General features: G+C 37.7%; 1 protein-coding gene across 1 annotated transcript; it reads left to right on the top strand.

Annotated features, from left to right (window-relative positions):
• The first annotated feature begins 27,198 nt into the window (after positions 1-27,198).
• Positions 27,199-53,902, top strand: LOC117435561 (purine nucleoside phosphorylase-like). Its single transcript, XM_034058846.2, has 6 exons — positions 27,199-27,303; positions 28,873-29,048; positions 35,499-35,602; positions 48,536-48,711; positions 49,041-49,231; positions 50,748-53,902. Exons 1-6 carry the CDS (start codon positions 27,281-27,283, stop codon positions 50,969-50,971), a joined length of 894 nt encoding a protein of 297 aa, XP_033914737.1. The 5' UTR covers positions 27,199-27,280; the 3' UTR covers positions 50,972-53,902.
• Positions 53,903-54,416: the final 514 nt, after the last annotated feature.

The following is a 54,416-nucleotide window of genomic DNA, read 5'->3' as shown; positions in this document are numbered from 1 at the left end:
CAGAGCCTCTAGTCAAGAATAATTTATATAGTATTGTGTGCAGTATATGGGAATTTTAAAGTTTTGTTGTTAATTTGGTCTACCCACCACTAGTGGCTGTTAGTCTTGGAAAGAGATAGCCTCTCGTGATTGGTTTGGGGAAGTTCCACCTAGAGAGTCAAAAGTAAGCTGTCATGACCCAGGAAGGGGGAAGTACCCAGGGAGTATCCTGTGTGGAGAGCACGTGCTGCGAGGGCTGGAGACCAAACAAAACTAGTTATTTTTTAAAAGCTTTTGAATGTTTCTTGAACCTTAGATTATTAGTAAAACAACAAGTTTGTCAAGTTGTTTATATTTTGTGTTTGCAGTTAGCGAGTCTGTCGAGCGACATAAAAATAACTAAAAGAAAATAACCGAAGTGGTGGACTACAGGGAACCTAACAAGGACTCCAACGAGCGTGTCAAGAAGGACTGTACTGGAACCAAGGAGCCACACGGAGGAACTGCAATACGCTGCTGCCCAGAAGAGGAAGCACTAGCACGGCTCGTTACCAGGAACACCAATGTGAAAACCACTCTGAACCTCACTGTTAAGATTGTTGTTGTTGGTATCCCAGCCATGGTTTTAAATGTTTTAGGGGAAGAGCGTAAAATTTGCTATCATAGGAAGATAGTGAACGTGTTGAAGTTTTGGGCAAAGAGAGACAAAATAGAAGGACAAGTCAGTGACTGTTTTATTCTCACTGGATCTGAGGACTGATATCTGTGGAAGGAAACAAGAAGACAATTACCAGGGAAACCACAAGGGGCAACTGGTCAACAAATGGAAGCAAAATACTATCATTCTTGCTGGGAGCCTTCATTGCCACTGTGTGGCTCTCTGGAAAAGCTTCACTGGGACCTTCAGGAGGACCCCACTGTTCCACCACTCACCTCTAGAGGCTGCTATATAGAGGACTTTGATAACAAGTGAGACTGAAACAGAAAAATACCTGGTGGAGGGATTGTGTGTGGGTGTGTGACAGAATTTGAACAAGACTCAACTGTAAATAATAAACACGTCTGGTGGCCACCAGTGAAACTCCATACAGTCTACTTTATTTTAGTTGACAAACCAGCACTTTGTCATATATATATATATATATATATATATATATATATATATATATATATATATATATATATATATATATATACTGCTGTGCAAAAGTTTTAGACATGTTGCAATTTTCTACTCCGATGCATTATGAGCATCAACAATTTACTCAAAGCCTCCACTAGTGTTTTCTACTATTATAACAACCTTGACTTGCATAAAGAAGGAAAAACATTGAGTGAAATAGCTTGCATCACTTGATTTTCAAGATGTGGTATCCGAAGCATAATCAACAGGTACAGAGAAACATCCTCTGCAATTGACAAACCCAGGACTGGAAGACCTAAAAAGCTGTCTCACAATGATGAGCAATACTTAAAGATAATGTCTTTAAGGAATAGAAAGAAGACAAGCGTTGAATTGACAACAGAACTGGCAGAAGGCACAGGTGTCGTTGTCTATCCATCAACAGCCCAAAGCACCTTTTGACTATTGTTCCATAGTCCAATTTCTGTCCAATTTCTTAATTGACTCCTGCTACCCTTTTTTTACAAATGACTTGTAACCTGATGAAGACACGGACATGTCGGAACGCGTAGTTTTACACAATTTTTTTATGTCAATAAATAAACTTTGATGGGATACCTGTTGCTTCACCTTTTTTAATTGTTTGTCACCATTTGGATCTACATGAGAGTGCTGCTATACCGTCTACTGCTACTAAATACAAGTGAGGTTACTACCTGCTGTATCAGAGACAATTCTCTTTATACATATACATATATATATATTGTAAAGTATTTAGACCTTTACAGCCGGAGTCTGTGTTGTTTTTCAGCTGGATGCACTCTTTAAACGGCGTGGCGTAAGTTTATTAACAAAAAGAAAACAAACAAAACACAAAACAAAACCTAGCCCTTCTTTGGGCACTAACTAAACAGGAGGCTGTTACCCCTATCTAACACAGTTATATATATATATATATATATATATATATATATATATATATATATATATATATATATATATATATATACAGTGTCTTGCATAAGTATTCACCCCCCTTGGACTTTTCCACATTTTGTAGTGTTACAACCTGGAATTAAAATGGATTTAATTGGGATCTTTACCATTTGATTTACACAACATACTTAACACTTTGAAGGTGCAAAATATTTTTTATTGTGACACAAAAGTTAATTAAACAAAAAAAAGACATTTGTTGGTTGCATAAGTATTCACCCCGCTGAGTCAATACTTGGTAAAAGCACCTTTGGCAGCAATTACAGCTGTGAGTCTTTTTGGGTAAGTCTTTGCACATCTGGATCTTGCAATTTTTGCCCATTCTTCTTGGTGAACAGCAATTTTCAAGTCTTGCCACAGATTCTCAATCGGATTGAGGTCTGGGCTTTGACTGGGCCATTCTAAGACATTCAGGTTCTTGTTTTTAAACCACTCCTGTGTAGCTTTGGCTGTGTGTTTAGGGTCATTGTCCTGCTGGAAGGTGAACCTCCGCCCTAGTCCCAGGTCTCTTGCGGACTGAAACAGGTTATCCTCTAGAATTTCCCTGTATTTGGCTCCATCCATCTTGCCCTCAATCCTGACCAGTTTCCCAGTCCCTGCCGATGAAAAGCATCCCCATAACATGATGCTGCCACCACCATGCTTCACCGTGGGGATGGTGTTCTCAGGGTGATGAGCAGTGTTGGCTTTGCGCCACACATAGCGTTTTGCGCTAAGGCCAAAAAGTTCAATTTTGGTCTCATCAGACCAGAGAACCTTTTTCCACATGTTTGCTGTGTCTCCCACATGTCTTTTGGCAAAATCCAAACGGGATTTGATATGGGTTTTTTTCAGCAATGGCTTTCTTCTCACCACTCTTCCATAAAGCCCAGCTTTGTGGAGTGTCCGGGTTATAGTTGTCCCATGGACGGTTTGTCCCATCTCAGCTGTGGATCTCTCCAGCTCCTTCAGAGTTACCATTGCCCTCTTGGTTGCTTCTCTGACTAATGCCCTCCTTACCTGGTCACTGAATTTTGGTGGACGGCTTTCTCTAGGCAGAGTCGCGGTTGTGCCATATTCTTTCCATTTTTTAATAATGGATTTAACGGTGCTCCGGGGCATGTTCAAAGTTTGGGGAATTTTTTTATAACCCAACCCTGATTGGTGCTTCTCCAGAACTTTATCCCGGACTTGTTTTGATAGCTCCTTGGTCTTCATGATGCTGTTTGTTTAGATATGCTCTCTAACAAACGGGGGCCTTCCAGAAACAGGTGTATTTAATCTGAGATCATGTGACACTTTAATTGCACACAGGTGGACTCCATTCAACTAATTATGTGACTTCTGAAGGCAATTGGTTGCACCAGAGCTTATTTAGGGGTGTCACAGCAAAGGGGGTGAATACTTATGCAATCAAGACTTTTCAGTTTTTTATTTGTAAATAATTTTTAAAAATATGTAGATTTTTTTCCCCACTTCGACATTATGGACTATTTTGTGTAGATCAGTGACAAAAAATCCTAATTAAATCCATTTTAATTCCAGTTTGTAACACTACAAAATGTGGAAAAGTCCAAGGGGGGTGAATACTTATGCAAGGCACTGTGTGTATATATATATATAGTGAAAGATTTTCACCACTCGTAGTTCATTGTCCCTTTAAAAATTGAGTCAGGACACTAACATGGATTTTCAAACGCCCTGACGCGATAATTTTAATAAACAAACAAAACAAAACAAAACAAAACCAAAAATAAACACCTAGCTCTCACGAACACTAACTACAACACAGACAGCAACCTAGCCTAACACGCAGGACGGCTAAGCCGTTTACCTGACCAATAACAAAACACTCCGTTCTTGAAACTTACTTTTTTTTTTCTTTTAATGACTGCTCGGAAGCAGAGCACCCCTTCTGCCTCCTTCTACTCAGCAGCCTCGAGCAGACGGACTGCTTCTCTTAAATACCCTGCACCTGGTTCAAATTTACAATTACCACCAGGTGCAGGGGATAATTAACCATAAAACAATTAACAAAATGTGCAGGCGCACATGTTTTATGCAGGGAGGATTTTAACCCCCTCCCTGCTATGTTACACATCCTCCCCCCCAAGTGTGCAACACTAACTGGCCATTCCAAGGCCACTTCCCTCCACACTTAAAAGACCACCCACCCTCAAGTCCGATTTTCTCTAATCTTCGCCCTCTCCCACGGGCAGGCTTGTGGGTGGGTCAGTCCCTCCGGCGCTTCCAGGGAGGGACCCCACCGGGATGACAGGGGCGACTGAAGTGACGACCGGGAAACAGGAGACTGCAGCAGCAGGCAGAGGTCTTCACCTGGGGACCGGCGCAGCGATGTCCGATCACCCAGGGGAAGCGAAGCAGCGAACAGGGGGAGCACCAGCAACATCTGGCAGCAGCCTAGCAAAGTCTGGGTGCTTGGGGAAAGTGGAGTAGGGAACCAGGGGCAGAGCTGTGGCCGATGGTGCAGACTCCTGGGCTCCAGGTCTAGCGCAGGGAGGTCTAGGCAGACCGGCAGGGTGTCCAGGAGAAAGGGGCAAGGGACCGTACCCGGCAGCACCGGACTGGACCACAGGGGTGGTTGTTGTTGTTGTGGTGGTGGTGGGCTCCCCACCTCCTTCCCCTTGTCTGTAGCCGGTGGCGGTACCTCTTGCTCCCTCGGCTGCCCTTCCTCTGGCTCCAGGAAGGACTCCTTCTGATCAGGAAACCACCATCTCCTCTGGTGCAGGAGACCACAGGTCTTCTCTCGCTGGGGCTGCAGACAGCGGTGCCTCTCTTGCCTGCTCCCACTTTTGGAGCAGCAGCTCCAGCTCTGTTGGCTCCCGCTCCCTTGTTTCTAACGGGGCCAACCCCAGCTCTCTCCCCCAGCGGTATTCTGATTGATCCTGTCAATCAATTCTTTCAAATCCATTTTTCTCTGGGTCATAAGGGCGCCCACACATGCTGCCACCACATGTAAAAGATTTTCACCACTCGTAGTTCGTTGCCAGGACACTGAAATGGATTTTCAAACACACTGACGTGCTAATTTTAATAAACAAACAAAACAAAACAAAACAAAACAAAACCAAAAATAAACACCTAGCTCTCACGAACACTAACTACAACACAGACAGCAACCTAGAATAACATGCAGGACGGCTAAGCTGTTTACCTGACCAATAATAAAACACTCAGTTCTTGAAACTTACTTTTTTTTTCTTTTAATGACTGCTCGGAAGCAGAGCACCCCTTCTGCCTCCTTCTACTCAGCAGCCTCGAACAGACGGACTGCTTCTCTTGAATACCCTGCACCTGGTTCAAATTTACAATTACCACCAGGTGCAGGGGATAATTAACCATAAAACAATTAAACAATTAACAAAATGTGCAGGCGCACATGTTTTATGCAGGGAGGATTTTAACCCCCTCCCTGCTGTGTTACAATATATATATATATATATATATATATATATATATATATATATATATATATATATATATATAGATATACACACACACACACAGTGCTCCCTCTCTATAAGGCTCTCGTTTATAACGCGCCTCAGATATAACGCTCCTACAGCATGTCCCCCAATTACCCCTATAGGCCTAATAGTGATTCATGCAGTATTTCTACAGTAAATTCAGTACTGGTGTTGTTCAAACTATAAACAACTGCTCAGTCGAAGTAGAATCTGAACTGAAGAAAAGCTGCACTGGCTTTCTCCGGGAGACGAGACGCTTTAGCTTCGCTTCAGCCCCGCTCCGGCAGCCAAACCTGGGGCGAGCCCATTCCCTCTTCCCCTCTCCCGGCCCGCTCTCCTTCTCGCACTTGGTTTGCTCGTCTGTCGCTTCGAACTGAACTCCTGACTGCTGTTTAGCCAGGCTATTTATAGTTTGAAAACTGCTAATTAAAATGATCCACGAGTGGAATTGTTACTTTTTTTTTTTTTTGTAAATAATATAACGTTGATTACATTGTGCCACTCCTTTAATATGACCAGGCTGGGCAAAGCCTTCACTGGTTTTCTTTAACTAAACTGGACAGCTAAGCTGTTTATTGGTCAAAAACATATACTCTTCAAGAGTAAACACACAGTTCTTCCTCTTGTTACCGGCTCCCTGGCAGTCCTCCCCCTTATGGAACTTCAAGCTCCCTTTTTATAAATTAATTTGGCAACAGCCACATTCTCACATGTATTTGGCAGGTACAGGAATTAACCTCACCCCTGCCAACCACCACCAAAACACATGACCGCAACACATTGAGCTACAATCACCAAGAGGCATTTATAACAGTATGTGTTGTCATGCTGGACAAATGTAAACTAGTTATTTTTAGTGGTTTTACTGAGCTTAGCCTGTGGGGGAAAGGGCATCAGCTTGAATTTATTTTAATTAAATACCATCTTATTATTATGCAGGTATATTTGCATACTGTATTATTAAATCCAAACTAAAGCTGTGAGTTCAAATCAACAGCATAAGTTTAACAGTGAATTTCGATGACACTTAATACTGTTTAGCATAGCTACACTCACAGACAAAAATATTGACACCCTAAGCTTATTATACCACAATTCAAGGTAACAGATTAAGGACACGCATTTAGTAAACTGTAATCATTTTTTAACACAACAAAAAGCAAAGTGTACAATTTCAAAATTTCTTAATCACCTGTGGGCTTTGAGCGATTAAAAAAATAATTGATCAATTAATTTTGTCTATCCGAGTGCGGTATCAAAAACCGCTGCACGAAAAACAAATCTTGAAAATATCTCAGAATGAATAAAAAAAAAAAAGACTGCAACTTGCAACATTTGCTCATCGCTGCTTTCCTTTTATGGAAGTACTACCAGTTTATTGTATCATGTTAGTCATAAGTAAGTTGATTTTTCTTTTTATTCAACGTATTTCTTTCAAATGGTATCAGAAAATTAAGAATGAAAAACGGGTTTGTCTGAACAACTGGCTGGCTTAGTGATTTAACTACAGTGTATACAGTTAGTGTTTGTTGTTAGCAGCGTTAAAACTTAAGCTGAAGAAAGCAACAACAAAAAAATCAAATGCTGGATACTTTTTTAAAACTTTTAAATGTTGCTTTATTATACTGCTGTTGTCTGAGGAGAGAGCACAGTGTATGTTGATGTTATTATTATTTATTTATTAGCAGACGCCCTTATCCAGGGCGACTTACAATCGTAAGCAAATACATTTCAAGTGTTACAATACAAGTAATACAATAAGAGCAAGAAATACAATAACTTTTGTTCAAGCAAAGTACAAGTGTGACAAACCACAATTCAATAATACAACAGATAATAGTGATAGTGACATCAGGATATGATTAAATAGTGATAGTTACATCAGGATATGATTAAATACAAAGTACTACAGGTTAAACACTTGGCAGATTACAGTATTCTGAAGTACAGGATTAAATGCAGTAAAATAGGGGGCAGATAAGAGCAAAATAAAGCACATTTACATGAAGGGTGATAGTGTCCCAGGATACAAACAGATGAGTTCTACAGGTGCTGTTTGAAGAGGTGTGTCTTAAGGAGGCGCCGGAATGTGGTCAGGGACTGGACAGTCCTGACATCTGTAGGAAGGTCATTCCACCACTGCAGAGCAAGGGTGGAGAAGGAGCGGGCTCTGGAGGCAGGGGAGCGTAGCGGAGGTAGAGCTAGTCTTCTAGTGCAGGCGGAGCGGAGAGGTCGAGTGGGGGTGTAGGGAGAGATGAGGGTCTGGAGGTAGCTGGGTGCAGTCTGGTCAAGGCATCTGTAGGCTAGTACAAGAGTCTTGAACTGGATGCGAGCGGTGATCGGGAGCCAGTGGAGCGAGCGGAGTAGTGGAGTAGCGTGGGCGAAGCGAGGCAGAGAGAACACTAGGCGGGCAGCAGAGTTCTGGATGAGCTGGAGCGGACGGGTGGCGAACGCAGGGAGGCCAGCCAGGAGGGAGTTGCAGTAGTCTAGGCGGGAGAGTACCAGGGCCTGGACCAGGAGCTGGGTAGCATAGTTGGTGAGGAAGGGTCGGATTCTTCGGATGTTGCTCAGGAAGAATCGGCAAGTGCGTGCCAGAGTGGAGATGTGCTGGGAATAAGAGAGGCAGGGGTCCAGGGTGACTCCAAGGTTCTTAGCTGAGGAAGAGGGAGAGAGTGTGGTAGATTCCAGAGGAACAGAGATAGAGAGATCAGAGGAGGGGGAGGAGGAGGGAAAGAAAAGGAGGTCAGATTTAGAGAGGTTGAGTTTGAGGTGATGCAAGTGCATCCAGGATGAAATAGCAGACAGTCCTGTAATAGTTGCTGAAAGTAATCTGTCTGCATCCAGTTCTTTGATTTGACTTGTGATATAAACTGGAGACTAGTGGCTATGCCTGTTGTGGTTTCTGTATTGCCAGTGGTGCACTATTCCTAATTTTTTTAAACTCCTTTGGCGTAACTCAATTTAAATTGATACATTTGAAAGCAGCTTTTAGTCAAAATGAAAGACAATATTCAGAGGGCATGTCCCAGAACAAAGACCTTCTTTCATCAAGCAGAAAAAAGGTAAATTACATAAATGAAAATGGTGATTTTGAACAGAGATTAAACATAGTTTGAACGATAACATTCAACGTCCTTTATTAGGGATTCGAGACCTCATGACCAGTCAGGTTAAATGAAATCTCTGATCTATTTTCTAATGATTGTCAGTGAACTAAGAGGTTCCTAATACAAACGTGCTATTCATTGTATTTTGGATAAAGTTAGATGTGTAGGACTGTTACGAATAACACATGCATATCACATGTAGAAGATATTTTAGATTTATGATTTTGAGATTGATGTTCTTTTTTTATTGCTTTTATCTAATAAACTGTTGCTATTATCTATAATTACACTGCCATAAATGACTCCAACTCTTCAAACTTGAATAATATTTTAATTGGACATTACTCAATATTTTCCCGAAAAGAGTTTGTCTAGTTTGATGTAGTAGGAGGTGTGAGTTTGGGTCATGCACAGACTTAAATCCTTATTCGGATTCATTCCAAATGTGGACTTTCCTAGATAGTACTTTGCACACAAGTTCCAAACATGAGGCAAATGAATCCATCCTCATGTCTTTGTGAATTCAATAAAAAACACCTAAACCTACACAATGCTAATTTTGAAATGAAAGAAAGGAGCAGCAGCTTAGACCTCGTTTATTTCTCATGAGCTTCCAATTATAATTCAAATACTTCTCCATGACACAATCTTATAATAAGATTGTTTAATTGGAAATATAATGTATTCTTTCCCATATGACACTCTGAAGCCTGAGATACTGGCACTTTGATGTAGAATTAACATACTTTATTGATCTAAACAGTGACAGATCTAAGTGGCAGTTTATGCTATTCAATCACAATGGGAACTGTGCTCTAATTGGCTGAGGAGGTTTATGTAAACGGTAAACTACTGTGTGTACAACTTGACAAATTCAGTAGCTGTGGTTAAGGAACACTGATTGAATTTGATGTCCTTATTCCGCATTCCCACTTGCTATGCTTAAAATAGAAGTTCTTGCCTGGAATCTTGTGTTCTATCAGTTTTATTCCATGAATGATGAGGACAACAAACCTTTGGTCCTGAGACTCACACTCAGGATAATGGAATAAGAAAACTGGGACAACAATTAAGACAATACCCTTTTTCTATCACATGGTTTTATTTAATTTGAGATGTGAGAATAGTTAAATCAGCAGAAGAACATTCAAGATTGGTTTACAGTTTCTGGGGTGATACTACTCTTCTGCCATACCAGAAAGTTTGATACTCCATGCTGACGCTTCAAGTCTTGACAAACGTGTGCTTTTTTAAATACATATATTGTATTGTAAAAATACAAAACAAAACAGAATAGAATTCAAAAAGCCATCACTTCAAATGCCTTCCTTGGTACTCACCCGTGGTTTTCATTCCCAGACTAGGCACCTGTCCTCTGAAAGCCTGCCCAGCTTACCTTTCACAGCTCTGTGGATGCATGAGGGGGTGACAAACAACACTTATTTGAACATTAATTTACGTGGTCGATGGGTTTATTGCTATCAAGGAGTATTGCTGCAGAGCCAAGGCGATTTAACCTTTTGTGCTTTTTTTAGGCTCTTGTCTCGCTAAGTTTTAATTTACAGACTGACCTCCCTCAGAAAGGCTGCTCTACAGCAGAGATTATTAAAGTGTTTGACATTTTCAGAACAAAGACTTGAGGATTCGGAATAGAAAAACATATCTTTTCTTAACAAGACTTTATATTAATGGCCTTTAATGAATTCAAAGATATGCACAGCGATCAAGAATCTAAATTCAAATGAGCTACATTAGAATAAATTATAATATTATGAACACTACCATTAACCTTTAAAAATTGCTTGAGAAAGACTGAATTACTGATTTTAGCAACCAAGCTGGCTGATTATTATTGTCAAGCATGGAAACAAGAGATGTGATTGCAGCTATATTTGAAAACAACAATTTGTGTGTTAATTTGTACATTGGTTCAATTTTAATGAATTGTACTAATTTAATATTGAAATTAAACCAGACGCACACAATCATAAAAAGGTAAATCATTTTTCAAACCAACCATGGACCAAAACCGATCTTTGGAATGGAATTAAAAGCTAGCCTATGATACTTTATAGTTGATATGTAATGCAAAAATGATTGCCAAATAGTTAAGAATAATACAACTCAACTAATTAGTAATCACACTGTGAGATTTCCATTGTAATTCAGGGTCTGTTGATCAAACATTTTCTATGGGCAGGCACACCCTTGTTCCAAAGACAGTACAGAAAAAAGGCATGTTTCAAAAACCATTGATAAAGACTTGGCATAAAACATGCAAGTGAAAAAAGCTACTCAATAAGGACAATACGTTTCTGAAAAACATATTTTTGTAGTCTGGAGTACAATTCAGTTTCAAAGTGTATCTGCTTTATTGTGAAAATTAAGGTAGGAGAGTGGTGAAATTAACATAACCTTGAAATCCTTGGGCAGCAGTGTGGAGTAGTGGTTAGGGCTCTGGACTCTTGACCGGAGGGTTGTGGGTTCAATCCCCAGTGGGGGACACTGCTGTTGTACCCTTGAGCAATGTACTTTACCTAGATTGCTCCAGTAAAAACCCAACTGTATAAATGGGTAATTGTATGTAAAAATAATGTGATATCTGTATAATGTGAAATAATGTATAATGTGATATCTTGTAACAATTGTAAGTCGCCCTGGATAAGGGCGTCTGTTAAGAAATAAATAATAATAATAATAATAAAATTTAAACAAAAGTTTCCATTTAAGGCCATGTATTTGGGGCTAATGAGCTAAAATCATATTATAAAGTCAGTCAAGACTGAGGGGCCGAGTCAATCTTGTGATTAGACTATGGTGCACACGGAACAATCACTTAAGATTTCATCGAGTACTTCCAATAAGTCATATAATGGGTTATGATTGCAAAGAGACTGAATCATATTTTACTATATATAAAATTTTCTTATCAACTACAACCAAAACAGTATGTGAAACTTTTGATTTTTCCAGATAAATCTTTCCATTTATTTCCATTTCCATTGTCATATTACATTTTTAATAGCAGCTCCCCACAATATGCCATTGTTTAGCGATTGCGGGCCTTGAATAAAACAGCTGATAAATCTTCTGAAATGAATGACACTGAAATATCTGATAATAAAGACTGTATAATAACTGTCCAGTGCTCTAGTGTGTAGTGTAATTAATAGAACTGTAAAAGTAATTTTTTGATTCAATAGCCCTGATAAACAGATATACAGACTTATCAGGTGGTTGAATTCTGATTACATAACAAACATTTCAGTCTATCTGGGTAAATAAAAACACCTTTTTAAATCTATTTCTCCACTATTACGCCATAAGAACACACTTCTGGTTATCCACTTATGCTGTATACACACTTCTTGGATACATTTCAAATTAACAAAACAACACCACCACAGTTACCATTAATATAGAGAGTAAAGAGTAGAAGGTCTAAAGAGTAGTGCATTAGAGAGGGCCGCGTATACTGTACGTCTGTCTTAAGCTACCTTGGTAGGAGAATGAAGTGTTACTGCCAGCCCTTTACCTGACCTCCAAAGCACTCCACCTTCCGTTCACCAGCAATGTCCTCTAGCAACTCAATGACCACAAACCACCAGAACACCACATGAAAAACGTCAGTCCAGTAATTCTGCTTCCTGTTTCACTGTGATTAACTGCAGTCTTCTAGGCAGAAAGAAACCAGTACTGATAAAGCCATTGAACTCCCCCGGCAGGAGTATATTCAAGTATAAATCAGAATATTTAGCACACAGATTATATCATGCTATATCAATTATGGTGCAAAAAGTTAGAACCAATAAAAGTTAAATTATGTTATTTGTATATCTTTTAAATCATCATTACAGTCAAAATAAGTACCTATCTAAGAATTCATGTAAGGTAGTGTACTATGTTTGCAGTTTGTAGGTTTTCTTCTTAGATGGCCAATTGTGGTGTGAAAGGTGGACTCTTAAACCACAGTTCACTCTGAAATACCTTTGCTGTCTTTATTAAACTGCTTATATAGCCCTATTACAGTTTGGTCGGAGTAGCCCAGCTTTCCCTGACAGCACTCAAGTTACATCAGCTTCTTGCTTCAGTAGTACCTGCTGGAGAGACCACTGGAATCTCTGTTGCCCCAAACTGTCCCTCCTTGCCCACTCTACCAGAATTATTTCCCACTGATCCCAATCATACCTGCCATCAGTTCTTACCACCATCATATTGTACAGATCATAAAGGCACGTTGATATTCCTGTGTGGGAGGCCAAATATGGATGCAAGGACCAGATGAGAAATGTGCCGAATTCTTTGAATAATGTCAAATGGTACTTCTTAAACCATAATTTGAATTACTTGCAAGTGGTACCAACATTATAGTTAGATTATTTGCTTTTTGAGGTTATTTATATTTGTTTGTGGATGTAAGTTTTGGCACAACACATGGGCAATTACTGTATTTTAATTAAATACATATTACATAAATGCACAGTAGAGACTGATTTTGTGTGGAAAACATTGGTGAATTTAATTGCAACATCAAGCGAATGTTTTTGCTTCTTTGATGCTAATAGTCTTTTAAAAGGCCCAGAGTAAAGTCTGCTCCTGGTATGAGGAACAAGAGCAGCTCATGTGAACATAGCTTGTATCCAAGCTTTGCTCACAGGCCAGGACTTCATCAGCTGTTGCCTTTATGCACTGGGGTCATCCTTTGAGCGGTGCCTAATCAGCTTCAGATCCCAAGGATGGGTTTCCAGTTGTATTGCAATAGAGCTTTAACCATGCACTAATAATTGAAAAAAGAACACTGTTTAACCCCATGGTTCTGACAAAGTGTGGCTTCAGATACAGTAGCATTTGTCCTAGAAATAATAGCTTAATACAGTTGACATGGAACAAAGTGGCCATTGCAGTTGGCTTTGTGAGAGCCACGTGATGTCACAATTGTGGGGTGAATAATAGGATTCAAGAAACTATGTTTATGGTTTCAAGCCTAGTGATTTTGACGAAGAGAAGCTATGACAATGAGAAATCAGAATAAGACACTGCACAAACAGAATATGTTGAATTCCTAGCCATACTTTTGCTGTTTGTAAGCTTACTGCATAAAAGTATTGACTGAAGACTAAGGGGTTGGTTTGACCAGCCTGTATTATACCCCATCAGGATATGACAGGTGGATTCTCTGGTACTGTAAAATGCTGTAAAATCCCAGCAGGGTTTGGGTTGTCACATAGCAGAGATTGGCCTGTCTGAGAAAATTAGTTCTTGAAAATTGTCAGAGAAAAGCTTCCGGTGGAATTCTGACCTTTCAGTTTTCATATATACATTATGGCAATTAAAGTTACTGGGTACACAAATAAAACCAAAGCTTTGAAGACTGTAAACAGTGAACTGGCACTGCAGTTTAGTTGTTATTTTTTAATTGAGCGTATTTAGCAGTATTAAACATGTATATACTTAAAGGAAACTTTGCCATCTGGACTTCTGTGTTTTGACAAGCATTTGGGTTTGTGAGTTTGTTTGTTTCCAAGAAATATAACAATTCACATTGATGACTCTGTGTATTATATATTATATTATATGCACTGTGTTTTCTACGTCTGTAGATATTAAGAAATTGTGTAGGTCCCTGTGGCAATGTGCCCCGCCCCTGTGTGTATGTTGTGTGTGGTGTGTTAATGTTGGTGTATTGTAGTTGGTACAGAGGATATAATGCGGGTAATGAGCAGTGTTTAAAATGTATAATTGTATTTAGGCACGGGGACTGCACTATCACTTCACGTGCTTTTAAAGTATTTAATAGTATGTGAGCACGGGGTTGCACAAATTAGTTCACGTGCTGGGATTCAAGTGAATAATTAATTAGTAATTGAATCCCGGCACAACAGTATATATAGATGCACGTTTTACTCACACAGGGTTATGTGTTTGAGAGTGGAGAACGGGAGCGAAAGAGAAAGAGAAAGAGAAAGCAAAAAAGTAAGCAAAACAACTGCTACTACGTGCTGGAGAACCAGCACGGTACTTGTTCTGTGTTTAGCGTTCGTCCACCCTGTTTGTTAGTGTCTATTCGTTTTGTTCGTCTGTTTATTTTGGCCTCATTTGCTGTGTCCTGTTTTCTGTTTAAACCTTTTATTTTACAAAAAACCCACTCTGCGCCCCGCCGCGTCTCAGTTTCACTCACCACTACTGACTGTGTGTGTTTCTTTCTGGCCTGACATCACCCCTACAGCCAGCCTGTTCACAGTCCCCCTTGAAACGGAATGATTAGCATCTCAAGGTGTTTATTACTCGGGAGCGAAATTTAAATAGATAAATAAATAGTGTGATTTAATGTTGTATTCTGGGTGAACAGCATGCATATAAATAGTCATCAGATTTTAAAATTATTTCCAAAAGCCCAACTGTCAAGTAAGACAACTCTTTGGATCGTCACCAGAGCACATATTACGGTAATTTCATCAATCACAGGGTAATAATTAGTGATGCCGATAACTAAAATATTCTCGTCACTGGGAATCTTCTTTTCTTATTTTGTTGACAAGCCACAACACCACCAGGAGAGCTGCTTCCTGTCAGTCTCTCTTTTGTAAGTGCAGAGAGGAAGATCTAGCCGTGCCAATGGAGCTTATTAATCAGGTAAGCAGCACAAACACTCCAATTTTCCTGCTTGTTTCATTAAATCATGAGAAAGTTCATTTAGAAGTTGAGGCCATCCCCAGAGCAGCTGTTTCATTTAAATGATACTATTATCATTGCATCTCCCTGATTAAAGCAAAGTCTCATGCCATGCACAGCCTAGGGAATAACATTTGCAAATTGGCATGATGACTTACGTGAATGCATAATTCAGCCTTCCCAGCATTTGAATTTTCTTGTTGTGTCTAGCTACCAATCCTGCTTTTTTTTTTTGCTCATCGGAGGCTATAAACTAAAGTTGATTAGAGAATTCAAGGATCGTCCCAGTCTGGGAGTCAGTGGGACTCTTTTCTGTTTGGCTGGTGTTTGTATTGCACGGTTCTGAGTTAGAAATTTTTTTTGTTAATTCTGACTGAAAGTCCAGGCAACAATAAGGGGATATTGAGTATATACTGTTCCATGTGATATAATTCAAAGTCAATCACAAACAAAAGCACATGTATATTATTAAAGAATAAATCTCAGGAAAACCCAATACAGTTAAAACAAAGAAAAACATGGCCTGCAGTTAACTATGCCTAGAGACACACTCCAATATAGAGCATAAAAAACAATGTGTATAGTTCAAAGGATTCACTTGCCCATGGCAGCCTATCTGAAAGCTAACCAATAGGAACCAACTGACTCACATTTTTTAAAATATATTGTGTCATGTTTTTAATGTATTTTTTCTTTGCATTTTCAGTAGTAAAAAGAAGCACATACCAAGGGCAGACAGGATTTAAAAATGTGAACAACATTTTTAGTTTAAAGTCATCAAACCAAAACTGTTCCTGGGGACTAGAGCTTGTGTAATATGTCATGATTTGAAATGACATGCTGCAATTTCCCTCATCCCTAATCATTTAGCAATTTGGATTAAAGTATTATCGAGATGGTAAACCCATATTACAATACCTGTTATTAGGATCATGCTGGGTCACACCAAGCTTGTTATAGAAGGTTATTCAAATGAAACTAAACAGATGTGAATGTGCTGGTTGATGCCACTAAAGAGATAAAAAGGAAATCAAGAGGCCTGCAAATGCAAATGCAAAAAGGATATTTTAAATAAAGTGTTTATACAGTGCCCTGCCATATTAAAATGAGCAGTCTTGAAACAGATGAGGTATTTATTATACTAACCTGTGACACAACATAAGCACAAAACTGAGCACAAACAAACACATCAGTATCTGGCAGCTCGGGTTTTGAACCCAAGCAGGCATACAATCAATTAGATTCTGTGTTACACTGGTCCAGATTTCGCCATACCTAGTTTGATCAGTTTTGACCGCAGTTCATTCACATTGGCAGGTAGTGGTGTTCCCAGACATGTTGATAAGGTTCATGTCAGGACTCTGAGGAGTCCAGGGAAGAAGCTACAGCCCCTGTTTTCTTCCAGGTAGTCTTCCTGCAGATGGTGTGATGTAAACTGCAAAACCCCTTGGCTGAACAATGGTATGAGGTGGTTCTGAAGGATAGCAATGCAACGTGCCGAATTGAGACGTCCCCGCAATGAACACTGAACCAGACCATGGCGCTGCAGCCACCAAATTTTACCGTTGTCTTTAATCAATCATTCCGCATGTCCAGCTTTCCTGTTAAAAGTGGGACTCATCTGAGATCAGAACGGTCCTCCAGAACTGTAGAGGTCTGTCTAACATGCCGGGCCCATGGCTTTCTGCACTATATGTTTGCATGAGTGAGCAGGGGTTTCCATCAGGCCACTCACCCGTTATCGCCCAGTCCAACCAATGCAGAACCCATTGTGCTTTACATTGGATGATGTTCATGGAGCTGGCGATGTCTGCAAGGCTTTGTCGTGGGTTGGAAAGGACTTGGCAAGGAAGAGCTCGTTGTGCACGGTTTGTGACTGTCGATGTGATTGTTTGGTGTGTCGATGGGCGGCCAGACCGACTTTGTGCAGCAGTCAGACGCTCCTGATGATACGTCACAATAATGTTATGCACACACCCATTTCAAAGACTATGATCTCTGGCAATCTGCCTCACACTTTGCCAACAGTCAGAATGCTCTTCTGAGCTCCACAAAACAGGCGGCTGATATTTATACCGCAGGTGTGGTATAAATATGGCACGATACTGTGTACACAATATAAACACTTAATATAAGTTGTATATACACAATATATACAACTTATATTAAATGCCTTTAATTACACTGTCATGTGCATTACAGTGTGATCACATTGCAAATACACAACCATGTGTGTAATTATTATATTGCTAAATATTTAATGTGCAATCATGCTAGTGTAGTTGCATAGTGACAGCACAACAATTTTAGTAATAAAGCAGCCACAACAATATAGTAAAAAATTGGCAATAAATCTTAAAACAGCATCCAATATACTTGACTAATATTTCATTGATGAGGTTTTCACCAATTACTCTGAAATTCCAAGCTTGAGGCATGTTCCTATCTGCACTAACAGAAAGGGAAGGTTTAACCAAGCTCTACCAGTTACAATATGAAACTGGAGCCAACTTAAAGAGGATTGCTTTTTCAGCAACATGAAGCAGGCTATTTCACTGAGGATCAAATATGAACTTAACTCACCTTCCAAGTGCTTATATCACACAGCTAACCTCAATGGCCCTGCAGTAAGAGAGGGGTCGCCATCGTTTTGATGGACTTTCCAATAAAAGTCGCTTTTATTTAGGTAATTTACCTGTGTGATCCTACATCATGCATTAAATAATTATACCTGTTCATATAATTAATGTGAAGGGAAAATATTCAGTAAGCAATTGTATAATTCAGTTTAATGGTGTACAGGATTACTCTTCATCATATGCCATCATTTAACAGATGCTTGAGACTAGATTAGTTACAAAATGATAAAGTGAACATTATTGTTTTCCATTAAAATATGAATCTTTGAATGTGGTCTATTTTACCAAAAAAAAAAAGAAGCTTTCTAAACAATGTGAACTTTTTCAGGTTTAGCGCTGCATAAACAAGGAAATTAAAACCTCAAATAGAGCAAAACAGCAAAACAAGACAGGAAACTTGCTTTGGTTATGGTCACTGTTTATTGACAAAAGTATTCTCTAGCAAGCAATGGAGAATAACAGAAGGGGATTGGGTTAGGTTCTCTGTCCCCCCCACTCCCCATCATACCACCACTGTGGGAGGTCCACCCTCCGTACTGGCCTGACCAGGGCATTAATTAGTCAGCACTCCCCAGCATTTTGGGGCGGATGGACTAGGCGGACAGATGAAGAGGACAAAGCTCAAAGCAATCTCAATACACTGTTAGAAACTTTAGTTTCCTGTTTCCTGTTATCAGAACATAAGAACATAAGAAAGTTTACAAACGAGAGGAGGCTATTCAGCCCATCTTACTCGTTTGGTTGTTAGTAGCTTACTGATCCCAGAATCTCATCAAGCAGCTTCTTGAAGGATCCCAGGGTGTCAGCTTCAACAACATTACTGGGGAGTTGGTTCCAAACCCTCACAATTCTCTGTGTAAAAAAGTGCCTCCTATTTTCTGTTCTGAATGCCCCTTTATCTAATCTCCATTTATGACTCCTGGTCCTTTTTTCTTTTTTCAAGTCAAAGAAGTCCCCCGGGTTGACATTGTCTATACCTTTTAGGATTTTGAATGTTTGAATCAGATCGCCACGTAGTCTTCTTTGTTCAAGACTGAATAGATTCAATTCTTTTAGCCTGTCTGCATACGACATGCCTTTTAAACCAGGGATAATTCTGGTTGCTCTTCTTTGCACTCTTTCTAGAGCAGCAATATCCTTTTTGTAACGAGGTGACCAGAACTGAACACAATATTCTAGGTGAGGTCTTACTAATGCATTGTAGAGTTTTAACATTACTTCCCTTTATTTAAATTCAACACTTCTCACAATATATCCAAGCATCTTGTTAGCCTTTTTTATAGCTTCCCCACATTGTCTAGATGAAGACATTTCTGAGTCAACATAAACTCCTAGGTCTTTTTTTCATAGTTCTCTTCTTCAATTTCACTATCTCCCATATGATATTTATAATGCACATTTTTATTGCCCGCATGCAATACTTTACACTTTTCTCTATTAAATTTCATTTGCCATGTGTCTGCCCATTTCTGAATGCTGTCTAGATCATTTTGAATGACCTTTGCTGCTGCAACAGTGTTTGCCACTCCTCCTATTTTTGTGTCGTCTGCAAATTTAACAAGTTTGCTTACTATACCAGAATCTAAATCATTAATGTAGATTAGGAATAGCAGAGGACCTAATACTGATCCCTGTGGTACACCACTGGTTACCTCACTCCATTTTGAGGTTTCTCCTCTAATCAGTACTTTCTGTTTTCTACATGTTAACCACTCCCTAATCCATGTGCATGCATTTCCTTGAATCCCTACTGCGTTCAGTTTAAGAATTAATCTTTTATGCAGGAGCTTTCTGGAAATCTAAATAAACCATGTCATTTGCTTTGCAATTATCCATTGTCGATGTCGCATCTTCAAAAAAATCAAGCAGGTTAGTTAGACACGATCTCCCTTTCCTAAAACCATGCTGACTGTCTCTCAGGATACTGTTACCATATAGGTAATTTTCCATTTTGGATCTTATTATAGTTTCCATAAGTTTACATATAATAGAAGCCAGGCTTATTGGTCTGTAGTTACCTGGTTCGGTTTTGTTTCCCTTTTTGTGGATCGGTATTACGTTTGCAATTCTCCAGTTTGTCATACAACCCCTGTGTCAAGAGACTGTTGCATGATCTTGGTTAGCAGTTTGTAAATAAATGCTTTCATTTCTTTGAGTACTATTGGGAGGATCTCATCCGGCCCAGGGGATTTGTTTATTTTAAGAGCTCCTAGTCCCTTTAACACTTCTGCCTCTGTTATGCTAAAGTTATTTAAAATTGGATAGGAACAGGTCGACATGTTGTCCAAGTCCTCCTTTGTAAAAAGTAATCATTTAATATATTTGCTATTTTTTTTTCTTCATCTATGATTTTGCCATTTGTGTCTCTTAGACATTTAACCCCCTGCTACTGTAATTTGTTTCTAAAAATATATATATATACTTAACTTATTTGTGCCTGCCTTTTTGAATACATATTCATTGTGATACCTCTACTAGGACCTCCCTGTCTGATGTATTGGCCAAATGCATTTAAGTCATGCTGTTCTGGGAGCATAATATGACGCAATAGCCCAGACTTTCCAAAGCAAACCATGCCAGAAAAAAGCAAACATTACCCAGGTGTTTTCTAAAAGTACAGCTGCAGCCTGTAAACATCAAATGAATTCATTTCATTATATACACAGTCTAGTTTTCAACTTTTGTTGCAAGTGCATCATAAGATCAAAATAACAGGTAACTTTACCCACAGAAGTATATGATACTGATCAGCAAGCCATATTGTTCTCTGCAAGTCTTTATAATATTAAAGGATTAAAGTCTGATGTATAACAAAATGTAATAAAGCATAGTGAAAGGATGGTTAAGCAAGGTAAGCATTGTAAATAATTGCGAGCATATTAATAAACCTGGCAAACCAAGGTCAGCTATTGTAAATGCATAGTATAATCATGTGAAAGTGCAGGCAGAGGGCTTCGTTTCAATTGAGTTGATATAGACAAATAATAAAACAGATGTACTGTAGTAAGAACATTATTTATTATGATGATTTAAAGTAATTTTCAAGGTATCTGTATATGAATAATTCTAAACAGAGCATTCTGTGATAATGATCCTAGAATTATGTCATTTTGAATTTCCTAGTCCTGGAATGCAAGAATGTGACTTGATACACTGTCCTGCTGAAGATAAAATGAATGTGTCTCACAAGAGAACAATAAGCATTGAAAAATGAAATACCATTTATTAAAGTGTCAAACTATGTTGTTGCATGCCTGTGGCTATAGCATCACAGTCCTGATTTATGATCACCTCTATTTCTTTATATGCACCTGAATGCATGATGCTTGCCACGTATCTATGCAGAGCCAGTAATAAAAGATAATGGTAAAATCAGTTGCGCGTCGCTTGATTTCATGGCATCTGATGGCAGCGCTAGTGTCCCTCACCTTTCATTATCACAATATTACAATATTTCTACATTGTAATGCGGTCTGATTATGACAATTCTGATTGAAAAGTCTTATTGAAGTGAATTGGAATTTGACTAACTTCTATAAATAAATTAAGAAACCAACCTGTAATATGAATGGGATTCAAACCAGAAATGTACTACAAACACTTTAAACAAAGACAGTCTTTTGTCACATTTTTCTCAATCACATTTATTTAGGTGCATAAAATATAAATCTTATACATTGTATAATTCTAAGCTTTATATTCCAAGAAGCAGCTTTTAAAGACATGTCTTTTTATGTAACAGCACAATGAGCCACTAACTGTGTTGACTGCCTTGCAATACTACTGTATACAAAGCAACCCATTAGTTGGCTCGGCAATAATACATTATATACCACTAATTCCAATTTCCCATTCCAAAATAATACTTTGCTATATATGGGTATTCATGCTACAGTTATCTTATAAGATACAAAAAAATAAATGCTCCTGCATAACAAATGCATAAAGGTAACTTCATAAGTGATCTCTTGAGAAGAAAACTATGGTTGAGCTATTGGTGGGGTTAACACAAAGAATGAAATGTTATTTTTCTATTATTTATTTACCTCTAGATATGAGTGAGGGTATTGCTAATACATTCCGCTATGAATAATTCAACACAAACAAATGTTTGTCCAGGAAATAATAAAACCCATTGAAAATAAATACATCAGCAGCAAAATTTGAATCTGTCAAAAAAAGTTGTTTTTTATTTTCCAACGTTATTTTAATATGACTGTGAACAAGACAGTAATCAATCAAGTAACAGTAGGCCTATATCCAAACATTTTACTGAATCAATTATGTAACAAGATTAATCAAAGTGACTAATAACTTGATTTAATTAATATTGAAACATATTAAGAGCTTAAAATTTGTCACAAAAACAGATTAACCATAGGAATCGGATTTTTAAATTAATGTTATCAATTACAAAAGTTAGTATGAAAACATTTCTATAAAAAAAAAAAAAATGTCTGCATCTCAAAACTTTGCCCATAGCATTAATGGATACAATGCAACATAAGTGAAAACAACATGTATTCATGAATGCGGTAATTATTAATACAAAAAGTCCCCACATAAGTTTGTTTCAGTTATTCAGCAAATCCATCTTGAACATTGATATAGGTACCTAATTAGATTTCATGTTAGCTTGCGTGGTTCAGGGGGCGTGGAGCTGGGGGCTTTTAATTTCCTGCTAATTAGTATATATTTTCTATTTAAGCCCTGATCACTTGCACCTTTGCTGTCTAGTGTTTCGTTTTACTTCTCCTCCCCTCCTCCACCTTTCATACATTCCTTCGCATCGGTCGTCTAGGGGTTTCACTTCCCCGACCTCAGGGCTAGGCATCCGCCTCCCTTACCTTCGGGGGGATTCTCACCATGTGAGTCAGAGCGGACCCCCGCAGCTCCTGCACTTATCTTACCTCACTCGAGGCTCTGTTCTATATTCTGCCTTTCTTTCGGGACTAACCTCCATGCTTTCTCCTTATTTTAAGTCCCAGGCAGCGTGAAGTCTCGGGCAATCGGGGGTTTAACGAGCGCCCCTTTACAGAAGTCAGTGACCACTTTTCTATCCTGTTTTCGGTTGCTGGGTCCTTCGCCCCTGGGATGTGTCGGCATCGTCGCCCTCAGTCAGTGACCACTTTTCTATCCTGTTTTCGGTTGCTGGGTCCTTCGCCCCTGGGATGTGTCGGCATCGTCGCCCTCAGTCAGTGACCACTTTTCTATCCTGTCTTCGGTTGCTGGGTCCTTCACCCCTGGGATGTGTCGGCATCGTAGCCCTCAGTCAGTGACCACTTTCCATCCTACTAACTGCTCCTTTCTGCTTCTTCTGCCCTATCCTTACACCACCCAGCTCATGCCCTGTGAAATTTTTTATAAACAGAAATGCAGAAAACTAATTATTATTATTATTATTATTATTATTATTATTATTATTATTATTATTATTATTATTATTAATAATAATAATAATAATAATAATAATAATAATAATAATAATAATAATAATAATAATAGTAAATGTCTTCTTTGTAAATAATGTAAAATAATAATAATACTTTTTTTTCATTTTCTAACTTAAGGTCTACACATCGGATTATAAATAATGCATATTTTCGATTACATCAAAAAAGTGTTCTTGTTTGCAAGTCTATTTTCAACTGACAGTACAGCCAGTGCAGACAGACAATGTCTCTTGTGATATTGCTGACCACAGGTAATTCTTCATCAAAGACAGTTTACTGAAGGATCGCTCAGCACTACCAACTTTGGAATTATAAGCCTTGCTTGCAGTTCACTGTGGGTGTTGGGAATCCTCTGGTCAAGTCTTTCTGAACCAGGTACTGGACCACTTGAAATGGACACTTCACATCATCAGGTTAGCGACAAGCAAGGAAGGTTATTTCTATGGCCATGTAAGCACCCTCTAATCTACTGGGATTAGAAAAAAAAAAGTGTAGAGTAGTGGTTAGGACTCTTGACCGGAGGGTCGTGGGTTCAATCCCCAGTGGGGAACACTGCTGCTGTACCCTTGAGCAAGGTACTTTACCTAGATTGCGCCAGTAAAAACCCAACTGTAAAAATGGGTAATTGTATGTAAAAATAATGTGATATCTTAAAACAATTGTAAGTCACCCTGGATAAGGGCGTCTGCTAAGAAATAAATAATAATAATAATAATAGTCAGAATAATGTATCCACCATCTGCAGTTTCAATTGCTATTCTTAGTTAACATTTATTAAAGACATAATAATAATAGTAATTTTGATTTGAAAGATGCCATACACCAAAAAGTGTCTTTTGTGTTCCTGAGGAAATTTTAGGTTGACGATGGACCCCTAGATTGAGACAAACATCACCCTTATTAAGCAGTTAAAAAGTGTAAACAATGCATTCCACTGAATATCACTGGTAGGTATACAGTAGATATATGACTTTGCTATCGACGACTAGTAAATATAACTAATAACTAGTAACACTGAAACGTAACGTTCACTGGAGAAAAGGTTTAGTTATCTTTGCTGAACAGCAAATAATGTTATTAACTGGCTTTAGTTTACCTATAGCCATGACAGTGCATTATTGGTTGTGTAATACAAAGTCCAATGAACCTCTGGCTGGCATAATATGACCGGTAAGTGGAAAAATAAAGGTAAAGTTCACTTACCATTGACACAAACAATAAACTAGTCAAAATTGATTGTCTGACCAAGTGCGTGAATTGTATTCTTCTTGAAACTGTAGCCTCACTGCTACAGGATTTGATAAGTTTTAAGTTATAATCTGTATTTGAGTGTTTTTGAAGCCATAATATAGTATAATTACTTTAACTTCCCAAAATACTAGTTAGGTGGTCAGGTCAGCCCCAAATAAGCACACCATGTGGTATGTGTGGGATAACAGTGAGGAAATGGATTGAATCTGAATAGAGGTTAAATGAACTCCTTTTACCATTGCACAAGTCAGCAAGGAACTTAATGGCAAGTCATGGGTTGTTGTTACCCCCTCTTCACCTGATACTGTACAGTATGTGGATAAAGTTTAGCTTTGAGCTATTAGTGACGTAAATCAATCCATCAGTGTATCAGTGCTTTCAACCCATCATTAATTTGTCAAAAAATAATGCAGAATAGGAAGTGAAGCCCCTGTTCACTTTCCATCTGTGACATCTGCTGTTTGTTGACCCCATTCCCCCTCAACAGATTGGCTTAGTAAAAGTCCTACAGGGCTGGGTTTGCAAGAGAGCTAAAGATCATTGTCTTGTAGATCTTATTCATAACTTTGGAGTCTTATTAATGAATAAGTCTGAATAAAACAAAAAAAAAACTAAGGAGCTGATTTGATCAATCTATACCACCAGGATAAGCCACAGCTGTATTTTATTTTTACGTTTTTCATCACTAGGGAATTCACTATTAGATCAAGCACTTCTTAGAAGTAATTCAAGAATAACCACAGATAGGTTGTTAATGTAATCCAGGGTGGTTCAATAGTGCTGTAAAATGTTTTTTAAAAATTCAGCAGTGGTTTATCCCAGAGGAGTATATGTTGATCAAATCAACCCCCAATCCAAGTACCTTTCCCCATCATGTCTTAAGTACTGGCCCTGAAGCTTTTCCGACTGTCGGGGAGGGCTTTTGTGGCGGAGTTTTAACTTTCCGACTGTTTTTCATGTTCGGAGGAAAAATAAAAAATGGCCAGGAAGGATGAGAACAGTCTCAAAACCCCAATTCCGGCAGTAGGGGAATATTATGCAAATTAAGTGGGCACCTAATTAACATACCTCCCGTGCAAAAATCAAAAAGGTTGATGTGGTCAAATTGAGTATTTTCCATCTAAAATGGTTCTGCCTGTTTCAAAGAGTCCTAATAAGAACCTTTTTCAAACAGGCTCCGTCTAAATCTGATCAAGTCAAGTCTTTTAGGTGTAATTTCTTCAAGGAATGTCTTTGAAAGTTGGGGAGAGGTACTGAAACACGCCACATATACAAATTGTTAGTTTAGGAGACAATGGAAGTCTTGATTGTCACAGACCTAGAAATTAACTTGAGTAAAATATATACAACATATTTAAACATTTATAAATTGTAAGCCTTTTATTCTTCACACAACTGTGAGCCAAGCCATTTTTTTCAAAGGCTCTTGGCCACTTAACTCTTGGTTTGTACCCATTAAGGTTCCTTTCTCTCCCAGGCTGGTTCCTCTGACTAGGCTCACCAGGATCATTGGTTTAATCACTAGCTGCAGGTTCTGATATCCTGTGAACTATGGTGGCATCCTGTTGCTGGATTTTACTCATCTGACTTGACCAGCTTTGTAAGAAGTACTGATCAATGCGAGGCCCCTCCCCTGCTCACTCAAGCATCTCTTTCTCCCCTGATGATTCTTCAGACCCCTGACCATTGTCGCCTTGGTCCAGTCACAGGTACAAGCCTGGAGTGCCACATCTTGTCCCAGAGCTCTCACTGCAGATCTTCAGCTGCACAATTGGGTTGTCCATTGTAAAGTAGTATCCATTCTCATGTTCATTTCCTTTACTATGTTGTTAACTGTGTTATCCAAACTTGAGTCATCTTCCGCCTCCGCTCTTGCAGACACTAGGAGTATTTTCCTTCTTACTGTATTAGGAACCTCAAAGGGTTGTCTCCATCATGTTCAATCTCAAATCGCAGAGCTGGATACTGCTAGCTAGGGTGACTGACTAGCCCCAATAGGGTCAAATACACTAGTCAGAATTTTGCATTTTATATTATTATTTATATTTGTTGCCCTGCCATAGATCCCAGGGATTCAACATGCTTGCTTTACCATCCACCAAATAGGATTTTACCACAACTCACAAAACCGTTTTAAAACATGAGGCCTATTTTACATGGGCCTTTTAAGGACACTGCTATTACTGAGAGCTCACCAAAACAACTAACAAGTTTGTTCTTCATTGAGTCTTTAAAGCTTCATGGCTGAACAAAAGGGGACATTTTATTGTTGTTTTTGGCTAAAGATTATACTTTTCATGACCAGCATATACTTTATTGGATGGTACTGAGCAACAAATTCCAGACTGGAGCTACAATGTCAACAAGATTTTGAGGCAAACTGTTCTGGCTTCATACACCCTATTCAGAACATTTCAGGGTTAATTGACCTAGATGGAATTCAGTAAATGTTCCTGGAATGGAGTTCCTTCACCTTTTATTCAACCAATGAAAAGGGTCCCCTCCAGAACAAGCTGTCCTGTTACCTCCACTGAAGTCCATTGACATTTTCAAACAATTTGTTTGGTTCAGAATCTGTAGTGCTACGTGAATCATGCACGCCAAAGGAAATCCATGGTAAAATTGTGTCTGTTTTCAAAAATGGGCAGAATTATTATTATTATTATTATTATTATTATTATTATTATTATTATTATTATTATTATTATTATTATTATTGTGGTGGTGGTGGTGGTTGTTGTTGTTGTTATTACACATGTGTTTTTAATAGCGATTTTGTTACTGATAGAGAATGAAACTGGGAGAAACTGTCAGACAAGTAGATAGATATGCATGTAGCAGACAGATAAATAATACGTACAGTAGCACAGTTACAAAAGGATATAACATGGAGAGGTGGATTATATTAAAATATGGATACATATGATATATTTTCCACGCACTGTAAGTGTCTGAAGCATTAAGTATTAATTGTTTAATATTCTTTACAGTGTGTTATATATTTTGCTGTGGAAAATACATTTTCTTGTTTGGATGGATAATTGTTTGTTTCTTGGAGCGCTTGTGAGGCTTATAACTATTGAGTGGATTTAAATTTTTCCCCTGAAATTCTTCATGCAGCTTTAAAATGAAACACACTAAAAACTCAACTAATAACAGCTCTAAGAGCTTAATTGTTTGTGAGCGCACATTGGTGACACCTGCCAATTTGGTAAACACAGGTAGCTTGTTTAGTTTACAATATTGCTGTAAATACTGAAGAGCTACAGGAAGATACATTACAAAACTCATGGTCTGCTTTTGTGGGGTTTCGGCTAAGAAATATGTTAATTTATAGAAGGTCACCTCATTGCATGTAGTGCTTACAAGGTGTGTGTAGCAGAAACATAGTGGTATTCATGCCCTATCATGACCTCTCACACAGCCCCTGGTAAAAGCATAATGAGTTGGTTTTGAAATGGTTGTTTAATGTTCAGTGAGATGTAATAGATACTGTAAATGCCTGTTTTACACAAAAACCTTTTTCCAGTTCATAACTTTAGCTCTGGAGACTAATTGTTGCTGCCGTCAGTTGTCTTTCACCACAGCTGCTTTGAGACTGGGGGATTAGCAGGAAAAAAACTCATTAGCTTTTTTACTGTCTATTCTTTTATATACCATTATTTAAAAAAAAAAAAAAAAAATATATATATACATGTTTTCTTGTGCTTATCGTTTCTGGTCTTTGTAGTCCGCCTTTATCTGATGTGCACTGTATGCTTTTATATGTTTATTAGCCAGTGAGATATTGCCAGGTTTTTGTGTGACCGTGAGGTTGAGTGCAAACGCAGGTGTCTAGTCATCCACTGAAAAAGGCTCCCCATAGCCAGGGCATACCACTGTGGTCCGTAGTTTTTTGAGGATTGTAATATTCTTTGTCAACACTTGTTATATGTTAATAATCACAAACCACACGCCGAGCAGTATATTAAGGTAAATGACAGTCTTCTTAAACCCTCAGTTGGCCTGAGACAGGGTGTGAAAAGTCTACCATGTTCATATTTCAACATTTTCACAGTCAGTGTTCTTATTGTAGTTGCGTCATTGCAGTCTAATTTATCTAATTTAGTCTTTTAAAAAAATGTAATTGAGTGACTATGGACTGAGAACTGTACACAATATAACCTGCATCCATGTTTTGATTAGCTGCTGCTGCTCGTTTGATGACTACAAGTGTACAGCTGAATGGCTCCTCAACAAGACCAGACACAGGCCTAAAATTGCTGTTATCTGTGGATCCGGGTTGGGGCGTCTTGCTGATTCAGTCTCAAACAAGCAAACTTTTCGTTATGAGGACATTCCAAACTTTCCTGTGAGCACAGGTAAAATATCACTTTGATCGTGCAGTTTTTGTTTAACACTAACATTGCCATTTAACAAGTTAATCAAAGAGAAAACTGTCAGATGTGTGTGCGTGTACTTGTACGTGTGTGTGTGTGTGTGTGTGTGTGTGTGTGTGTGTGTGTTTATGAATAATCTTGAAAGCCATGAAGTCCAATTCAATGTTGTGTTTCTGCAGCACCTCCATGTGTAAGTGCTGATTCCTCCATTCTATTACCTCCATTCTCTCAGCAATCACACTATCTGGACAGAGGTATTCATAGCATGGTTGTTATTACAAATACACCCCAATATGTCAGTACATACTTAATTTTTTTTTTACAATAATGTCTTAACTGTCCTCACTAAGAATGAATGAGAATATAATCTATTCATTTCATTATTCTTGAGAAAACAAGAAGTATATCTCAGAAATACACTGAATAGGTAAATAAACATAATATAAAGAGACATGTTCTGCTCTTATTTATTGACAATAAAAGCATAATAATCATTTTACTTTTTAAAATTCATTATCTATACACACCAGGATCAACAACAATATACTGTAAGCTGAGCATGCCACTTATAGACCTGGTGTGTTTTAGGCAACATTGAATATGCAATGATAGTCAAACTATTTAGCAGAAATAAAGGTCATTGCTATACTAACTGAGGTTTGCACTATGATATATTGAAGTGACCCATGCATATCAAGAGGTCGAGTTCAACAGGCAAGAAAATCTTACAAAGACAGCTTTGATATTGCTGGGGTATTTTAGAATAAAACATCAGCAATTTGTGCTTATTACCAATGTAAAGTCCATATTATCTATACAATCATATCAATGGGAAACAGGCAAGTACAGGAAGGTATAAATGCCCTAATTCCTAAAAAAAACAACTGCTTCTGACATTCCCATCAGAGACAGTAAGTATTAACCTATCAATCCAATCATATTGTTTTTCCAGCCAAGCTTTGGAAGTCTCCTGATGAGATAAACTAAGCCCAAATGAGCAAAGTTCCTGAGCATGTAACTCACTATGCACTGACGAGGTAGTGCCTTTACCGGATCAGCCACTGGGAATCCCTCTCTCAGTAAACAGTTTTGAGGAATATCAAAGTAACCCTAACCGGTGAAACAATCATAAACCTCATAAACAATCATAAGGATTTTGGCTACTGCAGGAATCAAGAAATGAATCCACAATTGACATCTTTGGCCAAGCGGATACATCCCTTTTCACTATTTTAAATCAAATGGACTCTAAACCAAGCACTGTAGCAAGACCATAATACTTAGCCAAGATACGTGCTACATGCTAATTCATTTGTATGTGCTTGTATTTGTTTTTAGTTTTAAAAGCAAGGTCGTAAAAATCGTTACTAAAAGTTAAAAAAAAAAATGCTTAAATGTATATTTAAAAATGAATATAAATACACGTATTTTGAATGGTGGTCATTTTTCTCAAGTGTAAAATACATTTATCCCCTTCATCCCTAAGTGTTAAACATTTAACAAAGAAAAATCTCAACCTGCAGCCTTTATTTAATCAAGACAGCTGCAAGTATTAGACAGTGTTATAAAGCATCTTGTATAATTTAGCTCACTACTAACCAAAGTCACTATTATCCTGGGGAAACCATGTGCATTTTTAATGTGACATGCTAGCTTTTGTTTCCTGATAAGAATGTTCGATCAGGATAAACCCTGTTTTTTTAATGGAATGGTGTCACTGCCAGTTAACAAAAAGACTACTGATAGCTTCATGGTAACCCCTTTTAATTACAAAGTTGAATGGCTGTTTCATTCCATTATTGACCTTAACATCAGAGTATTGAAGCCAAGCTGTTAATGTAAAGTAAATCATTGGCTGAGTGCACTGACTAGCCTCTCTTGCCTTTCACCTCTGGAGACCTGGGTTCAAATCTTGGTTTAGGTTAGAATTAAAATGAGATTGGAGGTCTCAACCTAGTCCGTAGTGGTCATTGTTCCACATCACAAAAACATTCAAATCTTTGCTCACTGGGGTTAGTAGGTAAACACTGACCTACATGAATGTGATGATAACAATCAGACCAGCTGATAATTAACATTACCTTGCCAGGTACATTTGAATGATGGTCTTAACCAATAAATCTTATGTCAAAATGAATACATGTATTTTACATTTGTCCCAGCAGAGCAATATCTGCTTTTTGATGACCACATAATAATTTTATGAGACAAAATGAAATCCATTCAGTGAAAAGCCACACATTATTACAGTTGCAATGATATTATTACAGTGATGCATACTGTCTGTAAATTGCTTTGAGATACCATGGTATGAAAGGCACTATATAAATAAAATAAATACAAAAATAAAAAATAAATAAATTGCGTTGTTTATTACACACCACAATTTGATTAAATACAGTAAAATGTTATTTGAGGCTCATCGTCACACATAACCTGGGTTTATTTCTGCATTTATTACCTTTATCTCCCTAGAAAATTACCTTTAATTATCATCAAATGTTTATTCATCTGTGGTGCCTGAACCATTCTCCCCATGGAAATGCATTTCCATATTCCAATAATAACTTTTGACAGCGCTTTGAATGTTTTGAGATTGAAAAATGGCAAACCTGGTCTTATGTGTTTGTTAGGATAGTTAGATGCATTCAGTGTGTAAATTAACATGAACCTTATAAAACAATACAAAACAGAGTAACTATTTACCAGTTAGTTAAAGCAACCCAGGTTCTTATCTGAACTTGAGAGTAAGGTATCTCTTGGTATATTTAATTTCAGTGCCAGAAATTAAATATACAGAAGCGGCTTTGTATATTACATTTTGTATTAGATTCATCCCTCAAATTAATATTTAGGCTTCAGAGTTAATCAAGTGGGTACTCCATCCCAGCTGAATTCATTTGTCCATTTCCTGCCTCTTAAGTGTGAGAGCTAATTTGATCAGCTCATCTTTTGTTGGCTCTGAGATATTTAACTCAGCAATGCCCACAATGCATTGGAAAAGCAATGTTTTATAAATATCTTGTGCCAATTCATTTCAACCATCTATGCTTAGCAAATCTATTGTAAAATGTTTTACCTCAAACCTGAAGAAATGCCTTGGGTTCAGCTTTACATTTACACATATAAACTATAGTTGCCAGCAACTTTACGGCTTCCAGTACCAGTAGCAAACATAAGAACATAAGAAAGTTTACAAATGAGAGGTGGCCATTCGGCCCATCTTGCTCGTTTGGTTGTTAGTAGCTTATTGATCCCAGAATCTCATCAAGCAGCTTCTTGAAGGATCCCAGAGTGTCAGCTTCAACAACATTACTGGGGAGTTGGTTCCAGACCCTCACAATTCTCTGTGTAAAAAAGTGCCTCCTATTTTCTGTTCTGAATGCCCCTTTATCTAATCTCCATTTATGACCCCTGGTCCTTGTTTCTTTTTTCAGGTCAAAAAAGTCCCCTGGGTCGACATTGTCTATACATTTTAGGATTTTGAATGCTTGAATCAGATCATCGCGTAGTCTTCTTTGTTCAAGACTGAACAGATTCAATTCTTTTAGCCTGTCTGCATACGACATGCCTTTTAAACCCGGGATAATTCTGGTTGCTCTTCTTTGCACTCTTTCTAGAGCAGCAATATCCTTTTAGTAACGAGGTGACCAGAACTGAACACAATATTCTAGGTGAGGTCTTACTAATGCATTGTAAAGTTTTAACATTACTTCCCTTGATTTAAATTCAACACCTCACAATATATCCGAGCATCTTGTTGGCCTTTTTTATAGCTTCCCCATATTGTCTAGATGAAGACATTTCTTAGTCAACAAAAACTCCTAGGTCTTTTTCATAGATTCCTTCTTCAATTTCAGTATCTCCCATATGATATTTATATGCACATTTTTATTGCCTGTGTGCAGTACTTTACACTTTTCTCTATTAAATGTCATTTGCCATGTGTCTGCCCAGTTCTGAATGCTGTCTAGATCATTTTGAATGACCTTTGCTGCCGCAACAGTGTTTGCCACTCCTCCTATTTTTGTGTCGTCTGCAAATTTAACAAGTTTGCTTACTATACCAGAATATAAATCATTAATGTAGATTAGGAATAGCAGAGGACCTAATACTGATCCCTGTGGTACACCACTGGTTACCTCACTCCATTTTGAGGTTTCTCCTCTAATCAGTACTTTCTGTTTTCTACATGTTAACCACTCCCTAATCCATGTGCATGCATTTCCTTGAATCCCTACTGTCTTCAGTTTGAGAATTAATCTTTTATGCAGGACTTTGTCAAAAGCTTTCGGGAAATATAAATAAACCATGTCGTATGCTTTGCAATTATCCATTTTCAATGTTGCATCCTCAAAAAAGTCAAGTAGGTTAGTTAGACACGATCTCCCTTTCCTAAAAGCATGTTGACTGTCTCCCAGGATATTGTTACCATATAGGTAATTTTCCATTTTGGATCTTATTATAGTTTCCATAAGTTTACATATAATAGAAGTCAGGCTTACTGGTCTGTAGTTACCTGGTACGGTTTTGTCTCCCTTTTTGTGGATCGGTATTACGTTTGCAATTTTCCAGTCTGTCGGTACAACCCCTGTGTCAAGAGACTGTTGCATGATCTTGGTTAGTGGTTTGTAAATAACTTCTTTCATTTCTTTGAGTACTATTGGGAGGACCTCATCCGGCCCAAGGGATTTGTTTATTTTAAGAGCTCCTAGTCCCTTTAACACTTCTGCCTCTGTTATGCTAAAGTTATTTAAAACTGGATAGGAACAAGTCAACATGTGGGGCATGTTGTCTGTGTCTTCCTTTGTAAAAACCTGTGAAAAGTAATAATTTAATATATTTGCTATTTTTTTTTCTTCATCTATGATTTTGCCATTTGTGTCTCTTAGACATTTAACCTCCTCTTTGAATGTTAGCAATGTTGATTTCTATCTCTCTCTTGGCCTTTCTAACTTCCTTTTTGACTTGTGTTTGAAGTTCCAAGTACTCTTTCTGTGTACTCTTTCTTAAAGACAACCATACTAGGATCATGTATGCCAATTTTTGGTTCAATCAGACTAGCGGTTTGGGAGAAGAAGATCTTTGCAGTTTGTGATTATGACGTTATGCAGCTTGGCCGCCATACCACAAAACCAGCTTCTTACGAACACCAGTTAATCTTGGACTATCCCTCAACAAGTATACCAACTTTCAGCACTCTGCAATAAGTGATTTTCGAAAGACACATTTTTACATTTAGGCAAAATGTTTTTTTTCAATCCAATATGGCGGCCAAACCATGTGACCTACGACATATGTTCAATTAACATCTACCAACTTCCCATAAGCATCTACCATCCTACCGAATTTCGTCAGTTTTCGAGCAACTTTTGGTATAAATAAGAAGACGAAGAAGAAGCAGAAGAAGAACATAAGAACATAAGAAAGTTTACAAACGAGAGGAGGCCATTCGGCCCATCTTGCTCGTTTGGTTGTTAGTAGCTTATTGATCCCAGAATCTCATCAAGCAGCTTCTTGAAGGATCCTAGCAATAACAATGTTTCCCAGCCCTATGGCCTGGAAGCCTAATTAGGGATACCTCTGTAAAACAACAAAATATCGGATGCCTTGGTTTATCTGAGGTTCTGCATTAGAAGTTAACAGGAGACAACCTGGGAACATTTAAAGTGACATGCAATAAAAGAAACCAGAATGTTTTACCCATATTAGCTAAAGGGGGGAAGATTACCTGGGTGCAACAGTGATAAACGTAGCCTCTGTAAACAATGCTACAGATTCAGTTTGTAATGTGTTTATTAATTTATATATCTTTGTTTAAGGGGTTTTGTATATATAAAAGTATTAGCACCTCAGGTGATTTAAATCCATATGGTGGCACCCAGTAGTACTGCCTAATGAGAGCGGCTCATTTCTTCTCTCCTGCCATCCAGTTGCTGAAATCTTACAGCAGGGTGTAATGATTGACAGATACATCTCAGCTGTTTAGCCTAGGGGTCAGTGCTGAAGAAGAAGAATGGACACAGATTGCAAATGGCAGACCTTTCAAAATGAGCCTTTAGTACTCTCTCTTTTGGAGGTTTTGAATTGTATTGTTATATCAGCCACAGCATATTAGCCACACATTCAGTAATAAATGCATTTTTATTGCATTTATTACAGTATGTGCTGCCTGACAGGATTAGTGACTACTGTATGTACATTTTCATACAGAAAGAAAATAAATAATGTATTGAAGTGTTCGATATTGTAGTGTGTTTTTAGGGTACACTTATGTGGGTTTATATTTGTCTCATGGGTGAGGAACTGTTCCATCTCAAGTGTTTTATTTGTACAAAGATATTATAATTTTAGGTCCTTCTTTCATGGTGTCTTTGTATTTTGTGGCAAATATTGATGACACTATCTCATAATGATCTGTTTCTTCTGCAGTGCCTGGGCATGAAGGATGTCTGGTGTTTGGGGATCTGAAGGAAAAGCCATGCGTCTTCATGCAAGGCAGATTCCACCTGTATGAAGGATATTCACTTTGTAAGGTGAGGTGATGTATTATGAGCACAAACAGCCTGCAGCCAGGACCAATAGCTTTGAAGTTACTTTCAAATAATACAGTAATCATAAGGAGCTCATTGTGAAGAATTAAAAAATGTACCATTTAAATGCTGGCCTTGTTTTCAAACATGCCTATCCATGGATGTCTGGCTTGTCTATCATTTATGAACATGACATCATTATAAGATCCCCACATACACTAGTAATCCTTTTTTTGTTGTTGTCTCTCTTATGATAAGAAACCCAGACTCTACACATATGAACATGACTGAATATGGTCTTAAAAGCACGGTGGATCAATGCTTTGTCATACTGTCAATTATAAGTAGTCTTCCATTCTAGGAATAGGCTGTATATTTTCATTGTAGTGCTATCAAAAGTTTGTACCAGAGGAACCACAAGTATAGATTATTCTCAGTACTTTGACTCTTAAATGTTGAAGCTAAAGCATATATATTTGTAATTGTATACACATGTATTGTATACACATGTAAATGCACATGTCTCTATAAAGCAGTTATAATGAGCACTGGCTTTTATTGTCTTAGTCCTGTGGGATGGAGGGGAACACTCAGCTAAGGCTGATCTGAAAACTAATTATGTTTCACACTTCATTCCCTTGCTGTTTATGTCCATTAGACCTAAAACCCAAGTGCTGTGGGATGTTGCATTGATGGTAATAATTGCTTTAGTTTTTTCCTCTTATACATGTACAGTAAATAGCATAATATAGATAGAAAATACACTGCAGCCATGAAGTCAAATAAAAACGTAATTAGTCTTTGCTCAATTTAGATATTTTCTATGCTGTCTACTACTGCTAATTCACCACAAGCCCCTATATCTCAGCCCACTCAATAGTATATACTGTATAGCATGGCTAAGGGATGGTAACATTCCAGTACAGGATATGCTACAGACGTGCTCAAATTTGTTGGTACCCCTCCACAAAAAACGAAGAATGCACAATTTTCTCTGAAATAACTTGAAACTGGCAAAAGTAATTGGCATCCACCATTGTTTATTCCATATTTAATAGAAATCAGACTTTGCTTTTGATTTTTTATTCAACATAATATTGTAAATAAGAAAACAAATGAAAATGGCATGGACAAAAATGATGGGACCGCTAACCTAATATTTTGTTGCACAACCTTTAGAGGCAATCACTGCAATCAAACGTTTTCTGTAGCTCTCAATGAGACTTCTGCATCTGTTAACAGGTAGTTTGGCCCACTCTTCCTGAGCAAACTGCTCCAGCTGTCTCAGGTTTGATGGGTGCCTTCCCCAGACTGCAAGTTTCAGCTCTTTCCATAGATGTTCGATAGGATTCAGATCAGGACTCATAGAAGGCCACTTCAGAATAGTCCAATGTTTTGTTCTTATCCATTCTTGGGTGCTTTTAGCTGTGTGTTTTGGGTCATTATCCTGTTGGAGGACCCATGACCTGCGACTGAGACAGAGCTTTCTGACACTGGGCAGTACGTTTTGCTCCAGAATGCCTTGATAGTCTTGAGATTTCATTGTGCCCTGCACAGATTCAAGGCACCCTGTGCCAGGCGCAGCAAAGCAGCCCCAAAACATAACCGAGCCTCCTCCATGTTTCACTGTAGGTATGGTGTTCTTTTCTTTGAAAGCTTCATTTTTTCGTCTGTGAACATAGAGCTGAAGTGACTTGCCAAAAAGCTCCAGTTTTGACTCATCTGTCCAAAGGACATTCCCCCAGAAGGATTGTGGCTTGTCAATATGCATTTTAGCAAATTCCAGTCTGGCTTTTTTATGTTTTTCTTTCAAAAGTGGAGTCCTCCTGGGTCTTCTTCCATGGAGCCCACTTTCGCTCAAAAAGCGACGGATGGTGCGATCAGAAACTGACGTACCTTCACCTTGGAGTTCAGTATCTCTTTGGCAGTTATCCTTGGTTCTTTTTCTACCATTCGCACTATCCTTCTGTTCACTCTGGGGTCGATTTTCCTCTTGCGGCCGCGCCCAGGGAGGTTGGCTACAGTTCCATGGACCTTAAACTTCTTAATAATATTTGCAACTGTTGTCACAGGAACATCAAGCTGCTTGGAGATGGTCTTGTAGCCTTTACCGTTACCATGCTTGTCTATTATTTTCTTTCTGATCTCCTCAGACAACTCTCTCCTTTGCTTTCTATGTTCAGTGTGGTGCACACAATGATACCAAACAGCACAGTGACTACTTTTCTCCATTTAAATAGGCTGAATGACTGATTACAAGATTGGAGACATGTGTGATACTAATTAAAGAAACTAATTGGTTTGAAATATCACTATAATCCAATTATTTATTATCTTTTCTAAGGGGTACCAACAAATGTGTCCAGGCCATTTTAGAATATCTTTGTAGAATAAGCAATAATTCATCTCTTTTCACAGCTTCTTTGCTTTATTCTATGACATACCAAAGGCATGCAAGTATACATGATAAAATAGCTTTTAATTTCATCACTTTTCAGGAGGAATGAAGCATTATTTCAATGAGCTGTAAGGATACCAACAAATTTGAGCACGTCTGTATATAGATAAAATATAAATGTATATAGATCCTCTGCTATTCCTAATCTACATTAATGATTTAGACTCTGATATAGTAAGCAAACTCATTAAATTTGCAGACGACACAAAAATAGGAGGAGTGGCAGACACTGTTGAAGCAGCAAAGGTCATTCAAAATGATCTAGACAGCATTCAAAATTGGGCAGACACATGGCAAATTAAATTTAATAGAGAAAAGTGTAAAGTATTGCATGCGGGCAATAAAAATGTGCATTATAAATATCATATGGGAGATAGTGAAATTGAAGAAGGGAACTATGAAAAAGACCTAGGAGTTTATGTTGACTCAGAAATGTCTTCATCTAGACAATGTGGGGAAGCTATAAAAAAGGCTAACAAGATGCTTGGATATATTGTGAGAAGTGTTGAATTTAAATCAAGGGAAGTAATGTTAAAACTCTACAATGCATTAGTAAGACCTCACCTAAAATATTGTGTTCAGTTCTGGTCACCTCGTTACAAAAAGGATATTGCTACTCTAGAAAGAGTGCAAAGAAGAGCAACCAGAATTATCCCAGGTTTAAAAGGCATGTCGTATGCAGACAGGCTAAAAGAATTGAATCTATTCAGTCTTGAACAAAGAAGACTACGCGGCGATCTGATTCAAACATTCAAAATCCTAAAAGGTATAGACAATGTCAACCCGGGGGACTTCTTTGACTTGAAAAAAGAAAAAAGGACCAGGGGTCATAAATGGAGATTAGATAAAGGGGCATTCAGAACAGAAAATAGGAGGCATTTTTTACACAGAGAATTGTGAGGGTCTGGAACCAACTCCCCAGTAATGTTGTTGAAGCTGACACCCTGGGATCCTTCAAGAAGCTGCTTGATGAGATTCTGGGATCAATAAGCTACTAACAACCAAACAAGCAAGATGGGCTGAATGGCCTCCTCTCGTTTGTAAACTTTCTTATGTTCTTATGTTCTTAAAATGTCACTGAAAGTACATGGTGGCCTGAAATTGTCAACAAATTGTTGACACAATAAATACTGGTGGAAAATGTTCAGACTAGTAAAGAGAGCAGTTCAGATTAACAGGATAAGAATAGTAAATCGCTATTTCTGGTAGGGAGCTCAATTCTCTTACAGCCAATCAGAAAACAACATATTATTTATTGTAACGTGACACTCTTCCCAATGTCATCTCATTTAGTTTCTTCCACCTCCTCCCCTTCCTCCACCGTGCAGCAGGTTTTGTCTTAAGGGAGGTCGTTCATCGAGAGCTTCCTGGCTGCCTCGCTTTGTATCAAGTATAATTGAAAAGGGAAAATATTGAGCTGATTCCAGTATTCATGAGAAGTACCCAGTCAAACCATCAGTAGTTCTTGTTCCCACTTCCAGTCGTCTGCCTGATCACTTGCAATTCAGTCATAATATTGTATCGCCACGTGACTACAGTGAAGGATGAAGGAGTTAAGGTTGGTATAAATATTGGAGCAGACCATTAATTAATGACAGTGTTGGTCTGTGAGAATAACAGGTGCCTGGGTGACAGGGCAGTGTGATCTGCCTGTGTCATGCAGCCCACAAGGAGCCCTCTGCTCCAGGGTTGTTGAAATTAGGCCATGTATTATTAAAATTGTCCTTGAGCGTTGAGCTTCAGACCTTAAGGTGTTTCTCCTGACAAGTGGTTATTTAGGATTTCCTTCAGCAATATCCTTTTTTTTTCCTTTTCTATGGTTTGTCAGGCCATGGCTGACCATGATTGTCTATGGTCTGAAAAAAAAGCAGGGTGGATCAATGCTTTTGTTGCTGTGGCAGTTTATCAAGGATAATCTGTACTTTTTTACTGTAGTACGACCACAGTGTAGTACGACCAAGTCGAGATGAATCTTAACTACAAGAGCTGCAGCGAACACATTCATCTGGAATCTTAACAGCCTTGAACAAGCCCTTTGGAGCTCAAACAAAGTTCTCAAGCTTTTAGCACTGTACCCTAAAAAAGGCTTGTATGGAGCTTGCATGTCAAAATCAAGCCTGAAACTCTATGGACAGTGGAGTCTGTGATGTTTTCTCCTGTGTCATCATGTTGTCTGCATTAAAAAAGAAGCAAAACAATGAAACTTAATAAAAAGCTGAACAAAGTAAAAAAGAAAAAAAAAAAGATGACTGACCATTAGATAATGTGGATAGAAAAGGTTTGGCAGTAAGTTTGAACACTAAAGCCAGTGCAGCTCTATTAACTAGTTTGACTATTAAGTGTTTCAGTTTTAAATACATTGCTTATATTAAATGGTCTTGTTTATTTCCCATATTTAATGCACATGTCTCTGTAAAGCAGCTGCAGCTAACACTGTCTGTATATTGTCTTAGCCCTGTGGGATGGAGGTGAACACTCAGCTAAGGCTGATCTGAACACTGATTATGTTTCACACTTCATCCATTGTTGTTTATGTCCATTATCCCTAAAATCCAAGTCCTGTGGGATGTTGCATTAATGCTTTCATTTTTGTCCTCTTAGACATTTAAATACAAGAATGTAGTTAGAAAGTACATTTCAGTCATTAAAAATGTTATTAAATTTACAAAATTTAAGGGTATCAAGGGTACAGAGTTCCGGCTGGTATAAATACTAGAGCAAACCACTGCTTTAAGGAGACACTAACGTGGGCTATGAAAAGAACAGTCATTTGTGTGACAAGACTCTGCAATCTGCCTGTCCCATGTGTCCCACAAGGAAAAGTTAGGATATAGGCTTCTGCTCCACATTTTTGTTATTCAGGCTTTCCTTGACAAGCAGCGTTGATGTACACTGCTGTATGGGTCAGGTAATCTTCACAATACCTTCTTGTACAAAATTGTCAAACTCAACCTTGAAGCCCTACTTATAGGGTAGTTATGTTCACACAGATATTTAGGTTTTCATTTGGGATAGTTTCCTAAAAGTGTAGCAATTGGTGCATGAGCTTAACTATACAGAGCACGGTTCAGATGGAGCTTACTCTAAAGCAAAACAGAATCTTTGAGCCGTACTTCGAACCGCAGGCAATGTTCTCGGCCCTTATTTCAGTGGCTTTAATTAAAATGTAATTACAATTTAAGTGATTATTTTTTTGCATTCCAAATCTACATCAATCGGTTCAATGGAACATTACGCAGCTTGTGAAGGAGGTAATTTCTTGTTCGCCTTTCAATGTAACCTTTCATGGCAACAAATACAAACTAATTACATACCAATATATATATATATATATATATATATATATATATATATATATATATATATATATATATATATATACATTCTAGTCCTGGGAGTTATGTTGTTTTCTCTTGTTTTGTCCTTACACTGTCATATACACAAATACCCCATTTCCACTGGCACATCCAAGTCTTGAGGGCCCCAGGCCCTGACTATACAGGTGGTTTTCCACTGGCTATTTGTTGAGCCCAGCAAGAATTAAACGGTGAAACTCTGGCCTCACAAAACATCTGAAATTGGCATTACGTTGTGGTATCTAAGGCTAAGTATCTTGTTCGACAGATCCAAATTGCTGCTCTCTCCGATAAGCATTCTTCTCTTTGCGTAATCAGCCTGTCGTTGCCTTTCAGTTGTATCCAGTAACAAATGAAGAACAAAAACAAAGAAAAACACAACCACAATCTGGATCCGCCATTCAAAACTCAGATACAGCGCCTCTTAATACAGCATCCTCTACATGCGACTCCAATGTTCATTGCGTGTGACATCAATTGCACGGCTTGAGCTCTACAGTGGAAAAACAGCCGGGCAACTCCTGAGCCACGATGAACTAGCTTGGCGTGGCCCTGCCACAGCTTGGTTGTACAGTGGAAAATAGTTTATATACACGACATGTCTTTCAAGGTTTTGTTTCTTCAGTTCCATCTAAATCTATTTATTTAACAAAATAGCTAACAGCACCCTCATTTGCACGGCTGTAAACCTAAACATTCTTAATATCTGAGGCTTACTCTTTGCTTGCCATGATAGTCAAGGCACAGCTATTCACCAAGGACAAGTAAATGTACAGAAAATGTTTGCAATACAGAAAGAATATGACATCTATTACATGGAACATTAGCTTTGTCACTATCAAAGTTGTTAAGTATGAAGCTCATTAAAATACTGCCCAAACTGCTGATTCTACAAAAAAAAAGTTTTGGTGATGCGTAGTTGTGTAGTTTATGAAAATATGATATCCCCCAGCTTTATGAGGTAATTATAGTTTAGGCTTTACATTTTGTAACATTTTACAAGTTTAGGAATTTACTTGGCAATAAAATACATAATAGACTCATTTCAACAACAATCTATTAAAACAATATGAGTATGATAGAAGTTTTGCTTGAATGACCTGCTAGCATCAGAAGATTTGCTAATCACGAGAAGAAACAGAAGCTTCAAATATATGACTGCATTACTATTTGCATACTTCATACTTCAGAACAGCAAACGATAAAATACAAGCAGCACTCATTTATCCAACCCCTTCCTTCACAAGCCCACCTGACAGAAGAATGAGAGTGACGCTTTTTTATTAAACCTCCACAAGAGATTACGATGCTGAACCAGAAAAAAATGAAAGTAGATATCTAGCATGATTATACCATAAATAAATAATCACCAAAAGAACATATGTTTAATATAAACATTGAATTTCTAAATAACATCAGATTTGTTATAAAATGCATACAGTTTATACTGCAATGTAGGTTACTGTACTGGCCGAGGGGGGGGGGGGGGTACTGTACAGTTCTGTACTGTGCTGTATTTAAATGGTATTTAAGCAGTAAAAACAAAATCATCAAACCTACAGTAATTGGGGAAAAAAAACATCAAAAAGATCATTATACCATGAGTGCTCTTAATGTTGACTAGCACTTGCTTTTACTTTAGATTTTACCTTTAAAATGTTTCTAATGGCTTTTCAACTGGTAAAACCAGCAACAAACTAAAATATCAGGAGGACGGTCATACAACGCGTTGGTTATACAGTATGTAGTTTTTATAACAGAATCAATCTGTTACAGTGCTGACTGACGGCTAAATGAGAGTGATGGATTAATGAGAGGTGGATAAACAGGTACTGACTGTAATGCAATAAAGAGAACAGTAAAATCTGAGATTAATTTAAATCAATAACCCCATCTGTTCAGTTTCAACCATTTAGAACATCCATGCAGACTAATGAATCTCTTCTGTTTCTACTATGGTAAAGCTGTTGTTAAAGTAATGAGTAACAGGCAATTGTTTTAAAATAAAATCAGCAGGTTAACGTAAGACTATGACTATGTCTTAATATAAACCCTATCACTTACTGTATAGTATAACTGCTATTACAAGCTGTATTTTTTATGTATTTTGCCTACACTTTATTATTGAATTAGTTTTTTTTACACATGTGCATAGTAAAAAGAAGTGAAAAGCAAGTACGATGTGTTTCCCAGACATTAACACACCCCAGTCCAGATAAGTGTGCTTCTCACAGAGTGCTCAGCTAGTCACATACTTCACCTCTGATTTCCTGGTTACTGGAACCATGGGAGGGACAGAGTTCCTCCTACTTTCGTTGATACATAACTTGACCCATAAATGAAGTATGCTGTATAGAGGAGGAAGAAGCAAAGCCAGGTAAGCAGATTTAGAGAAAATGATAATAACTCAATGTTAGAGGGAGCAATTTAAACAAGGACTGCAAACACCATGAAATAGCGATTCATACCTGTAACAGACCTAGCGATTGGAAGGGAGATCAAAAGAAGCTGGGAGTAATAGCTTCTAGTCCCTTTAAAGTACATCCCTTTGGGATGCCACAGTCTAGCAGAAGTTGTGTGCACTCCCATCATTTTCCTACTTCTTTAAAAGAGTCTGTCTGTAGCTGAAGGCTTAGGTCCCTTTCTATGATTCTCAAGGCACACCTTTTAATTTACAATTTGCCATCCACCAATACCATTCCTCTGTCACTGCACTAAAGATGTATTGATTGCTGCAGCGCCCAAGAAAGCAAACTTTTAGTGCACAGAGGAATTCTCTGCATAATTGCACTGTTTAACACATTGGTATTAATGGGCCACCTGTCCTCTTTTCTCATGGACATCGAAAATGTTATTTTGGGAATGATCAGCAATGAGAATGACCAGTCAGGTTGCTTCACTGATACCAAGGTACTGAAAAACAGAAAGGTTACAGACACTTTGGGAAGAAAGAAACAGCAACATATGTTGTCACTAGTTGACACTTTATGTGCCAGACAAGACTGGCTACCTGTCTGAATTCTCCGTTCAAGGGCTTACAATTACTGTGAATTAAGAGCAAATACTGGACCACATTTCGTTTCACGTCTCAGTACCTGTCTTGTAACGTTTTTTGATTTGTTGGCTGTGTCTTATTTTGTTTTCCTGCCTTGTGTTGTGCTTTGCTCATTATATCTAAAGTTAATAAATTACTTAATTTAATATAAAAACACATTCTCTATTCCTGCTGAAATTTCTCATAATTGTTTTAAGTGTAATGTGGCCCGACTTTAATATACTCAAAGACAAAACTATCATCTATCATATTTAGTTTATTTTCAGGCCTTTAATATACTATGAATGGAGAAGCCTTTCCATTTGTCAGATGTTGTAGATCTAGTAATTCTTGATTAGGAAATGGCCGGGTCACAAAGCCTGACAGCAAATCTGATTCATCTGCTCTAATGTTTAATCCTGTGCGGCCGTGGCTTTCATGAGTATTTCTCAAGGATCGTATCTAGGTCTGAAAAGCTAATGCAGCATGTGTTTTCTGAAACTGTAATTGGGTTGAAGAAGAAAGAGTAACTGTCAAGATGGATTTATTTTAATCTTGAATCTGCCATGGCAACTCTCTAAAATCTGACACCTTCAGTATGACCTTAGTACTACTGTGCATTGAGCAGTAGGTTTGTTATCAGCTCAATAATGTGTTTGTTTTTAGATTTATATGTTCACCCAACACTTGGATTTAACCTGTATTTTGACTATTATGTGTTTAGGTTACTTGACAAATCCCAGGTATGTAGGATCATTTACAAATGAATAGACTTGAGGTCCTTTCACACCAAGCATGTTGCGTCAGGGTCCAGTGTAACATTCATTTATTGAATACTGTACATTAGGGTTGTGCTGATACTCATATTTTCCAAGTAATTGCCTTTAAGACGTATTTGTCTGCAGATATTAAATAAATCAAAATACACCTGTTTATTAATTTGTTGATTTTAAAACAAGAAAAGCTGCTCATCCCTGACCTTTACAATTGAGTACCGATCAATAGCAATTAACTTCTGCATTGCGTGTTTTAAAAGCAAATGTTCCTCTCTTTTGGGGTGCCGAAATTTTTATTGCCATACAGAGGCCATAAACTAACAATGAATAAAATAGCAAATGCAACTAAATCATCACATAAATTGGACCTTTCCTTTCCTTTCCTTTCCTGAAACTCGAGCTAATGCTGTGAAAAGTGGGATATGAATTTCTTTGTTGAGTTTAATCAGTGATAACAGCTTGCCCAGAACTAATCCCACAATTCACTGCAGAGATAATGCATTTCTAAGGAAATTGAAAAAAAAAATGTAATCATAAGGATAAAAAAAAGCTTAAGACAAATAATAACTTAAAATATAAATTAGTTTTAGCTAGTTTGACATTCTACATTAAATAACACTGTCATATTGTTACTGGCTGATACTCAGTAATTGTGTAGACAAGGGAAACTAAGGGACTGCATTGTTTAGTGTTGAGTAATTGACATATTTTATTCCATTTAATTAATACCTAACAACTTCAAATTTCCTAAAGGTAATTACTTGGAAAATCAGAGAATCGGCATACCCCTACTAAATATGCATCAAATATTCCCATTTTTATTTAATTTTAAAGTTATTATGAGTTATTATTTCTGTTAGTGCTGAAAGAACACATCATTCTGTACTTTGTATGGAGTGTTGCATTCAGTGACAGTAGAGTCTTAGGATGATTTGATGCCTTTGGAGTGAAGGCAACTTAACACCATCAAAATATGCTGGGCGCTGGCGCTTTGATGCAATGTGCTTGGTGTGAAAGGACCAACAGCCAACAGGCTGTTTCATGGATGGCAGTGGGCTTTGAGTTATAATGATGAGATTATTTTAAACTGGGGTCCCCATCCAGTAAAGACACTGTTTTGTGGGGTGAAGGGTGAGCTGTACATTGGAAAGTTGGCTGGTTCATGACTGATGAGTTTCTGATTTTGGCTGGGTCAGCTACTGTCAGTGTATAGATTAAGAATAGAAATAGCTGTAAACAGCATTGCTAGTGTGAACAATTCTGTGCCTGCTTACCAGCTCCGTAATTGAAGCTTTCAGGCAATAATGCAGTTGGACTAGCTCTGTTTTGCATTTATTCTTTTTAATCATGTTATGTAATACAGATGTATTGCTGGGGTAAATTCATTTACTGTACAACAACCTTCAAATGACTCCTTTCTACTATTTCACCTGTGCCGTTAATATTTGGAAAATGTATAGGAAGCACATATACTTGTATAAATCTATTCACACTGAAGTTTTGTCTTGTCTTGCCTCAGTTTTACTATCACAGTTTATCGTACCTACTGTTGTTCAGTTTGTGGTGGTAGAAGCACGTACCAAAGCAGCGTTACAAAAGGAAGCTGGAGCCCCTTGCTGCAGTGTTGCAACTCAGCACTAAAAGGATAGGAAATACACATTTACACACTTTTAACAGTAATTATGTACTACATTGTTTTGCTAGTTTTATAAATAAACCTGCATTGACTTCACTGTTTTTACATGTGAAATCACATGATATTTATTAATTTGTTAGAAACTCAAAAAACATTTAAAAAATAAATAAATACTGAACCTTACCATAAAAGTACTATTTGAAGGAATGTTTTGTTAAAGACTATTTTTAAAGCCATTTTGATTCATTAAAGTGTGCAGCTCATGAGACATTTTCCAAATGTTTCAGAGAGGGTGTATTAGTTTATTCTAATTTTCCAATTCAATAATGCAAATCACTTTTCAAAAAACAGTCCTTCAAGTTTTGTGAACTGGGCCCACTAACTTTTTATTTTTTACTTAGCAGTAAAGCAGGGCACTTCTTTCACTTCCGTGCCCCTGTAAAACATATACTGTACTATGTATCAATTCAAAGATTCCCACTGCGAAAGTGCCTTTGGTATTGTAACATTCACCAGGGAAACAAGCTTCCTTTCCTTTCCCCTGACCCTGTTTTTCGTAATTAGATATTAATTGTATGGTTTTTCTAGTCAGAGGGAGGTCAAAGTAAAGCAGCAGGAAAGGTCTTTGGCATTAAGACATGATTACCAATTACAGCTCTGCACGTGGCAGGATGGTGGCTAGTTCCCTACCTGGCTTCTACTCTAAAGCTAATTAGTCTTTCATTAGTCACTATGCTCTCAAGGACAAATGCCATGTACATTGAACAGAGCCAGTCATATTTATACATATAGTAATTATTTTTTTTATACACAACATATTTTTCATTTCATTTCTTCACTAGGAGTCCAAGGATTAAAAATAGAACAAACTGTTTTTCACTATAGCCTAGCGACTGAAAGTCAATAAGCATAGAATTTCAATGTATTTTATTGCAGTGTTACTACACATGCAGAAGGTCCTCATAAACTCTATACAGGCTAAAAATGTATACAAACAGTAGGCTAATAAATGTACATAAAATCAACAGTTAATCAGATTATATCCATGTGCAATCTGAAAGGTCTTTTGGAGGCTTGGAGTCAAAAGTGGTATGTTTACCTTGGTACACTGAAATCTAATTTGTTACATTCACGTTCCACTTATAGTACTGCAGTTGCCCTCCGTGCCGCTTTAACAAGAATATGGATATGCATTTGTGACAGAGTAGCGTCACAGGCGGCCAGGATGTTATCAGCAGGGAAAGCGACTCAGAACATAGAAGCTGCAGTTTCAAGCACAAATGCCCACGTTTATTATACAAACACTACAAACAGGAACAAAACACATGGACAAACAGTGGCCAAAATAAATGGGTGAAACAAGACAACAAAAGTACTCCACCTTCGCTGTATCAATCAAATTTCCCAACACTGTATCTCCACTGGTTCCACTCGCCTAAACACCAACATGAACTCTAATATTAACACCCGTGATCACCTTTTGTATACACTTGTGACTGGAGCCTAATTAATCATAAATCATTTATTCAATTTACGGCTCCAATTTACACACACACACACACACACACACACACACACACCTTATACCAGTAGGGCTCTCACCCAACCACAACATTATAAATAGTGAATGTAATTTTCTTTCTATAGGTATTTTTATGTTGCCTTTTTTCTTCTAGGTGACTTTCCCAGTGAGAATATTTAAGCTGTTGGGGGTAGAGACTATAATTGTTACAAATGCTTCTGGGGGGCTGTGTAAGGACTTCAAAGCAGGAGACATCATGATCATCAAAGACCACATCAACCTGCCTGGCTTTGCTGGCCAGCACCCACTATGTGGTCCCAACGAGGAACGGTAGGTTCAATCAACAAATATGTCTGCACATATTTCTAAACACTACTGTCAAAAAACAGATTTTTATATTATAGTATACTATATATTTTCTATGGCAATGTAGGTTTAATTCTGAAGTCTCAATTATGTTTATAACACCCCCCCCCCCACCCCCTCCCACCACCACCACCACCACCACACACACACAAACAAAAAATAATCCTCTATAAATAATAACACCACAATACCAGCACGTCCTTTGTGAAGGGAGAATCTGTGCCACAAATAGTATTTGAACAGCTTTTAATTGTGTGCTCCTAACAACATCAATTATTATAATGTCATTAAAGGTTTGGAATCCGTTTCCCTTGCATGTCTGATGCCTACAATAAAGACCTGCGGAAGCTTGCACTTGACATCAGTGCACAACTGGGCTATTCAGACTTTGTTCGAGAAGGCGTGTACTGCATGGTCAGTGGACCCAACTTTGAGACCATAGCTGAGGCCCGCATGCTGCACATCCTTGGAAGTGACTCTGTGGGTAAGTCCATATGTCCTATTCTAGAGCTTTCCAGGCAGGGATGTCTTTGGAGTTCATTACGTAATGGATAACACACGACAGGGCGTGAGTTGTGTATGTGTTTGGGTTGGAGCTGAGTGCCTTCATACCAACAAAGCCGTATGTTAATGCAACACAACCCTCAAGCCCTGTAGTGTGTTATCCCGCTTATAAAACTGACACAATAATACATAGAAAAACAAACTTTTTTTTTATTCTTTTAAAAAACGAACAATTGTATTGTATGTTTTTCCGCTTTGGAGAAAAAATAGTCCATCAGACACAGTTAAACTGGAGGTTTTCAACATTTCCAATAATAAATACAATAATAGAATACTATTTTATCCCAGCCGGGATCAGAATAATTAATTGTAGCCCTGTCCAGCTACTTATCTTAAATGCCTGAATCTAGTTAAAACGAGAGTACATGCAGCCGAGAACGTGCTAGACCCGGGGAAAGGGCGAAATTTAGTTGCAGGCTTTGCAATGCGCTAGGCCGCGATAGGGGATAACTAGCAAAATGGCTAAAATAACATTTAAACATGGCTAAAAACGTAGCGACTATAAATATATATGCTGCTTTTAGTGAAAATGATAGAGAAAAACAAGTAATAAGGCACAATAGAGTAGTAATAAAAAACTATACTCAGGCTCTCCATTGCAAGTTTAATACATTGTGTATTGATAATTTATTAATTGAACCGTAATTAGACAAAAATAAGTTCCACTATGCATTAAGCTATATTTATGCATGGTTTAAAACCCCTCAGCAGCCAATTAGCGTGTGGAGCATCCGAACATTCAGTTTTATAAAGTAAAGTGCTTCAGAAAGTTATGGTTCCCATGGCAACTGTACATTATCTGGGCAGATTATCAAACATCTTGAGCATCAAGATGGAAAACAATGTCCCTATCAAACCTTACCAAGGTAGGATCTTTCTAAAGCCTCTTAGGTTGCAAATGTTTAGTTTTTAATTCTCTAAATAGTGAATGATGGCAAACTTGATCTGGTATTGCCAGCATTACCCACAGACGAGAGCTTTGTGCTTAATGAGTTTTTCTGAGCAAAATCAACAAATAAAGAACCCCAGTGTGCTCATGGGAATGAGAGCTATCAGAAGTAAGTAAACCATGTGTTAAAAGCTGTTAAGGTTTACCCACCTTATTTCACCTGAAATACCCAAAGGTTTTCCTTTATTAGTATATAAATAAACTCTGATGTTAACAGTTTCAAATTTCAGTTTTCAATCTTTTTGAAATGGGTTTTTATAGAGTGCGCAACTAAACTGTTTACATTTGAAAAACCTACCATTTTAGTCAGACAAATGCAACCTACAATCAGAAACACATCTTCTGTAGGTATTAATGCTGAGGCATTTGAATAGCTTTAGTTAACATGAGTTGTTTATTAAGGATTCAGAGGGAGCCCAACAGTGTGTTTTCTCCATAACATTAATTGTCATTTAATTAAGAAGCCTTCTCTCCTTATCTATTCAAGGGATGAGCACGATTCCAGAAGTCACTGTAGCGAAACACTGTGGTTTACGTGTGTTCGGACTTTCACTCATCACCAACAAAGTATCGTTGGACTACAGCAGGGAAGAGAAGGTCAACCACGAGGAAGTCCTTGAGATGTGCAAGATGAGGGCTGAAATGTTGCAGAATCTGGTCAACACCCTAATAGCCAAATGTGATCAGGTTGATTGTATAAACAGCAACTAAAACCATAAGGCTTGAAAGAAATTCCCTTAAACTATATGGTGGCTACAATTCACGGCAGCAAAGATATGCAAATTTCCGGTAGGCCAGTATAACCTGGTAGGGGATGCTCCTATATAAGTTGCTGCATTAGGCTCTTTAATATTGCCATCCTTGGTCTACACGAGGGAGTCCATCATGGGATAAAAAAGGAAAATGACAAGGCTTTCCCCCACATACTTAAAATAATCAGAGCTAACAAAATAATTCCCTAAATGTTCTCTGCCATGAACATCCATTCATTCTATGAGTTTCAAATGTGCAAATATGTATTTTCATTTTAAAACATGATACAGTATCTGGTACTACTCAAGGTTAAATAAATGATTGCAAGCCATGCTATTAGATTGTCTTGCATTTCCTGGGTAATTTCACCTGGAGAGTGAAATTATCCCCAATCCTTCACTTGCTTCTTCCCTTCAATAACCAATTAGCTGCTTCCCCTAGTGACTGATATGCTTTCAGCCAGTAACATGCTTTGACCCAGAATACACTGCTAGATAAAATGAACAAAGAAGTAGCAGGCCTGGAAAGCAAGGCAAGCCAAGGCAAGCAACTGGGACTTTCTTTAACTTGGTGTATATAGTACCAGATGTCTCTTTTAAAATGAAAATTCATATCTACTATAACATGTTTCTTTAAGAACTGCACTACACACTTATGTAGCTAATGGCAGTGCAAAATGGGTAAGATCTGGGGAAATATTTTGTTAGCTACAGTAACTAATAGCTCTTGCCAGTGGCATCTTTGAATTTTCAGTGAATTTTTCTTTTTTTCCTCACCAACAGCTAGAAGTGGCTATGTACTCCCTGTTTAATTCAACTTGCTGTTTAATTGAAGTTGTGATCTTTGCGGTCTGTGCTGTGCTTTGAGTTTCCCTCCTCCTCCCCAAACTCCACCTCATTTTCAGCCTTGTCCGGGGCTTCCTCGAATCTGAGCTGCCAACCAGTATTTTGGGCAGCACCCAGTGCCTCTGAAAATCAAGGCCAAGCTCCAAAACCAAGCCATTCAAAATGTTGTGATACTTACTGTTTTTGTTCTCTAATTAAACATAAACAAATCACGTAAGTCCTGACTGAACACTGAAACGTGAACATTTACCCAGACCAGCATGCCTTGCTGATGCCCCAGGTTGTGTGGCACACTGTAATATCAATTGACTAAACATCTATCTATATACGTTATCTGTTTACTCAATTCATTTAATGTTAATGTAGCTGAAGAATAATATAAATACATTTTTAACAAGATGCTTTGGGTGTTCTCATCAGTATGTTTATGCAACATCATGGGCTTTTTGAAATATATGCAAGTCACTAAAGTAAATGTTCAGTGGTACAGAAAGTTCCAGTGGGGACCTTATTTGTATGAAAATGTAGGTATCAAGAGGCTGTCTGTCTGGCCTTCTGTCTATGTGTCACACTTCCACTTATGTAGAGAGAGAATAATTGCTTTTCCTGTTATGATGAAACTCGAGACATGAGACATAAAAAAATCGCTCTTTAAGTAACTCAAGAGTTAATGGTTTGCGGACACATAGTATTTCCACGAAAAAAGAATACAAAAAAACTTGCAGTAGCTCACTGTCAAGTGTTATTCCATCTTTAATTAAAGGTCAATGCTGAAGTGCCTTACAGGGTACATAAGGACCATTTTATTTTATTGTGTTATGTTCCCATGTTTTATTGTGTTATGTTCCCATGTGTTGCTACAACTGTTTACGTAAGGTGTGTGTATTGTTTTATTTATTTTATTTTTTTTTACATTTTGACTACTTTATTAACTTTTAAATTGTATTCCCTGCCTCAAGATGGCTTCCTATGTACCTGCATAGACCTCTCAGAACTACATTTCCCATCACATTCCTGCTCACTGGTAAATCCATCTCAGTTACATGTGAGCAGGAGGATGATGGGAAATGTAGTTCTGAGAGGTCCATGCGGGTACATGGGAAGCCATCTTGAGGCAGGGAATGCAATTTAAAAGTTTAAAAAAGTGGTCAAAATGTAAAAAAAAATAAAAAAAATAAAACAATACACACACCTTACGTAAACAGTTGTAGCAACACATGGGAACATGTAACACAATAAAATAAAAAGGTCCTTATGTACCCTTTAAGCTTGTTCAACTGGACAATGTTGCACAAATAAAATCCAAAATAATTGGTATCAAAACACTCATATCCAATATTAATGTATTTAAATAATAGTCTCATTCAGACTAATGCAATGTTAGGTTTAAGAAAGCTTCTGTAACAGAGATTTTGTCTACATGTGATAAATGTATAGCCTACCCTCATAATTAGATTATTATGTATATTTACAAGTATACCCCCATGAATTTGAACAGCTGAGAACAATTATAATCATTGGTGCAAGATAATAAAAATGCAGAAAAAGCTATAAATGGGTCTAATTAAAAAACACAAAATCAATATACATATTTTAAGGCTATATTTTATAATGTTACAAATATTTAAATATGATATATAAACATGTTGTTACAACTGTTTTTTACAGAAGCAGGTGTGCCAAATTACCAGTCTAACATTCGGACACCATATATCTGTGTGATTATGAGAGCTTTGGTATTGTTTTTGGTATCGCTACTGTAATATTTGTATATGGGCTATACAATAAACTTAAAGTCAAACTGAGGATGTCACCATAGTAATTCAATAACTGTTAGGCTCCCACATGTACACATTGGTTACCTCTGATCTACTGCACTGATGTTTACTTCTTTAAGTGGTATGCATTATGTAATTGTGAATTGTTTGATGGACACCGTGCGCGTGTATTCTAAAGAAGAGCATTAGTGGGCAGGTGTTTCATTTTCTCTTTCTTTCCTGACAGATATGAAAATAAAAATGAAAAAAAGCCATATTAAGCCATATATTATAGTCACTATTTGTATTTTTGCTGCATTGTGCAGGTTTTAATTGTTTTAATCCTGTTATGGGTCTTGCATAAACAACATTACTCATACAGATAATTAAGCACTGCAAAAATGAATACATGAAGATGGTAGGTAAGAAAGTACAGTGAATGTATTATTTTTGTTTAAATCTCATCCCTTCTCAAAACAAGAATTACGTACACTGAAAAGAGTGACTTCAAATCATCTATTACAGAAAACTAACAAACACATAACACAAAGCTGTCGTTGTTAAGTTAACCCTTGTAAAAGTTTACAGCAGAATGCCATGGAAAACTGGCACAGTAAAAGCATATCAGTGGGGAGATTATGGTAAACTTGGAGTAAATGGAGTAAAATCCTTTCTATTGCAAAGTGTTTCTCTGGACAGTTGAAATATGCTGTTTAATCAGTTGTTGATTAATATGGAAGAGGGTTTTACTACTGAGAACTCAATATTTTGTACTGTATATCTTTTTTTCAGCATCCCAAA

Source organism: Acipenser ruthenus, chromosome 3 (genome assembly GCF_902713425.1).
Source record: "Acipenser ruthenus chromosome 3, fAciRut3.2 maternal haplotype, whole genome shotgun sequence".
Taxonomy (NCBI): domain Eukaryota; kingdom Metazoa; phylum Chordata; class Actinopteri; order Acipenseriformes; family Acipenseridae; genus Acipenser; species Acipenser ruthenus.
The sequence above is the reverse complement of the archived record's forward strand: the minus strand, read 5'-3'. Positions and strand labels throughout refer to the sequence as shown.

Excerpts from the sequence above, each read along its gene's own strand:
- LOC117435561 (XM_034058846.2), top strand. The coding sequence starts at position 27,281 with ATGCACGCCAAAGGAAATCCATG. Across the intron at positions 27,304-28,872 it reads CACGCCAAAGGAAATCCATG|CTGCTGCTGCTCGTTTGATG; the intron begins GTAAAATTGTGT and ends TGTTTTGATTAG. Across the intron at positions 29,049-35,498 it reads AAACTTTCCTGTGAGCACAG|TGCCTGGGCATGAAGGATGT; the intron begins GTAAAATATCAC and ends TTTCTTCTGCAG.